This window comes from Balaenoptera musculus, chromosome 4 (assembly GCF_009873245.2).
Source record: "Balaenoptera musculus isolate JJ_BM4_2016_0621 chromosome 4, mBalMus1.pri.v3, whole genome shotgun sequence".
NCBI lineage: Eukaryota > Metazoa > Chordata > Mammalia > Artiodactyla > Balaenopteridae > Balaenoptera > Balaenoptera musculus.
The window spans coordinates 130,884,146-130,956,234 of record NC_045788.1 but is presented as its reverse complement, the minus strand read 5'-3'; the positions used below and the strand labels follow the sequence as shown (position 1 = coordinate 130,956,234).

The 72,089-nt window shown below is 36.6% G+C and overlaps 2 protein-coding genes across 2 annotated transcripts; both read left to right on the top strand.

The window, feature by feature from the left end:
• Positions 1-35,828: 35,828 nt before the first annotated feature.
• On the top strand, positions 35,829-45,024 carry LOC118894075 (keratin-associated protein 21-1-like). The gene is made up of 2 exons (XM_036849723.1): positions 35,829-35,950; positions 44,892-45,024. Exons 1-2 carry the CDS (start codon positions 35,829-35,831, stop codon positions 45,022-45,024), a joined length of 255 nt encoding a protein of 84 aa, XP_036705618.1.
• Positions 45,025-50,937: 5,913 nt separating this feature from the next.
• LOC118894074 (keratin-associated protein 6-2-like) lies at positions 50,938-51,168 on the top strand. Its single transcript, XM_036849721.1, has one exon. The coding sequence runs from the start codon at positions 50,938-50,940 to the stop codon at positions 51,166-51,168; it is 231 nt and encodes a 76-aa protein (XP_036705616.1).
• Positions 51,169-72,089: the final 20,921 nt, after the last annotated feature.

Below are 72,089 nucleotides of genomic sequence, written 5' to 3'. Positions count from 1 at the left end.
TACTTCATGGGAAGGGAGCAGCAATATTTTTCACTGACTATTGACAAGAGGCAGGATTGGGCATGAGAGCAAAGAAGTGTTAGTGATAGTTTGGAAGAAAATCACATTCAGACACTTGCCAAAATGTTGTTTCTTGTAATCCTACAAATCCTGACTTTAAGGCTTCTCTAATCACTGCAATCCTTTATGTAGCTTTAACCTTCCTTTAACAACCCATACTCAAATGTGCCTGTGTTTCTACCATTACTATATCATTTTGTTAGTGAACATTATGTTAAGCAGTACCATTGGCTCTAATTTTGCCTTGAAAAGAAAATGGCTTTCCTTTTTACTGAATTTATTGATATATGTATAGTTATTTCTATTTACTTTCTAAACTTGTACTTGTGATAGTACAACTGTTTACTTTGTGTTTGCACAGCAATTCAGAGTATTTTATTGATCGTACCAGCAATTTGGTGACTCTCTATGAATATATCAGCACATTGTACTTCTCACCATAATATAAGAACAAATAGAAAAGTAGAACTCTGGATCTAGAATGGAATTTCTGTAGGTTTCAAGGTCCAGTCTAGAAACCTATTGAGTAGATAAGGTTTGTTTATGTTGCTTTACTGTTAACGGTGACAAATCAAAGTGTAGAATAGGTTTCATTTTCAAAAACTCTTTTTGAGCAGGTCCTTGGGATTTCTACTTGAGCTTTTCATCAATTCAGGGGCCAGCAACTGTTAAGATTAATATGATTCCTATTGAGCAGAGGTATTCATTGAAACGCCTGTACATCCGGAAAAGTAAGCGAAGCCATTTATTATTGTTACAGAGTCCAAGCTCATACTGCTCACCATATGACAGGCCAGTAAATCCAGAGACTAGTTGTTGGGGCAAGGAATAGACACTTTATTCAGAAAGCCAGCAGACTGAGAAGATGGTGGACTAGTGTCCCAAAGAACCATTTTAACTGAGTTAGAACTCAAACTTCTTTTATACTAAAAGGGGAGGGGATATGGTTGTTGCAGACTTCTTGGTGTCAGAATCCTTTGTTCTTGCATCTGTCCACATAGGTCAGGTCATGATGTTCCTGTAAATCTCCAACAAGACAAATGTTATTCTCTGTTCTGCAACTTTTTAATCTCTATATGAATGGAAAAGTGTTATACCTTTAAAGGTCAGAGCCTTGAGAATGGGCTATCCTGTAAATTTCAGGCTATAGGCAACATTCTTAACTTGTAGCAAAAGCAATAGAATACAAAGGTTAAAGTAAAAGAAACAGATCCAATATGGAGTCAGAATTGTTCTTCCCTATTACATTATCTGGATGCTTTTTGAGAGAAGTAGCCATGGCTTCAGGTCAACAGTGTTGGTTAATGCTGGCAGTTATCTTGGCTGGGGTCTGTCAATATCTCTAACAGTTGTGGGCAATTGTTACATTTGGACACATCCTGTTGGTCATTCAGCTTACTGGTGGGAGTGCAGGGTGTGTCAGCATCAGGAAACCCTGTGTTGGGAAGGCAACATTCTAAACAAGGGAATTTGTTCAGAAACTCCCAGTTTCTGGGAAGGTTCATCTAGTCAAAAGTTATGAGAGGGGATATGAGATCTTATTAGAGGGCAAGGAAATTTCAGTATGCTGTATGTGAACAGAATCAAACAGTCTAGTTTCAGAGCTTTACCTCTGGGGTCAAAAAATTAAAGATGTTCTCTTCCTAGTATAGTTTACAGACTGAGATGTGTACAGCGAAGTTGCAACTTGACCTCAAAGAATACTGTGTCTTTAAAAGGGTACCAAGTTTGTCCTCATGTAAAAAGAAAACTGGTTAATGAGGTTTATTATTATTTTTTAAATACATTTTTAGAATAATGAGTTAGGGGGTTTACTTGCAGTATCCTACCCACCGCTAGATAGATGTATTAATAAACAGACTTACGGACCATGGAAACTGCGATGGTCTAACTTTGATTACGTGCTCCAGGATATCAGAGGGCACACTTAGTTTCAATATGACTTATTACAACAATTGCTCTTCTGACTGGTTATCCCCCTGCGCCCAGGCTTTTCTGGACTTTGTGACTCTAGATATGGTGTCTTTGAGACCTGAGTTATTGCTGGGGCTCTGGCCATGGGTTATGGGGCTCTGATTCTGGCTGCAAATTTTCCAGTGACTTGGGTATAACTGTGGATGTGTCTTTGCTGTTGGTTGGGCCTATACCCAAGCCCCAGTTTGCTGTGGAAGATAATGGTCATCTGGACTCTCCCACATTTTAACTGGGGACTTCTACACCTTGATCACCATGAACTGTCATCTTATCTGCCTGCTCACTTCACACCTAGCTGCCAGTTCCTATATTATTTTTTGGTAACTAATTTTCCTGTTCTTTCTTGTACTTGGGAATCCAGATATAAGTGTTGAACTGACTTTTTAATTCACAGTGGATACTGGAATGAATTTTGTCTGAAGTCCCTCAGATACTCTCTATTTAAAAGTCCATTTTCCTCTTAATGGAATGCTATGCTTGGGTGATGGAGCTTAGAGTTCACTGTCGTTCAAGCTGGGGGCCACTTTGCTATGCGGATTATTCTAAGTATTCTTTTCCTGGAGTAGCAATTGTTGGTCCTTCTTTCTGATTTTTTGTGTCTATTTTGTTGTATTGTTGCTATGCATTTTTTCATTCTGTATTCATTTTGGATTCTGGATTTATGTCTGTACCCTGGATCCCAGAATAATTCATCTTCCAGTTTTCCCTCCTTCTTTCCTGAATTTGCCCTCTGTTTCACTTGTTCATGATTTTGAATTTTCAGAGGTTCACATTTCGGCAGATGTTTTTCCTATTCTGAAAAGCTGACCAGATCTATGTCCAGATTTCGGCCTGTTTTTTTAGGATTTTGATTCTCTGAGTGTCCTTTCCATTTGATCACTGTTGAAACACTAAGGTATTTTGACCTGTATGGTCCCCAAAAGAGGAGCATTCCTGTGTCCTGAAACAATGTAACACACCTCCTTTGGACCCAGGGCTCAAATATTACCTAAGAAATTCTCCAGAGGATGGAACACATTTGTTGTTTATACTAGAATATTCCTAATATTCAGTTAATATCAATGATAAAAGATTGAAGTCCTTAATTATTAGACTTCTTTTTTTTTTTAACTCGTTTTATGTGTTGAGTACCTAGAGAAATGAATGAATGACACATACGTACTCCTTCTAAAATGTAGCACCAAGTGGGCTATGGTTAGCAGGCTGATAATTGATCATTTCAGATTGTGTTTTCTGATTTGGTCCTGAATGTTTATAGATTACATAATTGATTAAGGGAAGAACCTTAATCTTCCCTGTGTGCATTTAGAAGGCATGATCATATTTTTTATATAAAGGTCTTTTAATTATTCTTGTTAATTTTGGGGGGCATGGGGATAATATTATTTCTAAAGGTTATGGTATTCATGTGATATTAATTAATCTTCATGAGAAAAGCACAATACACATAACACTCTTTATACTACCATATTTAATTTGTCAAGATATTGATATGGGTTATTCCATGGAAATAAAAGAGCATATCAGTATATAAGAGGGTAGAATTCATCCTGGCTGAAAGATGCAGTATGTTTTCATTAGAAACATATTGTCCTGCACACATAAGTATATATTCTGTTTTAAGAGGAAAAGTAACAGAAAAAGAAAGAAAATGTATTGTCCAGGTATGTACAGAATAACATTAACATTTGCCTTGGCTTCAGCTTCTGGAAATCTGAACAGCCTAATGTCCACTCTCTGAACTTTTCATTATTTCTGATCCTATGATGGCTCCAGCCCTGTGATGATTATCAGTTATCTAGACAAGGCATGTTGTTGAGATTTGTAGTTATTGTCTGAATATTCCCTTCAAATACAGGCAAACTGTCCAGGTGTAAACTGAACTGCTCATGTTTTTGTAGATTGAAGTGCTAATTGAGGTATTCATGATCATAAGAGATACGTGCTGCAGTAATTAGCAATGATTGTGAAAGCTGTTGATTTTTGGATCAAAATTATTAGGAATTGATAAGCATTTAAATAGAACATTGATAACCAATCCAAATATTATGGGAGTATATGCTATCTAGATCAGTGTTTATCAGTCTTTAATGTGGGCCTGTGATATTGTGATTTATAATAAGAAATATGTATTTGATCTTTGTTCCTGTTTCTGCCAGAGTTCCTAAAACCCTAAATTTTTCTAAGTAATGAGAGCAACAAAAGTGTCTTTTGTTATGTTAATGAGGTAATATTTGAACCTCACCTAAGGATGGGTGCTGGTTGCCAGGGAAGCCAATCCTGTGATTAGAGGGTTGGGACTTTCACTCCCATCCCCCTGATCTCCAGGGTTGGGAGAGGGTATGGAGGTTGAATCAGTAGCCAATTACCAATGATTTAATTAATTTGCTTATGTCCTGAAGCCTCCATGAAAACCTGAAAGGACAGGATTTGGAGAGTTTCCACATTGGTGAACACATGGAAATTTGGGGAAAGTGGTGTATTCCAAGAGAACATGGAAACTCTGTGCTTTTTCCCTATACCTTTCCTTATGCATCTCCTCCATCTGGTTGTTCCTGAGTTATATTCTTTTGTAATAAACTGGTGCTCTAGTAAGTAAAATGTTTCTCTGAGTTCTGTGAGCTTCTCTAGTAAATTAAATGAACCCAAGTAGGTGGTTGTTGGAACCTCTAATTTATAGTCAGTTGCTGAGCTTGTGATTGGCATCTGAAGTGGGGAGGGGGTGTCTTGTAGGACTGACCCCCTTAACCTGTGGGATCTGACACTATCTCTAGGTAGATAGTGTCTGAATTGAGTTAAATTGTAGGACACCTGGTTGATATTCCGAGAATTGCTTGGTGGTGTTGAGGGGTATTCACTGCCACCCACCCCCACCATTGGAATTGGGTGCAGAACCAAGGCCCAAATCACATGAGGTTTTGTTAAAAATCAGATTCCAATTCAGGGGTCTGGAATGGGACCTGAATTTCCTCTTTTCTAGTGTTGACTAAAAGAAAAGCTGCACAAAGTAAGAGCAGTGAGTTAAGTTTTCTTCAGTCTTACTGAAATTTTAAACAAGATGGTCAATGAAGTTTTCCCTGATAAGATGGCATTCAAGAAAATCTTAAAGGAAGAGAACATGTGACTCCTGTTTATGTGGGGAAAACATCTGAGGCCAAGTGAACAGGGAGTGCAGAGGCTGGACTCTGCTTAGTGTATCGAAGAGGAAGAGTTGGAATTTGGCTACAGAGGAGTGAAGTTGGTGGGTGGGTAGTAGGAAATGAGGTCAGAGAACCTACAATAAGGGTTTTAGCTTTTATTCTAAGATGGGAGTCCACAGCAGGGTTTGGAGCAGATGAGATGCAAAACCTGACATATTTTAAGTGGATCTCTCTGGCTGCTGTGTTGATAATATTCTGCTAAGGGGTAGGGACAGGCAAGACTGAGAGCAGGAAGACCAGTCAGAAGGCTACTGGCTATTGTAATTGGCTTTTGGTGATAGCAATGGAAATGATGATATAGTTCAAAGGTAGAATTTACCAATTTTGCTGAATGATTGGATGCTGAAGTGTAAATGAGGTGTTAAGGATGATTCCAAAGTCTACGCTGAGTGACAGGAAAGATAGGGCAGTCTTAAATTGAGGTAAAGTAAGCTGCAAGAGGAGTGGTTCTGTGGGGCAAGATCAAGAGGTAAATTTTGGACTTTTTATGTTTGAGATGCTCATCAGATACCCAAGTGGAGATGTTGATTAAACAGTTGGGAAAGATGTCCAGGAAGAGGTCTGGGTCAGAGTTTTAAGTTTGGTAGTTGTCAGAAACTGCCAAAAATAGACAAGTATTTAAAACCATGAGACTGGATGAGACCATGAAGGAAATGAATGCAGGCAGAAGAGGGAAGAGGTTCAAAGAGAGAATTCCAGGTGCTCTATGTCAAAATCCTGCTTCACCCTAACTATATCACAATTCTCCCTATTCTTTACCCTCATATAATTTTTCTTTCCCCCTGGAATATTTTCCTTGATTCTTTGTCTTATGGTATCTTACTTATCCTTTTGAAGCTTCTCAGAACCCTCTAGCTTAACCTAGTACCCATCTCTATGTTCTCCTTGTCATATTACCTTGGATTTTCCTACTTACATGTTTATTACATGTATGATCCTTGAGGATAGGGATTATTTTTCATTTTCATGATTTAACACATGTAAATTTTTCAATTAATATTTATTGCACAATCGAATGGATGCTTTAGTTCATGTAATGCATCTGCTTATCAGGCAGTAGTAATGGGAGACCAGAACAAAGGTTTTGATTATATGATCCAGCATGTTATTGCAGTGATATTAACTATCTGAAAGAACATGGTCTTGTGTTACTGTAGAAAGAGCCCTATATTTCGAACAAGGAAATTTTAGTAGTAATTTGCCCCTCTATTCACTATTTGCTTGGCCATCTGAAAATAGTTTAATGTCTCCAAACCTTGGTTTTCTTTTCTGTAAATGGAATTCATAGTTTTTAATCACTATATAAGATTATATCATGAAAGTGTTACTGACCAGGGTTCTTGGCCTTCCGTAATCAATAGAAATTGATAAGAGGTGAGACAAGAAATTCGGGGAAGAATTTACTGGGGCCCCTGCTGCAGCAGCCGAGAGTGAAAACAAGTAACAGGTTCCCTTCCACATCCCCTGCTGGGGGGCGAGCTGGTTCCTTATATGGGGTGAGGGTAGGAGCGGGTCCAGGGGTCAGGCCAGAGGAGTGACTTATGTGGTTTGTCCACCCCTTTGGTGATGTTGTGTTCCGGGGGCATGCACAGTACCCTGCTTTTGTTCCCAGCTCTTTAAAAGTAGCTGTTGAGTTTTTTGGTCTTTTTGTATCTTTTTGTACATAATTTGTCCCAACTGTGCATGCAGGCAGTTATTTTTAGTCCCGTATAGTTACTTTGTATTCTATTGCTGGTGGAGATGTTTGTCCAGGTGCAAGCACCGCAGCAAAGGGTCCCAGGTCCCAGGTCCCAGCCTGTCTCAAAAGCACTTTGTAAAATGGAAAACACGATCAAATGTAAGATGTTATTATTTGTCTGTCTGGAAAGACATCCATTATCAACCTGTGTCTTCCCTTGGTGTTGCGTGTTAAGATAAGGTGTGTTTAAGATTAGTGTCCTGTGTTCCAACATGCCACTTATGGCTGATGCAGCATATGGCACTTGAGTTTCTATTATGGCTAATCTCCTTTCATTTCAGGGACCGTAATGCTTTACCTGGCTCCTATTACATTTTATATGTTGTCAGTTACAGCCTCCAGAGCAAGCTCTCACAGTGATGTCAGATGCAGGTTAAAAGACGGTTGTACTGGCTTTGAATAAAGGAGATCCTGATGTTCATGAGTTGGATGCTTGAGCTGGAACATGTTTTCCTCATTTGTGGCTTACTGGTCCATGTTCTGAGGTGTTAAGCTGGCTTTAACCTTCATCCTCGTGCTGGAAGTCAGAACACCTGCTGCTTCATAGAGCTGAGGTGAAATCAGGTAACTAGCTTCTTTTTGTATTTGAAATACACAAAGATTATCTTTAAATTTTCTCTCTAGGTCTGGTCTGCCTGCATATACAGCAGGCATTTGCCTTCAGGAGTGAAAACTCCCATGGCTTCCTGCTCTTCTATGAGGCTCATTTCTCTCTTGAATTCAGTTCACAAGGTCTTCATGCATCTACTGCTCTTTGTTAACCCCATGGAGGAGTATGATTTTGTTTTGTTAAAGCTTTTCTGGTTGTTATGGGAGGGAAGATCTTTCTTAATCTTTTTTTTTTTTTAGTTTATTAAAAAAAATTTTTTATTGGATTATAGTTGCTTTACAATATTGTGTTAGTTTCTACTGTACAGCAAAGTGAATCAGCTATACATATACATATATCCCCTCTTTTTTGGATTTCCTTCTCATTTAATTCACCACAGAGCATTGAGTAGAGTTCCCTGAGCTATACAGTATGTTCTCATCAGTTATCTATTTTATGCATAGTATCAATAGTGTATATATGTCAATCCCAATCTCTCAGTTCATCCCAGGCCCCCTTTCCCCCTTGGTATCCATACATATGTTTTCTATGTCTGTGTGTATGTTTCTGCTTTGTAAATAAGATTGTCTATACCAATTTTTTCAGATTCTACATGTATGTGTTAATATACGATATTTGTTTTTCTCTTTCTGACTTACTTCACTCTGTATGACTGAATCTTTTATATGACAACTGGAAATAAAAGTCTCCTCATATAGTTCTTGATTCACACTCTACCTGCAAATCAACTTAGGAGTTTTGGGAAGTTTCTGAACTTTCTGATTGTGACTCTTTTGACTTTTCTATATTTCCTGGTGCAATTGAATTATCTGCTGGGGAAAACTCAGAACTTTGGAGCAATACTGAGTGTAAAAGAGCATCTGGTCCAATTAGTGGTTCTTGTCTATGACTGTCTCAATAATGTGGAGGTCTTAGGCACGATTCTTACTTGGGGAGTTGAATGTAATGTATTCCATCACCGTGGCTTGGCGTCCAATCCAGGTTATTCACCTTTGATCTGCATGTTGCCATTTCTAAAGGGAAAAAATATGGATTAATTATTTCTAATCTTCTGTTTCTCTTACAAATAGTTATGCAAGTATATCTTCCATTGATGGCTTATTTCTGTCATATTTATGAAAAGGAAAAACTATGTAAACGCTAATAGAACAAGATAAAGCTATTCAAAACATGCCACATGCCTTCCTAAAAAATGTTTTCAATTTTCAGAAACATTAGTAGGTAGCATATTAAGCCATTTTGTAAGTGAAAAACTCGAGGAAAATAAATTTATTTTATTTCTTATTTTTCACAATGCCTTTAAAATCCTGGGGAAAATATTTTTAAAATATTTTATCTTTCAAAATTAAATAATATTAAATTAAAAACTACTTTATTCATTAAATTAAAGCATTAAATTAAAAACTACTTTATTCATATTCAGTCACTTATTTATATATGTTTCATTTCCAGAATTTTCTAAATGCATCCTATTTGTATTTCATGATTGTTAAACTGAAACTAATATTCAAGCCCAACTATTAACATTTCTATGGAATATTAACATACATTTTGCCTCAGGTAAAATATAGCAAAGCTAATAACTATTTCCTTCTGAAAGTTTCACAGTCCCAAATGTCCCTATTAACATTCTCTGTCCTTAATGCTATATATTATCAAATAGTACTGTTTTAGTTGGTTTTTCAATATTATATTTGTTTTACTTCTGAAGTACCATAGGCCAGAAAGATGTGTTACTCTTCTCTTTCTCTCTCTCTCTCTCTCTCTCTCTGTGAATGTGTATTTGGTTTTAATATATGGAATAATAACCATAGCTAACACTCAATAATATAATAATAATTACTATTTCTAGACATTGTTCTCAATGCTGTACATGTAGTAACTCACGTAACCCTTAACACTTACTTACAGATGAAGCAATTTGAGAGACAGAGAGATTACGTTTGTCCAAATTTACACAAATGGTAAATAACAAAGCTTGGATTTGAACCTAAACAGGCAGACCCTCAAGTCAGTGATAATAGGACACTGGTAGAATTTATTATCCAAGCTGGAATACCCTTGAGAATAGAGGGTGGCAATATTAATAATTATACCAACGAATTAAGTACATGGTCCCACTAGCTTTTCCTTGTGACTGCGCTGTGATTATATGGTTGCTTAGTTAAAAAAACACATTTAAAATGCATTATACTTATGATTATGTTATTTCTTCATTTGGGTATGGCAGTGTTTGTGCCAATCGCCAAAAGATGAGTGATGTTTCACAGTGGAAAAAGAGAAACAGAATGAAGGGCAGGAGTTTGGAGAATACATTGGAAAATGTTAAACATTTTTTACCAGCTTTACCATAGGAATGAATTTTGAATAATAGAAATACATAAAACAATCACATGAAGGATGGATAAATTATCAAAATATGATTAACAACTAACAAGTTAGACAGATGAGATATTACAAACAGAAAAAAATAAATTATTTGTTTTTAAAGCATAATTTTTGATAAAAGTGTTGATAATTTTCCTCGTTAATTAACTCTATAGATTTGATGGCACATGTGACCTAATCACAATTGTACTGTTTTATTTTTACATATACATATATCTATTCTTTTTCAGATTATTTTTTCATATAGGTTATACAGATATTGAGTAGAGTTCCCTGTGCTAGACAGTAGGTCCTAGTTGATTATCTATTTTATATATAGTAGTGTGTATATGTTCATCCCAACCTCCTCCTTTATCCCTCCCCCACCTTTCCACTTTGGTAATCTTAAGTTTGTTTTTGAAGCCTGTGAGTCTGTTTCTGTTTTGTAAATAAGTTCATTTGTATCATTTTTTTAAGATTCCACATATAAGTGATATCATATGATATTTGTCTTTCTCTTTCTGACTTACTTTACTTAGTATGATAATCTCTAGGTCCATCCATGTTGCTGCAAGTGGCATTATTTCATTCTTTTTAATGAATGAGTGAAATTCCATTCCATTTAGGTTGCTTCCATGTCTTGGCTATTGTAAATAGTGCTGCAATGAACATTGGGGTGCATGTATCTTTTCGAATTATTGTTTTCTCTGGATATATGCCCAGGAGTGGGATTGCTGGACCATACGGTAGCTTCATTTTTAGTTTTTTTTTTAAGGAACCTCCATACTGTTCTCCATAGTGAATGTAGCAATTTATATTCCCACTGACAGTGTAGGAGGGTTCCCTTTTCTCCACACCCTCTCCAGCATTTATTGTTTGTAGACTTTTTGATGATGGCCATTCTGACTAGTGTGAGGTGATAACCCATTTGATTTGCATTTCTCTAATGATTAGCGATGCTGAGCATCTTTTCATGTGCTTTTTGGCCAACTGCATGTTGTTTAGACAGCAGGTGGACGCAGACATAATTCTGTCTCTGAGGCTTTATGCATTAATAGGAATGTAACTTCCTGCCTAATCTGACGTGTTAAATTGCAATGAGGAAGAAGTTGAGTTTATGGTCTTAGGTAAAATACCAGGATAATGAAAGAGCAAAAGAATTTGTTGTAGTAGCTTTCACATGGTTGTGCGTTCACAGGGGAACGTCACATTAATAGAAGGTGTCACACTGCTGATTATGTATAATAAAATCTGAATAGTACATCTCATAATAATAGAACTTATTATTTTAGACTGACTGAAGATTTATTTTGGGGAAACCCATGTTAGCAGGAGGTGACCTGAAAACTTCCTTAACTGCTGTGAAAAAGTCTATTTTTAAGAGGACACCATAAAATAATGAGAGGCTGCTACACAATTGGATGCATTGAGTGGGAAGGCAGAGTCCGTGTGAGACATGGTCCACCCATTCCTGGCAGTGGATATATGTATAGGTCTTGGAGCTCTGAATGACATCAAACTTCTTTTACAACCAACTGAAAATTCACCTTCTGACATCATGCATTCCAGTCATGGCAAGAACTCTTGGCGGAGCCTGTGGATGTGGCCTTGGCAGTGGCTATAATATGGATGCAGGAGCTACCCAGGGCCAGGTTGTAGTTTATGCTCAAGATATGGTGGTGACTGTGGGCTTAGCTATGGCTTGAGCTAGATACAGCTCTGGCTATGAATACTCTTTTTACTGACCATTATATTCCCAAAGATGTTGGTCATCTTGTGGCTATTTTTTTTTTTTAATTTATTTATTTATTTATTTTTGGCTGTGTTGGTTCTTCGTTGCTGCTCGCGGGCTTTCTCTAGTTGTGGCGAGCGGGGGCTACTCTTTGTTGCAGTGCATGAGCTTCTCATTGCGGTGGCTTCTCTTGTTGCCGAGCACCGGCTCGGCACGCGGGCTTCAGTAGTTGTGGCACTCAGGCTCAGTAGCTGTGGCGCATGGGCTTAGTTGCTCCGCGGCATGTGGGATCTTCCCAGACCAGGGCTTGAACCCGTGTCCCTTGCATTGGTAGGTGGATTCTTAACCACTGCACCACCAGGGAAGTCCCTTGTGGCTATTTTTTGACTTTCAGAGTTTTTATGCTTCTCACTAGTATCCTGTGACAAATTTCAGGAAGCCCATGTTGATTTTCCTTACATTTATCTTCATCTCTTGTGGACAGTGGGCAACAGCACGACATGGCAGTTTACACTTCAGCCTCTGGGACAGAGTTACCAATATTTTGTTACAATCAACATTTAAGCAATTGCTCTTAAACTGTTAAACTCTGGTGTCCCAACCTCTCTATTTAGTTTATGTGTTATAGCACAGTTCCTTAATAAATGCATTTAAATTCATCTCATTATTTTTTCTGCTTGTTTTTGTTAAAGACTTTATGATTCTTTTTAACCATTCATGAACTGGGTCATGTTTAACAGTTGTAATCATTCAGAAGAAATGGTCCACCTACAGAGCTGGACACAGGAGCAATCAAGGATTAGATCAGATGAAAGAGACTGTGTTGCTTTTGGTCTCTACTTCCAATCTTATACATCTTATATGCCCAATTTTTAAGTTTCAAGTGCTACAGAACAATATTATTTGGGAAATCTTCTTTGTCTTGGTTTGTTATAAAGTAGAAAAATGATTATTTTCTTTCTACCATGATGTTTATAAAAGTCACAGTCTTTCTTACCCCTTTAACACATGAAAACATTACTATGTTTATTAATTTCCATCACCTGACTTACCTTGAACACTGTTTATTGCTCAATCTGCACTGTGGGTATGTATTTTAGTGAGTGCATTACAAAATAAACTGTAGAGGCCTTCCTTATAATTTAGAAAGTCAATTTTTACCTCTTTTGTTGCTCACGCACAATGTTCATGCTTGAAATATAGCTTATACTTCAGTGAGTCTAGATAGGAAACTTTTGGGGCAAGTAAGCCCAGATTTTGGAAGAAAATAAAATGAGAGATTCTGCACATGAAAGAAGATATTGGCATATTAAAAGTAAAATGTAAAAAGGAGCTTTTAAAGGCTTTAATATTCCAACAAGTAAGGAATTTTACAGCAGAAGTTCACTCAATAACCAGAAGTTTGTGTGTGTAGTGCCAAGCACTAGTGCTGTTTTGTTTTCACTTTTACCATTTGGTAATTATTTTTCTTATTATCTCTTTAGATTTTGGAGTGATTATTATATATGTAAATTTGAAAAATAAAAGAACACAAGCCCTAAATTTGTAGTCTGAAAACTCTTCTTCTAGCTTGAAGCTCTGTAAAGTCTGAGACTGTGTCTTATTTCTTGTTCACCTCTCTATCCTTAGCCCCGAAACAGTGGCTGTCATAATGTGGACTCAGTAAATATTTGTGAAATAAATTCATGTGTGAGTTTTTTACTATAATGATGCAAATTGTATTGTCTTCAACTTTTAATACCAGAAAAAAAACACTTTTGCAAAAAATATTTCATTCTATCCTCATAATAGCTCAATGAATTGGGCAAGATTGGCATTAACATCTCATTATTTTAATCCCCTCACTCTGCTGTCCCCTTCCCCTCATTCATTTTATCTATTTTTACCTTTTTATTTAAAAATTTTTTTATTTTATATTGGAGTAGAGTTGATTAACAATGTTGTGTTAGTTTCAGGTGTACAGTACAGTGGTTCAGTTATACATATACATGTATCTATTTTTTTTCAATTTTTTTCCCCATTTAGGTTATTACAGAATATTGAGCAGAGTTTCCTGTACTATACCGTAGGTCTTTGCTCTTTATCTATTTTAAATATTAGTAGTGTGTGTATGTCAATCCCAAACTCCCAATCTATCCCTCCCCACCACCTTTCCCCTTTGGTAACCATAAGTTTGTTTTCTAAGTCTGTGAGTCTGTTTTTATTTTGTAAGTAAGTTCATTTGTATCATTTTTTTTTTAGATTCAGCATATAAGCAATATGATATATTTGTCTTTCTCTGTCTGACTTACTTCACTTAGTATGATAATCTCCAGGTCCATCCATGTTGCTGCAAATGGCGTTAGTTCGTTCTTTTTAATGGCTAATATTCCATTGTGTATATGTACCACATCTCTTTCATCCATTCCTCTCTCACTCTTTTTAAAAACAAAGAGACTACATCTCAGTGAGCTTAAATGACTTATTTAATATCATATAAGGATGGCTGGAGCTTCAGTGTGACGTTCTGATTTCCAAATCCATGCTCATTTTCTATGTGATTAATTACTATAAAATTCAAGGACATTGTTTAATGTGTTTTCAAAATATTAAAAATAATTTTTGTGTTGATTTACCCACCGCATTTTAATTTTTTAAAAATATGTATTTTATCTTTAGTCCTCTGCACAAAATCCAATGTTCATTGACTAAATATAAAAGAATAAATAAATGAATTATAATTAAAAAATACAATAAAACCGATTAGAGAGTCCTTATAAAACATTGACACATTTATGAGCTGAATACTTTGTGAATGTCAGTGTAGCCATTCTGTAGTTACAGAAGAACATTACATTCAATAATTTGTGCTGGAAATTCTTAGAAAAGCACAACCTTCTGAGACTGAACCAGGAAGAAATAGAAAATATGAACAGACCAATCACAAGCACTGAAATTGAAACTGTGATTAAAAATCTTCCAACAAACAAAAGCCCAGGACCAGATGGCTTCACAGGTGAATTCTATCAAACATTTAGAGAAGAGCTAACATCTACCCTTCTCAAACTCTTCCAAAATATAGCAGAGGGAGGAATACTCCCAAACTCATTCTACAAGGTCACCATCACCCTGATATCCAAACCAGACAAAGATGCCACAAAAAAAGAAAACTACAGACCAGCATCACTGATGAACATATGTTTCTCAATAATTTTAAACATAAAGAAACCATATAACCCAGCAATTCAGTTCCTAGGTATATATATCCAAGAGAAATGAAAACATATGTCCCTACAAAAACTTTTGCTTGAATCTACATAGCAGTATTCATATTAGTCAAAAAGTGGAAACAAACCAAATATATGCCAACTGATGAATGGGTATAGAAATGTTATATATCCATTTCAATGGAATATTATTATTTGGCAATAAAAAAGAATGAAGTACTGATACAAGAAGATACAGTTGTGCCCATACTGGCCATATGAAGTGTTGTATGTGTACCTGACCATTGAAACCCATGAAAAGACTCATCATAACCTATACTTTAAGACAGGTAGCAAGAAGATTCATGATGGTTCTCTCTGCATTACCTATAACACGGTGAACTAGCCCATTTTCTTTTCACTTCATATAAGGTTATTATAGGATAACTGCTAGTATGACAATCTCTATTTTACAGGAGTCAGTTCTTCCAACATCAGGTTGAGAGATGCCTCCCAACAGTCCTTGGTGTACCCCCTTTTTCTTTTGTCTGTATTCATGTGTTTTTTGAGTCTCTGGAAATTTCTTACAGAAGCTTGTATTTCTTATTCATAAGAAATATTGAGGAAATAAGGGAAGAGTATTACATAATACGCTGGTTCCTAGGATTGCAAGGAGCAGAGACTTCATTTCATTAGTTATTATTGGCATTATTATAACATGAGTTCCAAAGGAGTTCACTGGAAAGAACAGCCCACTCAACAGTGAGGTTGTCGGTCGGTTAAAACCCTGTGTTTTTGTGGATATTTTTCCTTCTGTTTATTCATTTTATTCATGTCCATGTTTCAGTATATTTGTTTCCATAGATCACCCCTTATCTAGTGTGGACTGAATACCAAATGAAGTTTTCCCTCTTGAAAAAAAAAAGATATATGAGTTTTAATACTTTTTGATTTCCTCCTCAGCATTAAACTGGAGTTCTTAAATTGCCAATAAAATCAGGGAGTGTTTAATCAGATATAATGATATGATACTCAGTTGATTGCATTAATCAATGGCCTGAGGGGTTCCTCAGAAATGGAGTGTATGGCTACTCCATCACATAGTCTGAGTGATTCTTTCTTTTTTCTTTTTTTTTTTGGGCCATGACAAATATTTGAAAATTAGAATTTTTTAGCAAATATAGATACAGTGTGTAAGAGCTAAACATTCAAATATTTAAAATAGCCAGAATATTATCTAATTTTTTTTCAGGTTTCAGATGTGACATTTGATCACGTGAAGAAAAGGTCTAGGTATTTTCCTAGTTAAACTGATGAAAAACCCAGAGCTTTCTATGAGCTGGATTTTATGAGGTGCCAATGAGAGGCATAATTTTGTATTTATTTCAATTTATCTTATATTTAATGAAGCACCTATGTTGAGGTATTTATTACCTGAAGTAACAGTTCAAAACTTAAAATCTAGGTAGGGAGATAAAATCTTGCTAGTGTTACAGGGAAGGAAATAAAATTACTTACTGGTTTTAAAAAGGATTCATCTGCCAAACTATATCAATTCTTTTACAATAGAGATATTTTAGGCATAGGAAGATGAAAAGAGGAGGTAAGAGATCTAAAATACTGTTACCTGCTTATTTTTCATTGACTGAGGATAAGAGTACAAAACTCAACAGAAGTGAAAATGACTGCATTATGGTGTTATATCTATAGGCTAATTTCCTGATGCAATTATTTATATTTTCTTTAACATGGAAAGTCATTTAATTTCCTAGTTATGTATTTTCTAATGCCTTGAACAACTTTGAGTCTAATGTTTAGTTACTCTAATTTTTCATTGTTAAAGAGAACTGACCATCCAGAAACTATTTTGTTTTCATTTTTTGGACAATGTTTATACTATTTTCAATCCAAAATAAATTTATAAAATTAAGCAGTGATCTCAACCTACCTGTCTCCCCTCCTTTCTTTCACTCAGCCATTCTCTCATTTTTTACTTTTTAGTTTCTTTCTACAACTATACTTAATGGGTTCATATTTACCCAATAATAATACAGGAAGGGCATCTTGTAAATTGATTTGCTCTGCTTTCTGCACACAATTTTTAAATAAAAAAATGATCAACTTGGTTCTTGTTAAGATGAAATATTCTTATGATTTAGATGAAATTGAATAAGAAATTTAGGAAGATAATCTTTTAATTAAATTTAACATGAGAATTTGGATTTTAGATTTTTAACTTATAAGAATAAAATAATTGATTTAAAAAAAGATGAAAGTTTAGGAAGAGTCAAATTACATGCTATGAAACATATCAGGTTGTAGCTTTTCAATTTCTTTGTGTGCTTTCTGAATTCTGGGGACTTGCAAAGAAAAAAAGTTGGATTTGGTTGTATTAATTTTATTAACTCAATTACTGTTTAAAATGTAAAATTGTTATCTGTTCTAGACTTTTTTTTTTTAACCATACTTATCATTTGAACAATTTCTATTTTGATATGAAAACCTCTGGCCACTTTAATTAATCTAAATGGGAACTGTTAGTCTCCTGACTTGAATGTTACTGTTGAAACTAAAGATGGCCATCACCAGCTCTGAGCTGATAGTAACTGTATTAGTCAGCTTGGACTGTCTAACAAAATACCATAGACTGGGTGGCTTATACAGTAGCAACTTGTTTCTCACAGTTCTGGAGACTGGGAAGTCCAAGATCAAGTTTCCTTGGTGAGAGCTGTCTTCTTGGTTGCAGATGGGCTCTTTCTGGCTGTGTCTTTAACATGGCAGAAAGAGTGAGAGGAAGCAAGCTCTTTAGTATCTCTTCTTACAAGGACACTAATCCCTTCTTGAGGGCCCCATCCTCATGACCTCATCTAAACCTAATTACTTCCCCAAAGCCCCATCTTCAAATATCAACACCATCACAGAGGGGATTGGGGCTTCAACATATGAGTTTAGGGGGGACATGATTCAATTCATAGAAAGAACCTATGCTAATTGGAAATTGGGCTAGTTACCAAGTGTCATATGTACTACAGAGACAACCATTATGAGTCCTCTTGCTGCCTATTTTAAAGTCAACTTTATTATGTGTCTTTTCATGGATTTCAGTTCTCAGCTGCATACACAACATTTCATAGGATTGTAGGGGCACAGTTGTATCTTACTTGAGATAATTTTCTTTTTCTTTCAACATCATATGCAATGTGTTGCTATAGATTTCTCTTGTGAAACACAGCAAAATTATACATTTGGCACAAAAAATGTCTTGGCTGTAAAATATAACAACATGGTTTGCCATTCAGTTCTAGTTGGAGGCTTGGTGGTTGCAAACACAGTCTCAGTACTTGTGAAAGAAGCATTTCTTGCTTTTCTAATATCAGCATCAGCACAACTCAGGCCAAAAGGCATGCCCTCCCTTGGGTTTCTGTTCTGCACAATTAGGAGCACAACCCAATAATGGCTTCCCTGGATTCTCCTGTAACTTTAAAGAAGTATTGACCAATTATCATTGAAACTTATGTTCCCTCAGACGTTTAGCCAATTACAGTTTGCTGGTGAACATGAGATTCTCAGAAAGAAATTATCTGGTATAAAATTGGTAGCGTCATTCCTAATAGGAACACTTAGGCAGGCCCACATCTATACTTTGTCATGGTTACCTCACTTGCTGTTATACTAGCATGGCAAAATAAATGATGTAACAACTGCAAACTGTGTTTATGATAAGGGATTGTGGTGGTTACAACAGTAGCCAAAGGTGTAAAGTTAATAACTAGATCATTTCTTTTATGAGCATCTCCAGGGTGTGAAATACCCAGTGGAGATGAGTATCAGAGCTTTCATTGTGGGAATCTTTCCTTGATCCCAAAGATCTTACACATAGAGAATTGAAATCATCTTAACTTTAAAAGTAAAGAAAAGTAAAATAATACATATTAAAATGTTGTCATCTTTGCCAAGTTGCAAAGGTCTGAAAGTTTAACATCATCATCCAGTTCTTTTCCCTCACCACCAGAACCAATCTCTTGTCAAATTCTGCTTGTATTTCTTTTAATTTACTCTTCCTTTGAGTGTCATTTCAACTGTCTAGGTTGGAGATTCTTTACCTTTTATCTAGTAAAATAATTTTATAAATGTCCTCTATGACTTCAGCTTTTCTCTTGTGTAATCCATCCTAGACCTTACTATAAAAATTAATTTTTTGTATCCAACCCAGTTCCACTCCATCCCATTCTATTCCATTTGATGTAGCAAAAAATCAAGCCTATAAATGTACCACTTGCTGTGTATGATAGACAATGGGGGAATATAAGATAAATGAACAAACAAAAAACCATTTCACCCAAGGTATCCCTAGACTTTATAAAACAAGGAACAAAACCAACAAGATGACAATTGTAACAAAGTTATGCCCAGGACACTAAGTAGTTGTTTTTAATTAAGACATCTTTACTTTGTGTTTAAAGTTCAAAATGAATAATAAAACAACCGATAAAAGTAATTCCTCTTAGTAATTCATGTGTCTACTCATCTGTAAAGCCATTAATGGAGTGCTATGCTGGAGACTGGCTGGTATGAAAGGAGGTCCTAAAAACTTCACAAAAGAGGTGAAGGCTGAGTTTGCCAGATAGCACCCTGATGGAGATATTCCAGGCAGGCAAGGTAGCAAGTGAAAAAGCAGGAAAGTAGGAAAACACTGGTGTTCTTCTTGCCAACTAAATACAACAGATGTTTATTAAGAACCTCCTGCAGGCTAGGAGTCATATCTTTGTAGTTTGGCAAAGTTGAGGAATCCATAGTATGTCATGTTGTAATTCAAAATGTGTGTTTCACTCTCATGGTGATGGGGAGTGTTGAATTAAGTGAATGAAGACACACAATTAGCCTTGTAGCTTAGAAAACTTATGGTAGTGGTTTGTTAAATGGGTTGGCGTTAGACCAAATTTATACTAATAATGCAGGAAAGATGATGGTGATGATGATGATATATGAATAGAGCATGGCCTGAAGGGAAGTGCAGATTCCACAGATATACGTACGGCGTAGAATCAAGGCTTGACGACTGCCTGGTGGTTGGTGGAGATGTCATTGTGAAACATGACTTTCAGGTTTGTGGCTTGGGTGATTGGGTTGTATCAGTCATTGAGAGTAGAAACATGGAGAAAGAGGAGATTTAAGGATGAATAAGATGTATTTACTCTTTCATCCATATAAGAAACATTTATTGGATCTAACAAAGTTCTGGACACTACTTAAGATCCTAGGAAATACAATGATGAAAAAGATCTATGGAATTTGTGGTATTTCAGCAACATTCACGAGAAATTTTCTTTTTTAGCAAGCTGGATTTGTGTACTTGGAATTACAGGTAGTTAAACCAATGGGAAGAGGAGAGGTAACTCAGTAAGCATGTAAGGAATGAGAAATAAGTGGTGAAGACAGAATTAAGGCAACCCTAATAATTAAAAAGACAAACAGAGGGTACGTTAAGAGGAGCCAATGAGAAATAAGAATTTTTCAGAGAAGTAAGATCGGAACTAAAAAAGCCTATTATCACGAAACTGAAGATTGCAAGTTTTCAAGAAAAAGGCATGGTTACTATGCTAGAAAATAGACATATAAAAGAGGCAATGAAAATGTAATGTGGGTCATTATTAATGTTCTTACCAAGAGCAGTTGCAGTAGATGATGGTGTGAAGTGCAGTCATGAAGAAGTGGAGGTTGGTAACATGAAAAAGAACTGTAATTGGGTCATAGGCAGGAGACATGCATGGTCAAAGGGGAGTTCCTGAAATAGAAGTTTAAACCTTGAAGACAGGGAAACATTTTTAAAATTCAATATGTTAAGGCCTTTCAGATTATATGTGCTTAATAAATGTTCACCAGTTGTCTGATGACCACAGAAAAACAAGAAAATTAATGCAAATAAAGATTAATGTAATAAAATCTACTTTGTGGTAATGGTAGTGGAAAAACACATTTATAATAAATCCTGGAGTCTGGAAGGATTGATATTTCAGAAGATAATTATGAAAGAGTAGTCATAGCACCCACAATAATTAAACAGGCTGAGGAAGGTTTGAATAAAAGGCACGTTTTGCCCATGGAGGTTGTGGATTTATGACACTTTATTACATAAGATTCAAAATTAAAACTGTTAGAAAAATCATTGTTCTGTCTCCTTAACTCCTAGGGTTACATAACTCCTTTTCATAAAAATAATGCGGCCCCTCTCTAAAACCAGACAATAGCATGTCATTACCACAAGAACATAACACTTTGAGTTTGAAGGGAGACTTGCAGTGAATGTAAGAGCTCAGTAAGTGGGTCTACTTAAGAAGCATTCATGGTTTCACTGCAGTGGTGGAGGTCAAAAAGGAGATTAAAAAAATTGGTATATAAAATGAAAGAATCATAAATTTTTGTTACTTAGAAGATGTGGTGAATATAAACTTTATGTAAAAACCTTGGTAATGAATCACCTTATTTATCTTTCTCTTGTTTTGAGGCATTAAGGAAAAAGTATAGATATTATATTCAAAAGACCTGATTTAAGTTCTGCTGCTGAAGATCTGAGTGGTCTTGTAAATATCTTAACCTCTAACATCGGTCTGTTTATTTATAAAATGATAAGAACAAATTTTAAAATATTTCTCACAGGACTCTTGAGAATAACATGGGCTAACATGGGTAGGAGTACTTTATAATCAAATCAAATAATCAAATATAACTGTTAATATTTGTTTTATTAACTACTATTGTTGAAATTTGTGTTTTTATCTCTAACAAAAATAATAAAAATTAATATTAGAATTGGGAGCATATTAAATATTATCAGATCTAATGATTATTTGTCTTTCACAAATTCATTAATTTTCTCATTCATTCTTTGCTTTATTAAACCACCATTTGCTCAGTGCCTCTTTTGAACCAGACGTTGGGCTAAGTTCAATAAACAAAAGGTATTTCAGGTACGCAAATGAAATTCAGTAAGGTAGGTAGATAAAGAGAAGACTATAGTATAATGTGCAGGGGTCATGATATAGTATAGAGCTACATCCTCCAAGAAGGGGTATGTGAATCAGATTGTGGGAGCCAGGGAAGGCCCTCTGGAGAAGGTGATGTCTGTGTTGATTCTCAAATGATGAGTTAGGTTTTCCGAGACATTACTTTGGTGGGAGTATGTCTTACACATTTGAAGCATCATATAGGGAAATGTTGAATTTAATCTTCAGTATTTCTGAAAGTACTATGGAAGAGAGATTAACAAGGAGAGGGACTGTTGTAGGTTAAAACCAAGGTTGCTGAATATGTTTTAATAGCATGGACTTGGGTGATGTTGATTTCCTTCAAGGTTGCTGACTGGCTTTATATGCTTTTTCAGTAACAGCAGATTAAATAGAAAGTTTACAACAAATTTGAAGTCACCAAAATAATGAGTTCAGTTTATGCAAATTTCTGTGATGAGAAAAAGATTCTTACTGAGGTAAGCCCCACACATTCCTCACAGTATATGAGTCCCAGGTGTGTGAGGGACATTAGAAAATTCTTACTATAACCCACTAGTCCTGAAACCATGGGCTGCTGTGGTTAGGACCACAGTTATGGCTGTGGATGTGGCCGTGGCTATTGCTACGGATGTGGATGCAAGAGCTACAGAGGACTAAACTGTGGATACGGTTCCAGATATGGCTGTGCCTATCGTTGTGGATTTGGATCCAAATATGACTGTGGATGTGGTTCTGGCTATGTCTGTTGTCCATTTTGCTACAGAAGATGTTATTTCTCTTGTATCCAAAATATATAAAGAATTATAAAATTATCAGGAAAAAGGACAGCCTGGTAGAAAAACAGACATAAGACTTGGAGGTTTTACCAAAGAGCCAAGAAATATTTCAAATAGCCAAGAAATATTTAAAGTTTTTTAATCTTCACTATTAGGGAGATGGAAATTGAAACAATAATATGTTATTATTACATACCCACCAGAATGGTGAAAGTGTAAAAACAGATAATATGGAAGGTAATTAAAGATATGGGTAAATAGGACTTCCATTTACTGCCCCAGGGAATATATATTGGTACAATTTTGGACTGTTCCTTGGCAGTATCTTTTAAAATGAGCTTACGCATACCCTACGATCAAGTACTTCTACTAAGACTATTCCCAAAAGAAATGCATACATATGTTTATAAAAGGACGTAACACAAGAATACTCTTGGTAGCATTATGTTTAATAGCCAAAACATAAAACAACTCAAATTTTTATCAACAGTAAAATTTATAATGAAATGTGGTATTTTCATAAAGTTATATATTATGAAGAAATGAAAAAGAACACATTACTTTGACATATGGAAAATGGGGAAGAACTGTACAGTTATAATGAGGAACAAAAGAAGTCAGACATAAAATAATGGATGGGCAAGATTTTGTTTATGTAAAATAAAAAACAGGTAATACTAATTTATAATATTGAACCACATGGTATTGGTTATAATTTTGGTTCTCCTTTTTGGGAAGAGAATTGAAACGGTAGCTAGGAGGAGGAGAGGGGGTGGCTTCACAGAAACTGATGTGTTTTTTCTTGATATCGACGGTGGTTTCCCAGTTGTGCTCACTTTATGAAAATTTATTGAGCAGCACACTTCAGATTTGTACTTTTCTGCACACATGTTATATTACAATGAAAGGTTTATAAATATTCTGCCATCTGTCTCATAGAGGATTTCTCTCTGGTCAGTTCTCTCCTCATTAATCACCATTCACTATGTCATCTCTGTTCCCCACTTCCAAATTCTCTCTCTCTCTCTCTTTTAATATGCAGAGTAATTTAGTTTTCTTTGTAGCCATCATCTAGGTTATGCTTCTGGGCCTTACTTTTTTCTACTAAAGACAAAAATAACCTACAAAGTTGCATTCCTAAATTAAGATACCATTTATTTCCTGGAGATGAATCCTCTCCACTCTTTCTCCTCATAGAGGTCTGGAATTTAATACACCAAATTTTTTCATTGTAGTTGTTAATTGTGGCATTCACGAAGGGCATAGGAGAGATTTTCAAGTTTATTTAGAAAGATTCATGATAGGATTATTTAAATTAAATAGGTATTCATGTGCATTAAAACAAGATACTATGGAGAGCAATGAGAGAGTATTAGGAAAAATCATATATTTATACTTGTGTGATATTTGGGACACTCTGATTCATGGGAACCCTTGTATTCTAGATGAATATTGAAGGAAACATTGATTACCATTAAAATCTCCTGTTACAAGAAATAATGATTTCAGTTCATTAAAACAACGTTTCTAAGCCTAAACTTAATGGCATACAATGATTGAAATTCCAGGATCTAGCATGAAAATAGGATCTTCCTTCTGTTATTTACTTGATTTGTGATCTTGGATAATTTACTTTCCTTCTAAACTGTATTTTTAAAAATAAATTATAAGGAATAATAGTGCCCATTTCATAAGAGTGTTGTGAGGATTAAATGTAGCTTTTAGAGTAGGGTTTATTAAATTCTAAGAGTTAATCATCTAAAAGTCATCAAACTCATTTAATGGTAATAAAATTTCAAGGAAAAATAGCAACTATTCATAATTAAACATATAGAAATATCTCTAAATGGAATATTATGTAAGGACAAAAATTCTTCATCCCTTAGTTACTGAACTCCAAAGTATCATATTATACCAGATTGCTTTCATTACATTTTCAATAATATATTGTTATATAAAACACTTCAGGCAAAGTGTAATAAGGCCACTAACAGTAAGAGCTTATATTTCCATGATATGACCATTTTATTTCCTGCTTCTTTGTAAAATAATAAAGGAATTATTACAAAGCATCAGTTACATTGACAAATAGTTCAATTATGGTGATTTTGTGAGAATATTGAATACTTTCATAGAGAGGTGAGAGTGAATGCAGTTTGCTTAACTTGGGACTGAATGAATAATAAAGGAGTGAATAAAATGAGTATAAGTTACTATTTTAAGAAGCATCATGGTCAAGGGGAGGAAGGAGATTGATGGTCATTCATCAAAGAGGAACGTCCAAAACACTCTATGTGAAAACATAAGGTGAAGAATATGTGTATTCTTCAATTTTGCAGTTCTTCAGAGATTCATTATCTATGGCTGTGTAACAAGTTACCACACACTTAGTAGCTTGAAACAACATACATTTATTATCTGCCAGTAGGTCAGGAGTCTGGGAACAACTTCACTGGGTCTCTGCTTGGGGTCTCACAAGGCTAAAATCAAGTTGTTGGCCGGCTGAATTCTCACCTGCAGGCTGAAATAGAAGGCATTACTTCAAGTTTCCTCAGGTTTTGGGCAGAATCCATTTCCTTGATCCTATAGAATTCATGTTTCATTTGATTCTTTAAAACTAGCAAGGGAGGGAGAGGGGAGAGAGAAAGAGAGAGAGGAGAAGGAGAAGGAGAAGGAGAAGGAGAAGGAGAGGAGAAGAAGAGAGAGAAAGCGAGAGAATGTGCCACTTCAAGTTCTTGCCTGATGGGATCATGAACACCAAGGATAATCTCCCTTTTGATTAATTTAAAGTCAACTGATTATGGACCTTAATTATATCAGAAAATCCCTTCACTTTTGCCATATGAGGTAACACAATCCTGGGAATGATTCCTATCACTTTTGTGATAGAATACTTGTTAGAAGGATGTTACAGGTCCTGCCTATAATCAAGATGAGAAGATTGCAAAAAGCATGGATGCCAGTGGGTGGGACTCATGGGGGCTGTCTTAGAATTCTGCTGACCATGACATGACATATATTGTCTGGGTTTAATGAGAGCTGTTCCTTATTAAGACAATCAGCAAAATTAATTAAAAATATTGACATTACAAAACTATTGAGAGAGAAGAAATGCGAGAAACAAATGCAGAAATATGCTTAGCTTCAGGAAGAATGGAGGGAAGATGGCTACTTTTTAATGGGTAAAAATTGTCAAAGATTACCATCATGACTGAATAATAAAGAATTTCTACAAATAGTTGAGAACTTGAGGCTCTCTTTTTAGGATGGGTATTCTTTGATCTTTGGTATTCCACTTTCCTTTACTATATATAAAAAGGGAAACTCCTGGAGTGATCCCACTTTTTCTTCCTATATTCTGCCAAAATTTAACTCTTATAAAAGAATAGCAGTGATAATAATATTCTGTAGCTCAGAGAAGATATGCAATAGGTTTGTGAATTAGTCACAGTGATCTTCTTGCAAAACAAACCATGATTAGATCCATAAAGATAAAAATAATAGAAAAACAAGATATGGGAAATACATGGAAAGAATTCAGTGTTATATTATCAATATGTTGAATATTAACATTTGAAAATGGAAAAATGGGAGATTTCCCTTACTAGAAAAAAAGAAGCCTGTTTTCATAGTATTTAAAATGATAGAAATAGGGGCAGGAAATATTGTCTGGGGTGCTGGCTATTTGAAAAGTATTAGATAACTGTATTTTATTTGCTTTTCCAACTCAAGAGACCATAATCATTAAGAATAAATGGAAGATTCAAGGGGTTAGACTTCTTGACATTAAAAATTCCTCTAAAAATTAGTTCTGTCTGAAAAGTGGATTGGCAATATGCTTGGCTCCCCTGTCTCCAAAGGTTTTAAACTAGTTCAGGTCACCAATTTGTGGACATGTTGTGGATGGAAATGCTGCATCAGGAGAGAGGTAGAACTAATTGTCCTCTCAACTCTTCTTACTGTAATACTCTGGGATTCTGCAGGCAAACAGTGGCATTGAAATATAAAGGCTTGAGAAGAATAATGATGCTGGATGTAGAAACAGAAAAAAATAACATGATTTTGTACAAGTTTCTGTAATGGAGGTTGAAGTCAAATAGTATTAGTTTTAAGAAACCTCATCACATTGTGGAGAGATATCTTCTAGCATTGAACACCTTTGAGATCCAAAGTAGGGAGCAGATAAAATGTGATTGCGTGAGAGTGTGTGTGTGTGTGTATGTGTGTGTGTACGTGTTTGTGTGTATGTGTTCATGTATGTGTGTGTATGTGTGTGTATGTGTGTGAGTGTGTGTGTGTGTGTGTATGTATGCGTGTGTGTATGTGTGTATGGAGGCTTTGAGGAAAGACAAAAATTCACCTTTAATGAACCAATCTCTATTTTAGATTCTGAATTATAAACTTTCATTCATCAAACATTCATGAAATATGATGTATTGGACTTCACTAGGGGCTGTGGATATAATGGCATAAGTTAAATGTCTAGACCTCAAGGAATTCACACTCTGCTGTATGGGAGAGGTAACAAGATCACACATGCCATTTTATAACACAAAGAGAACTTCTTAAATAGCACTTACTAGAGGCCAGGTGTTATTCTAAGTGATTTACAGATATTAACTCAGATTTTCTCAACAACTTTAAGAGTTAGATACTATCATTTCATGTCCTCATTTTATAGGTGAGGGAACTGAGGCACAGAGAAGTTCAGTGAATTGCCAGAATTTGAAGCCAGGATTCATGTTTTTAAAGTGCCACACCAAGAGGCCTCTCTTGCAGAAGTGTGCAGAAGCCAGCCTGTACCAGCTTGGGAAGGCTAACAATGTGCATCTCTTCCCAACTCCACATCAGTGACATCCTGTTGGTAGTTTAAAATTAACCAAGATGGAAATATTTAATTTTTTTAGTGAGTCAATTTACTAGTGCCCTACTGGCCCCTTATGGACCACTTACAGGGTCAAGGACTAATTCCTAAAATATCATTGGAATTTTGCAGGTCTGAGAACACATGCTCTTCCTACTTAATCCTCCCAAACCTTGGCACTGTGTCCAGGGCCAGCTACATAATCTGCAGGGTCCACAGCAAACTGAAAATGTGTCAAAAAGGCAGGAAAAAAGATATTTTGCCTGTATTCCGTGGTCTCTTTTGACATATTATGATGCTTTTTGTTTTCTATTTAATGTCATGTGCTTTGGGGCATGAGGATAGCTGTTGAGTGAATCTAGAGCCTCACAAGTGCTGGATCCCAACTTTCCCATGCCTGTACCCAGGTTCCTGTCAGGCGGAGGGGGTAGAAGGTAGCAGCAGTTATAGGACTACTGGATGGGGATGAGGCAGTGGGAAACTGAGGACTTATTCCAGGGAGGTGGGGAAGTGGTGAGAGGTGGGACTGCATGTGACATAACACCCCAAATCCTCTGCACATGTTCCATTGTCCCAGCAGACTTCACTTACAAACCACAAATTTAAGGATGAAAGGTGTTAAGAACTTAGAGATGGTGATGATGGAGCATTTAACACCAAGCACAGGGAGCCTTCTGAGCACTGGGCCTTGTGCACATGCACTGCTTGCACAGCCGTGCAGTTGGCCCTGATTGTGTCTCATAAATGGTGTGTACTCAGTACATGTTGGATAAATTGAATTGATTTGCTTCATGACTGTCTAGCGAAGAATCCAATTAAACTTGTGTAAGCAAACATCATTATTCTAAACTTGTTCGGAGAGAAGGCAGGGATGCATTTGCTATGTGGGTGGAATCATAGCACCAATCCAATTTTAAAGGATTGCATGTGTATTGGGGACTTCTTTGGGGGCAGGGATGGGCATAGGCAATAATGATGGAAGTCTAAGTTTCAAGATGACATTTACTTTATGGTTTAATTTTATAGGATCATGATTAAAGTTTTACTTTTACACAGGTTCAGATCCAGAATTAAAGCACTTATAAACAGCCATATTAATTCTCTCTTAAACCTATCTTTACCTATCTCTTCTTTCAGTAGGAAGAGGAGTAGGCAATTCTGACCTCAAGGGACAAAGCTTAGAGCACTATGATTGGAAGAGTGAGTAATAATGGTATTTTGCTCATGAAGGGATACTTGGAACTCACAGAAACATAGTTAAAATTATCCACTCACATTTTGTTTATACCGACCTATGGAGGGCAAAGTGAAATGTAAGAAATGCTCTATTAATATAAAAAAGCAAAGCATGGGGGTTGACAATTCACAAAATGCAAATATTGGCATTTTGATATTTTTAGTGATAACTAATTTATTAAATTCTGCCTCTTCTTGAAGTCAAACTTGAAGCATATGGAATTTGGAATCAAATGACTAAGTTATATTTCTATCATTAAACAGCTGTGCTATTCTGGCCAAGTCACTTAATTTTTTAAATCTCAAACTATTGGGTGTAAGATAGGCTCAAGGATGTATTGTACAACAAGGGGAATACAGCCAATATTTTGTAATAACTGTAAATGGAAACTAACCTTTAAAAATTGTATGAAAATAAAAATATAGGGACCAATAAATAAAATACCCTCCAATTTCTCTGGATCTCCAAAAAACCCCTCAGTATTGTAGTATTATATTATTTTATATAAATTGTAGATAGTGATAATAATATTACTAGTCTTGCCTAATAAGGATAAACATATACGCACACTATGCAACATATATGCACATACACACACATGATTTCAAAGCCACTGAATTTAATTAGAGGACGAAACATTTACTTTGGTCTTTGTAAGGTCATGAGTCACATGAGAGATACGTTTTCAATAGAGTTGGGGTCATGAAAAAGAAGTCAATGTTATTCCAGACTTATTATTAACTAGAGAAAACTCTGGGGAAGAGTAAATTAAAGAGATTTCTTAACAAATTCGAAGTGCCTAGTAAAATGAGCTCTTTTGAAGCAAATTGTTATATCACTGAGCAGGCTGACTCAGTGTTTCCCAGCCACACCTGACTGCATGTAAAGGTCTGAGATTGTGGGTAACACTGATTTGCAGACTCCCTTGCTTCCCACATATACCTTACATTGACACTTGTAGCTCCTAAACATCATGAGTTGTTACTGCTATGGAAATTCCTATGGAGGTATAGCTACAGCTATGGCTCTGGCTGTGTCTATGAATGAAGGCCCTGTGGTAGTGGCCATATGCGTCAAGCTCTGGATCTGGCTGTAGTTGCCATGGCTACTATTCATTTTGCTACAGGAGATGTTATTTCTTTTGCTGTTAGCAAATTACTACCAGAATATCCTTTGCTACTGAAGTGACAAGTGGAAATCTGTTCCAAGGGGTAGTCATTGAATATTTTTATTCCTTTCAAATGCTTTTGCCATAGATGGGCTTTGATAACGATGGAAGAAAGAAGATAAAATTCCATTTGTTTTCTGAAATTTAACCCTTACATCTATCTCATGCTTTCTTTCTACGTTGTGTCCTTGGCCATGAGCATTAGTGCTCCACAGTGGGGCAAATTGGTTTCCCAATGAAATGCTTCTTTGAATCTATCTAGTCTGTGTCATTAATCTTACTATAATGCATCACTGACTACAGGTTTTGTAACTTCCCTGTTTTTTAATTTTTAATTTCTTGTGCATCTCTGTGACTTCATTGGTTTCTCCAAACATTTCTCTTCAATAATTTACTGTTTAGCGATTACTCACATCTAAAATAACAAACACATACTTGTATATGCATACACACAGAAAGAAGAATTATTTATGTGTTTATGGGGAATGAAACTGGTATTGTCTTACAGAATGGTTTGGAAGAGGAAGAGATATGAGTCTAGGAGAATTCAGGGAAGCTGTGATGTGGACCTGAATTGGATATTGACACAAATAAAGGGAAAGAAGTGATAGACTTCTGAACCCCTTGAGAGGGTGAATCTCTGAATTCTGGACATGATGAGGGGGAAGATAAGAGATGTCCAAGGAAGAGAAACTTAGTGGAAATATATCCTTATAATATCTAGACTTGTGAGGAAAGAAGTGACATGAGTTATCAAAACATATTTAAAGGCTTATAATATGGCAGGAGAATTGGATTTGCTTCTCGTGTCCCAGAAATCACAATTGGAACTAATAGGTGATAATTACTGGGAAAATGACTTCTAAATATAAAATATGTTTCCAATAACTATGGCTCTGAGAGCTGAACTGGCTATTCCACTGGAATGCATGTGATGGAAGCTGCCTGATCATAGGCAAGGAAGGCAAGATCACCACAGTGAGAACTCCAGGGTAAGTGGTGACCTAGGGTACACCTAGGTCAGGTGATCCAGGCCTGACATTCTGTGAACTGTTCGTCAAGAATGACTCAGAAGTATTGAGTCTGACTAGCAGAGAAAATGATGTTAATACTCTAGAAACAAGAAAGTAAAGGGGGATATTCTTTCTCTGATTTGTGTCTTCCATATTTGTTGCAGGAGTAAGGAGAGTGGATGGAGGGGAGAGTCAGCTCTTCACACTGCAAAGTATTGTAGAAAAATAGGAAGAATATTATGGCTGGTGTGAGCTTCAATCATTCTGTCTTTAAGTAAAATCATGTCAGGTCTTCTGGATCCTCAGCAGTGTAGGAAGAAGTTGTTATCCAGTGTAGAGGCTAAGGAAAGAGAGGTAAGGTTTGTGGTATGGCAGATGTTGTGGACAACTTATCTGTGTATCTATCTATTATCTATATTCTATCTATCATCTATCTCTCTATCATCTATCATATCTATCTATCTATATCTATCATATCATATCTATCATCTATCTTTCATTTATATCTATCTATCTATCTATCTATCTATCATCTATCTATCTATCTATCATCTATCTATCTATCTATCATCTATCTGTCATCTATCTATCATCTATCTAATCTGTCTATCCAAATGGGCTCAGTTCTCAGTGAATTCATAATCTTGTGTAGGAGTAACATAAGATTAAAAATAGAATGAAGTAATTGTTTTTATAGCCGTATGTTGTGAAAGTTATAAAATATGGAGGGTTATTTAGTGTAGTGAGCATCAGGAAAGAGATCTGAGAAGAGGAGGCACTTGAGTTGAGGCCTGAGTAGGAATTGGCCAGTCAGATAAGGGAGTGGGACAAGAAGTCTTTGTGTCCATTTATTATCACTCCTGGTGGACGTGTAATCACTAAGCACATCTAGAGAGGAACTCTCAGGCTTTCCCTGTTCTCATAAGAGTACCTAGAGTGCAGTGCATACCTCTTCCGTGAGCAGGAGAGGGCCTGGCCAGAGGAGCATATGCCAGGGAACCCACCAGCAGAAGACTATGAAGACTTGGCTCTGATACTCCTCTGCTGTGTGACTTCAGGCTAGTGACTTGATCACTGCGAGGCTCAGCTTCTTTCTCTGAACACTTGTTTGTCAAGTACCCACTCTATTCATTTTACGAGATTGTGAAAATGAACTGAGATAATGTGTATAAAGGCATTTTCCAACGTACAATAGAGATGGACTGGTTAGAGGGAATGTTTTCATTGTTTAATGAGAGTTTAGATTAGAAGATTTTGGGAGATTGGAAGCTAGAAAAAATATACTCTAAGGGGGAAATTTATGTACATTCCTAATTATGGGAATCTCTAGAACATATTTCACATGGATAATGAAATGAAGATTTACTGTTTAATAAATCTTTGATCTTGACTAAAATGTCTTACTGCAAGATGATACTTAATCCAAGCTATCAAAATAGACATAGTCCTAAAAATAAAATATTTTTCTATGGACTGATCTTTTTACTCTTGTGGATTTCAAAAAAGTCCACATCAAGTTTTTACATGATATGTACCGAAACATGTTCCCAAGATATATGCTTTAAAAATACAACATAAAGTCATTTTAAAATTTCTGAACTTGAAAATATGCATGATTCCATGCCCCATGACATAATGTTGGCATTGTATTTTTGGTAATAAATTACTATACAATATGGCTCAGTCAGGGTGAAAAAAGGCTGCTAGGAAGGTAATTTATATTCTGGGGGGTTTTGCTTCCTTATCATAAAAACATTTTTAATTAAGGCATATATATATGTATCATAGAATGACCTCTTTTGAGTTACAAAGCTATTATCTTAAATTCAGACTAAATCAACATTTCAGTACAAATAAATATGGGTATCTGAAATCTATTATTAGACAAGAATTTAAAACTATGGGGTAAGAAAAATGAGATTTTTTAAAATTAATTTTTATTGGAGTATAGTTGGTTTACAATGTTGTGTTAGTTTCTGCTGTACAGCAAATTGAATCAGTTATACGTATACATATATCCAGTCTTTTTTAGATTCTATTCCCATATAGGTCATTACATAGTACTGAGTAGAGTTCCCTGTGCTATACAGTAGGTTTTTGTTAGTTATCTATTTTATACATAATAGTGTGTATATGCCAATCCCGATCTCCCTGTTTACCCCTCCTGCCCTCCCTTTCCCCCTTGGTAACCATAAGTTTGTTTTCAACATCTGTGACTCTATTTCTGTTTTATAAATTGGTTTATTTGTACCATTTTTTAAGGTTTCACATATAAGGGATATCATATGGTATTTTTCTTTCTCTGTCTGACTTCACTCAGTATGACAATCTCTAGGTCCATCCATGTCACTGCAAAAAAAAAAAAAAAAAAAAGTAAAATTATTTAAAATTAAAACTTGTGTTTGGATTCTAAAAAGCACATTCTTAAATAACATGTATTAAAATGATAATCACAAAAATAAATATTTATAGCCAAGGGGAAAAAAGACAACTGAGATAAAGGGAATAGCATTTACTGAGTAAAATTCCTGATCCAGAGCACTAAATAGGCATGAAATATATGAAAAACAGTTATGTAAAAATAGTTAGGCTCCATTTTAGAAAAAAGAAATTGGTGTTCAGACAATTTAAGCATATAATCAAATATCTTATAGTTTATAAGTGGCACACCAATATTTGAACATATGTTTGACTTGATCCATTCATTTTTTATGGAGAAATAGTAAGCTCAAATTATGTGCCAGTCACTTACTCATAGCTGGTTATTCAGGGATGCACAGAATAGAGATTGTTTCTACTGTTATAAACCAGTATTCGAGATCTGAATGGAAAGGTATTAGAAATAATGCAATAAAGATAAAAGACTTTTTCAATAATCCAGGGGTACTGTGACCAGAAAGTGTGTGTTGGCAGTGGCATTGAAAAGTAAAGTGTCTATTCCAGAGAATTTGTGAAGTAGAATTTATAGTTTTGAATTTTAAGGAGAACAGAAAAGGTAAGAAACTGAAGGATAAGAAAAATTGGAATGGGAATATATTTTCTTTATGTTTATGGTTAGGGATGAAACATAGCAGAGTGATCAGATTAGACTGGAGACCAATACCAGAAAAAATAGGTAGAATGATTTCTCTGAAGGAAAAATATCTAATAATGAAAGTTCTCAAAAATTGAAATTGGCAGCTTTGTGAAAATCCCTGTTGAAGGCATTCAATAAAGTACTCAATCACCACTCATTCCTTTGTTGTTGAAATTCAAGTATCCAGTAAAAAGAATGATCTTCTTGACCTTATATTCCCTTCCAACTTGGATTTCATGGTTGTTACAGTAAAAAATAATGTAAATTTTGGAGTCTGCCTGATTCTGAAGATGTTGATTTAAATAAAACCTAGAAAGTAAGATAAGCAAGCAAATCAAAACCAAACAACCCCCTCCCCCCAAACAAACAAAAAAAGCAACACTTTTTTTTTAGACTGAATGTTTGGTCAGGGAGAGATTGGATGTTTGGTATAGAGTGACATATTTTAATTAGTGAGGCAAGACATTGTTTCAATAAACCTTGACAAGTGCTATGACATGTATCTTCACATAGGAGCCAAGAGGAGGATGATCCAATCCAGACGTTAGCAGTGAGGAAAGGCATCTCGCAGGAACTTATCACAGATCTGAATTTTGATGTGCAAACAGATTTTTTTTTTTAGCTGAGAATTAAGGTGGCAAGAAAAACATTAATATCAGAAGAAATGATGCTTATTTTCCTCTTTTATACGTTGAAAAGGTAAATGTGATCGGATTATTTGGAAGAAAGGGGACACATTATATTTCAAAATCACAATGAAAATTTTTGTAGACGGTTGAGAACTTCTGATTCATGTACGTATAAATACAGGGCAAAATTGAGTTTTGTACTACTTTATGTCATGAATGAATAAGGAGGGTGGGCTTTTGCTGTAGGTATCAATGTTATCTACTAAACTTTAGCTTCTGAACTAAACATACAAGGAACAGTAGTGATAGGAGAAGGAAAGAATGATTTATCGAATTAGAGGAATGCACTAATCTCTCATAATGCAAAACTCTGATAAGATCTGCATATGAAAAAAATTAGACTCTGTTCTGAGGTTTCTGATTCTTCAGCCAAATAAAGTTGGTTAGGTTGTGAAAGTCTCCTCAACGGTATTGATAATACTTATGTAGCTACAAAAAATGGGAGAGAAAGGAGGGCTGCCCCACCTGTGAAGGACCTTACTTTGCCTGGTACATGGAAGAAGGAAATATAACAAGAAACATTTACATACAGCACACTGTCTCCACACTTATAAGTACTTACTGTTCCAGTGGATGGGCTTGGCTTTGAATGATCAGATGTTGATCTGTTTCTAGGGATTTGAGGAGAGTTGGACATGGAGGAGGTACAGAACACTGAGAGGGTTGGAGAAGCCTGGCAAGAAGTCAAGAAAGGAGATAGGAGTATTACCTTTCCTATGGCCGGAAGCAGGGCTTTTGGAAAGATGAGAGAGAAAAACGGGCAAAAATTTCCTACATTCCCCAACAAGCTTGTTTTATAAGATAGATATTAAATGAAACGAGACTTTGAAAATGATTATCAGTTTTGGGACACATGATTCTACTGAGACAATTCTTCAGCAGAACATATTAACATGATGCTCTTTAAATAAAACTGGAGTCTCCAAAACAACAAGCTATTTTAAGCAAATCAGTATTGATTGTCAACAGTGACTGGCACATAATGGTTGCTTACATATTTGTTGTCCATGTCAGGGAATGAATGGTATGCTCTGTCAATTACTGACAGTATATAAAGGTCCATGGGAAGTAGACGACACACACTTCAGAAACATCCTCTTGTAACCCACCTGAATCCACTTCCCTTGACAACATGTGTTGCAACTGCCACAGCAACTCCTGTGGCTATGGCTGTGGAAACAGCTATGGCTGTGGATTTAGCCCCTATTATGGCTGTGGATATGACTGTGGCTATGGAACCAGATATGGCTGTGGATATGGCTCTGGCACTGGTTACTGCAGCTACTGGTCAGTTTGCTATAGGAGATGTTATTCTTCTTGCTGCTAGAATATCACCATCCAAGCCTTGTTTGCTTCTGACTAAATACATCAAAAGATAATGCTGGTTCAAGGATGCTACCCACAATTTCTATATCCAAGAAATCACATGCCTGACAGAGGCTTTGACATCCAACTACACATTTCTAGATTGGCATCTTTGAGGCCTGAAGCTCCATGGTGGTATAATCTGACTCTTTTCCAAATGTTAGCCTTTACTCCCTTAATCTCTGATTCTCCATTATGACTGTGTTAATGATCCTAATATCCTATAGCTGGGAAAATCACTTATTCTCAATAAAAATCGTTCATTGTTTCTAACAAATCCTGGTGTACTTGCTTGTGAATCAGTCTTTTTTCAGGTGTTATGGCCTCTTTTGAAGATTGGGCTAACTCTTTTTTTTGGGCCTTGAGTTCTTCTTTGATATAATACAAGCATTTCTTCTTATATTTGCATCAGAAATAATACCTTCTCCACCTATTTCTCATATCCCACATGCTCAGCACAAATCTCACAGTATTTCAGAGCCATGCTTTGCAAATCTCACTGTGTCTAGGATGGAGCTGGAAGGGAAAGTGGAGGAGGCATGACACATATTCAGGTAGTCATGAGAAAGTCCCAGGTAGAGGAGAGGTGGCCTGAGTGCTTAAAGGAGTAATGGAATGAAAGAGATACTTTCCAGATTTAATGAGAGGGGCTTCCCTGGTGGTGCAGTGGTTGAGAATCTGCCTGCCAATGCAGGGGACACGGGTTTGAGCCCTGGTCTGGGAAGATCCCACATGCCGCGGAGCAACTAGGCCCGTGAGCCACAACTACTGAGCCTGCGCGTCTGGAGCCTGTGCTCCGCAACAAGAGAGGTCGAGACAGTGAGAGGCCCTCGCACCGCGATGAAGAGTGGCCCCCGCTTGCCGCAACTAGAGAAAGCCTTCGCACAGAAACGAAGACCCAACACTGCCAAAAAAAAAAAAAAAAAAATTCCAGATTTAATGAGAAATTAGAAGCAGAGATAGGTGTTAAATACATGAGAATAAAGAACAAAGGAACGAATAAGTTAGTTAGAATAAAAATATGTATAATATCATCTGATTTTGATGGAATTGCAAGTGAATTTATTTGTATATATTGAGGATGAGGAGATTGATTTCCGTCATTTAACTGACAAATAGTTTTGAGTAATTTTGAAAGGGTCTCATCTTAGACAGTGGAGATAAAGTAGGAAAATTTAAAGGCAATTTCCTGCTCTCACAGTGTTTATACTCTAGTATGTGAAGATAAAAAAAAGTAAAAAATAACTAAAAGAAAATTTCCAACTGACAGTTGGGATGGGGGGAATAAAACAGCTTAATGGGAAAGAGAGTAAGGATTGAAGTGTTAGAGGGATAATTCAGGGAGGAATTTTGAACTTGTGACAAATGAACTGATGTCAATTGCAAAGAAAGACAGAAAGTACAGTAGTAAGTGTAAGGGGGGGAGAGAAGTTCACTAAGTTTTGGAAGAATATAATTTATTAAGCATGTATGAGATAATTTATATATCCAGGAAAGAGTCTTCACATCTTAACTCTTAATATACCCTCAAAATCTGAAATGTGACTCCTTTAGTTAAAGAACATTTGAGACATTTAGCTTTAAAGAAATTAAAAAATGATGATAATCTATCCAAATACCTTACACTGACACAGCAGTGTTTGACTTAATCCATCCCTTTTTATTGGAGAAATATTGATTGAGTGCATATTATGTGCCAGGCACTATTCTCAGAGCAGGTTATTCAGTGATGCACAGAATAGATATTTTTGCTGTTGTTATGGATAAATCCAGAGGTTTGAATGGAAAGGTATTAGAGGTAATGCAATAAAGATAGAAGACTTTTCAGTAATAAAGGGATATTGTGGTCATAAAGGGTGTGTTGGCAGTGGTATTGAAAATTAAAGTGTCTATACCAGAGTATTTATGAAGTAGAATTGATAGTTTCTAATGTCAAGGGAAACAGAAAAGAAAAGAAACTGAAGATTAATAAAAATTGAGATGAAAATATATTTTCTTTATGCCTATTCTCAGGGATTAAACATAGCAGAGTGATCAGATTAGAGCAGTGAACAATATCAGAAAATATAGGTGGAAAGATTTCTCAACTGAAAGAGAATTTTCTAATAATAAATGCTCTCAGAAAATGAAATCAGCAGCTCCGTGAAGATTCCTGTTGAAAGCATTCCATAAATTATTGGATCATAATGCATTTTGTGTTGTTGAAATGTGAGTGTCGAGTAGAATGAATCACCTTCTGGACTTTATACACCCTTCCAACTTGGATTTCATAGTTTTCACCATAAAAGGTCACTTCGAGGACCTTCAAGATGGCAGAGGAGTGAAATGTGGAGATCACGTTCCTCCCCACACATACATCAAAAATACATCTACATGTGGAACAGCTCCTACAGAACACCTACTGAATGCTGGCAGAAGACCTCAGACTTCACAAAAGGCAAGAAACTCCCCACGTACCTGGGTAGGGAAAAAGAAAAAAGAAAAAACAGAGACCAAAGAATAAGGATGGGACCTGCACCAGTGGGAGGGAGCTGTGAAGGAGGATAAGTTTCCACACACTAGGAAACCCCTTCACTGGCGGGGACAGGGGGTGGGCAGGGGGGACGTTTTGGAGCCATGGAGGAGAGCGCAGCAACAGGGATGCAGAGGGCAAAGCGGAGAGATTCCTGCACAGAGGATGGTGCCAACCAGCACTCACCAGCCTGAGAGGCTTGTCTGCTCACCTGCCGGGGCCGGTGGGGGCTGGGACCTGAGGTTTGGGCTTCGGAGTTCATACCCCAGGGAGATGACTGGGTTTGGCTGCGTGAACACAGCCTGAAGGGGGCTAGTGCACCACAGCTAGGTAGGAGGGAGTCCAGGGAAAAAGTCTGGAAATGCCTAAGAGGCAAGAGACCATTGTTTTGGGGCACGTGAGGAGAGGGGATTCAGAGCACCACCAAAATGAGCTCCAGAGATGGGTGTGAGCCGTGGCTATCAGCGTGGACACCAGAGACCGACATGAAATACTAAGGCTGCTGCTACAGCCACCAAGAAGCCTGTGTGCAAGCACAGGTCACTCTCCACACCTCCTCTCCTGGGAGCCTGTGCAGCCCCCACTGCCAGAGTCCCGTGATCCAGGGACAACTACCCTGGGAGAACACACGGCGCGCCTCAGGCTGTTGCAACGTCATACAGGTCTCTGCCGCTGCAGGCTTGCTCCGCATTCCGCATTCTGTACCCCTCCCTCTCCCCGGCCTGAGTGAGTGAGAGCCCCCTAACCAGCTGCGCCTTTAACCCCTTCCTGTCTGGGCAAAGAATAGACGCTAGAGGGTGACCTACATGCAGAGGCAGGGCCAAATCCAAGTCCCCTTCACCAGGAAGCCTACACAACCCACTGAACTAACCTGAGCTACTTGGGGGAGACATCAAAAACAATGGGAACTATGAACCTTCAGCCTGCGAAAAGGAGACCCTAAACAAAGTAAATTAAGCAAAATGAGAAGACAGAGAGATAAGCAGCAGATGAAGGAGCAAGGTAAAAACCCACCTAACCAAACAAATGAAGAGGAAATAGGCAGTCTACCTGAAAAAGAATTCAGAGTAATGATAGTAAAGATGATCCAAAATCTTGGAAATAGAATGGAGAAAATACAAGAAACCTTTAAAGAGACCTAGAAGAAATAAAGAGCAAACAAACAATGATGAACAATGCAATAAATGAATTAAAAATTCTGTAGAAGGAATCAGTGACTGAATAACCCAGGCAGAAGAAAGGATAACTGACCTGGAAGATGAAATAACTACCGGAGAAAAGAATAAAGAAAAAGAATGAAAAGAATTGAGGACAGTCTCAGAGACCTCTGGGACAACATTAAACATACCAACATTTGAATTATAGGGGTCCCAGAAGAAGAAGAGAAAAAAAAGGGACTGAGAAAATATTTGAAAAGATTATAGTTGAAAACTTCCCTAACGTGGGAAAGGAAATAGTCAATCAAATCCAGGAAGCACAGAGAGTCCATTACAGGATAAATGCAAGGAGAAACACTCCAAGACACATATTAATCAAACTACCAGAAATTTAATACAAAGAAAAAATAATGAAAGCAGCAAGGGAAAAGCAACAAATAACATACACGGGAATCCCCATAAAGTTAACAGCTGATCTTTCAGCAGAAACTCTGCAAGCCAGAAGGGAGTGGCAGGACATATTTAAAGTGATGAAAGGGAAAAACCTACAATCAAGATGACTCCACACAGCAAAGATCTCATTCATATTCAAAGGAGAAATTAAAACCTTTACAGACAAGCAAAGCTAAGAGAATACAGCACAACAAAACCAGCTTTACAACAAATGCTAAGGGAACCTCTTCAGGCAGGAAACACAAGAGAAGGAAATACAGCACAACAAAACCAGCTTTACAACAAATGCTAAGGGAACCTCTTCAGGCAGGAAACACCCAAAACAATTAAGAAAATGGTATAGGAACATACATATCAATAATTACCTCAAATGTAAATGGATTAAATGCTCCAACCAAAAGACATAGACTGGCTGAATGGAAACAACAACAAGACCAATATATATGCTGTCTACAAGACACCCACTTCAGACCTAGGGACACATACAGACTGAAAGTGAGGGGATGGAAAAAGATATTCCATGCAAATGGAAAGCAAAAGAAAGCTGGAGTAGCAATTCTCACATCAGACAAAATAGACTCTAAAATAAAGACTATTACAAGAGACAAAGAAGGACACTACATAATGATCAAGGGATCAATCCAAGAAGAAGATATAACAATTGTAAATATTTGTGCACCTAACATAGGAGCACCTCAATACATAAGGCAAATGCTAACAGCCATAAAAGGGGAAAATGGCAGTAACACAATCATAGTAGGGGACTTTAACACCCCACTTTAACCAATGAACAGATCAGCCAAAATGAAAATAAATAAGGAAACGCAAGCTTTAAATGACACATTAAACAAGATGGACTTAATTTATATTTAGAAGACATTCTCTCCAAAAACAACAGAATACACTTTCTTCTCAAATGCTCATGGAACATTCTCCAGGGTAGAATCATATCTTGGGTCGCAAATCAAGGCTTGGTAAGTTTAAGAAAATTGAAATCGTTTCAAGTATCTTTTCCAACCACAACACTATGAGACTAGATATCAATTACATGAAAAAAACTGTAAAAAATACAATCACATGGAGACTAAACAATACACTACTAAATAACCAAGAAATCACTGAAGAAATCAAAGAGGAAATCAAAAAATACCTAGAAACAAATGACAATGAAAACACGATGACCCAAAACCTATGGGATGCAGCAAAAGCACTTCTAAGAGGGAAGTTTATACCAATACAATCCTACCTCAAGAAACAAGAAACATCTCAAATAAACAACATAACCTTACACCTAGAGCAATTAGAGAAAGAAGAATAAAAAACCTGCAAAGTTAGCAGAAAGAAGGAAATCATAAAGATCAGATCAGAAATAAATGAAAAAGAAATGAAGGAAACAGTAGGAAAGATCAATAAAACTAAAAGCTGGTTCTTTGAGAAGATAAGCAAAATTGATAAACCATTGGCAAGATTCATAAAGAAAAAAAGGGGGAAGACTGAAATCAACAGAATTAGAAATGAAAAAGGAGAAGTAAAAACTGACACTGCAGAAATACAAAGGATCATGAGAGACTACTACAAGCAAACATATGCCAATAAAATGGACACCCTGGAAGAAATGGACAAATTCTTAAAAAGCACAACCTTCTGAGACTGAACCAGGAAGAAAGAGAAAATATAAACAGACCAATCACAAGCACTGAAATTGAAACTGTGATTAAAACTCTTACAACAAACAAAAGCCCAGGACCAAATGGCTTCGCAGGCGAATTCTATAAAATATTTAGAGAAGAGTTAACACCTATCCTTTTCAAACTCTTTCAAAATATAGCAGAGGGAGGAACACTCTCAAAGTTATTCTATGAGGGCACCATCACCCTGATACAAAAACCAGAGAAAGATGTCACGAAAAAAGAAAATTACAGGCCAATATCTCTGATGAACATAGATGCAAAAATCCTCTACAAAATACTAGCAAACAGCATACAACAGCACATTAAAAGGATCATACACCATGGTCAAGTGGGGTTTATCCCAGGAATGCAAGGATTCTTCAATATATGCAAATCAATCAATGTGATACACCATATTAACAAATTGTAGGAGAAAAACCATGTAATGATCTCAATAGATGCAGAGAAAGCTTTTGACAAAATTCAACTCTTATTTATGATAAAAATTCTCAAGAAAGTAGGCATAGGGGGCACTTACCTCAACATAATAAAGGCCATATATGACAAACCCACAGCCAACATTGTTCTCAATGGTGAACAACTGAAACCATTTCCACTAAGATCAGGAACAAGACAAGGTTGTCCATGCTCACCATTATTATTCAACATAGTTTTGGAAGTTTTAGCTATAGCAATCAGAGAGAAAAAAGAAATAAAAGGAATCCAAAATGGAAAAGAAGAAGTAAAACTGTCACTGTTTGCAGATGACTTGATACTATTCATAGAGAATCCTAAAGATGCTACCAGAAAACTAGTAGAGCTAATCAATGAATTTGGTAATGTAGCAGTAAACAAAATTAATGTACAGAAATCTCTTGCATTACTATACACTAATGACAAAACATCTGAAAGAGAATTTAAGGAAACACTTCCATTTACCATTGCAACAAAAAGAATGAAATACCTAGGAATAAACCTACCTAAGGAGACAAAAGATCTGTATGCAGAAAACTATAAGACACTGATGAAAGAAATTAAAGAGGATACAAACAGATTGAGAGATATACCATACTCTTGGATTGGAAGAATCAACATTGTGAAAATGACTATACTACCCAAAGCCATCTACAGATTCAGTGCAATCCCTATTTAACTACCAATGGTATTTTTCACAGAACTAGAACCAAAAATTGCACAAAATTATGGAAACACAAAAGACCCCAAATAGCAAAGCAATCTCATGAAAGAAAAACAGAGCTGGAGGAATCAGGCTCCGTGACTTCAGACTATACTACAAAGCTACAGTAATCAAGACAGTATTGTACTGGCACAAAAACAGAACTATAGATCAATGGAACAGGATAGAAAGCCCAGAGATAAACCCATACACATATGGTCACCTTATCTTTGATAAAAGAGGCAAGATTATACCATGGAGAAAAGACAGCCTCTTCAATAAGTGGTGCTGGCAAAACTGGACAGCTACATGTAAAAGAATGAAATTAGAACACTCCCTAACAACATACACAAAAATAAACTCAAAATGGATTAAAGACCCAAATGTAAGCCAGACACTATAAAATTCTTAGAGGGAAACATAAGCAGAACACTCTATGACATAAATCACAGCAAGATTCTTTTTGATCCACCTCCTAGAGAAATGGAAATAAAAGCAAAAATAAACAAATGGGGCCTAATGAAACTTAAAAGCTTTTGCACAGCAAATGAAACTATAAACAAGACAAGAAGACAACCTTCAGAATGGGAGAAAATATTTGCAACCGAATCAACGGACAAAGGATTAATCTCCAAAATATATAAATAGCTCATGCAGCTCAATATTAAAAAAACAAACAACGCAATCAAAAAATGGGCAGAAGACCTAAACAGACATTTCTCCAAAGAAGACATACAGATGACCAAGAGGCACATGAAAAGCTGCTTAACATCACTAATTATTAGAGAAATGCAAATCAAAACTACAATGAGGTATCACCTCACACCAGTTAGTATGGACACCATCAGAAAATCTACAAACAACAAATGATGGAGAAGGTGTGGAGAAAAGGGAACCCTCTTGCACTGTTGGTGGGAATGTAAATTGATACAGCCACTATGGAGAACAGTATGGATGTTCCTTAAAAAAACTAAAGGTAGAATTACCATATAACTCAGCAGTCCCACTACTGGGCATATACCCAGAGAAAACCATAATTCAAAAAGACACATGCAACCCAATGTTCATTGCAACAGTATTAACAATAGCCAGGACATGGAAACAACCTAAATGCCCATCGACAGATGAATGGATAAAGAAGATGTGGTACATATATACAATGGAATATTACTCAGCCATAAAAAGGAACGAAATTGGGTCATTTGTAAGGACTTGGATGGACCTAGAGACTGTCATACAGAGTGAAGTAAGTCAGAAAGAGAAAAACAATTATTGTATATTAATGTGTATATGTGGAATCTAGAAAAATGATATAGATGAACCAGTTTGCAAGGCAGAAATAGAGACACAGATGTAGAGAACAAACATATGGACACCAAAGGGGGAAAGCAGGGTGGGAGTGTGTGTGTGTGTGATAGTGGTGGGACGAATTGGGAGATTGGGATAGATATATATACACTAATATGTATAAAATAGATAACTAATAAGAACCTGCTGTATAAAAAATATAGATAAAAAAAAAAAAAAGAACTGGAGTCTCCAAAACAATGAGCTATTTTAAGCAAATCATTATTAATTGTCAACAGTGACTGGCACATAATGGTTGCTTACATATTTGTTGCCTGTGTCAAGGAATGAATGTTATGCTCTGCCAATTACTGACAGTATATAAAGGTCCATGGGAAGTAGACGACACACACACTTCAGAAACATTCTCTTGCAACCCACCTGAATCCACTTCCCTTGACAACATGTTTTGCAACTACTACGGCAATTCCTGTGACTACGGGTGTGGAAACAGCTATGACTGTGGGTTTAGTCCCTATTATGGCTATGGATGTGGCTGTAGATATGGTTCCCATTATGGCTGTGGCTATGGAACAAGATATGACTGTGGATATGGCTCTTACTATGGCTGTGGATATGGCTCTGGTACTGGCTACTGCAGCTACTGGCCAGTTTGCTATAGGAGATGTTATTCTTCTTGCTACTAGAACATCACCATCCAAGGTCCATTCGCTTCTGTAAAGACATCTAAAGATAATGCTGATTCAAAGATCTTTAGGACACAATTTCTATATCCAAGAAATTACATGTCTGACAGAGGTATTGACCTCCAGCTACCAATTTTTAGATTGTCATCTTTGTGGCCTGAAGTCCATGGTGGTATTATTTGCCTATTTTCCAATTGTTAGCCTTTACTACCTTAATCTCTGATTCTCTGTTTTGATGATCCTAACATCCTATTGTTGGGGAAATCCCTTGCTATCAATAAAAATTGTTCATTGTTTCTAACAAATCTCTGTGTATTCGTTTGTGAATTAGTCTTTTTTGAAGTGTTATGGCCTCTGTTGAAAATTGGGCTAATATCTTGCCTGAATCTTGAGTTTTTCCTTGATATAATATAAGCATTTCTTCTTATATTTGCATCAGAAATAATACCTCTCCACTTATTTCTCGTATCCCACATGCTCAGGCACTCACATACTCAAGCACAAATCTCACAGTATTTCAGTGTGCTTTGCAAACTGCTCTGTGTATGGGACGGAGCTGGAGGGGAAAAGAGGAGGAGGAATGACACTTTAAGCAGGATGTTAATGCAAAGTCTAAGGTAGAGAAAAGGTGGCCTGAGTGCTTAAAGGAATAATGGAATTGAAGAGATACTTGCCAGAATTAATGAGAAATTATAAGCAGAGCTAAGTATTAAAGTACATGAAGAAAAGAGAGCTAGGAAAGGATAAGTTAGAATAAAATTATTCTACTGTATCATCTGCTTATGATGGAATTGCAAATATATTTATTTGCACATATTTATTGAGATTGAGGAAATTTATTCAAGTCACTTAATTGACAAATGGTTTTGAGTAGTTTTGAAAGAGTCTCATTCTATACAGTGAAGACACAGTAGGAAAATTATAGACAAGTTTCCTGCTCTCACAATGTTTACATTCTAGTATGTGAAGATAAAAAAGTAAAAAATAATTAAGAAAATTTCAAACTGACAGTTGGGATGGGGGGAATAAACAGCTTAATGGGAAAGAGAGTAAGGACTGAAGTGTTAGAGGGATAGTTCAGGGAGGAATTTTGAACTTGTGACAAATGAGCTGATGTCAATTGCAAAGAAAGACTGGAAAGTACAGTAGTAAGTGTAAGGGGTGTGAGAAGTTAACTAAGTTTTGGAAAAATATGATTTATTAAGTATGTATGAGATAATTTGTATATCCAGAAAAGAATCTTCACACACTAGCTCTTAACATACCTTCAAAATCTGAAATGTTGTGACTCCTTAGTTAAAGAACATTTGAGACACTCAGCTTTATGGAAATGAGAAAATGGTGATAATATTTACAAATATACTACAAGTTACATGTGCCACACAAATGTTTGACTTCATACATTTTCTTATTGGAGAAATATTGATTGAGTGCAAACCATGTGCCAGGCACTGTTGTGAGAGATGATTATTCAGTGATGTATAGAATAGATATATATATTTTTTGTTTTGGATCAATATCGAGATGTTTGAATTGAAAGGTATTAGAAGTAATTCAATAAAGATAGAAGACTTTTCAATAATCCAGGAGTATAGTCATCAGAAAGTGTGTGTTGGCAGTGGTATTGAAAAATAAAGTGTCTAATCCAGAGAATTTGTGAAATAACATTGATAGTTTTGAATTTAAATGATGACAGAAAAAGAAAGAAATTGAAGAATAATAAAAATTGGAATGGAGATATATTGGTATTTTCTTTACGCCTATTGTTATGGATTAAAAATAGCAGAGCGATCAGATTATACCAGTGACCAATATCATAAAAAAGATATATTCATTAACTGGAAGAAATTTGGCTAATAATTGATGTTCTCAGAAAGTGAAATTGACAGCTTTGTGAAAATTCCTGTTGAAGGCATTCCATAAACTACTGCATCACAACTCATTTTTTGTTTCAAAATGTGAGTGCCCAGTAGAAGGAATCATCTTCTGGAGTTTTTACTCCCTTCCAACTTGGATTTCCTTGTTGTTACTATAGAAAAGTTACTTTAATTTTGATAAGAAATGAAAGAGGAGAAATAACAAGTGATACCACAGACATACAGAAAATGACAAGAGAATACTATAAAAAGTTACATGTCAACAAATTGGACATCCTAGAAGGAACAGACAAATTTCTAGAAACATACAGAATGCTGAGACTGAGTCAAGAAGAAACAGACAATTTGAACAGACTGATCACTCGAAGTAAAATTGAACCTGTAATTCAAAAAACTCCCAGCTAATAAATGTCCAGCACTGGAGGATTTCACAGGGGAATTCTACCAAACATATAAGGAAGAATGATACCTATCCTTCTCAATCTCTTCCAAAAAATTGAAGATGAAGGAACACTCCCAAATTCATTCAACAAGGCCACCATTGCCCCAATACCAAAACTAGACAAAGACACTACAGAAAAAAGAAAATTATAGCCCAATATTTTTGAAGAATATGGATACAAAATCCTCAACAATATTTTAGCAAACCAAATTCAATAGTACAGAAAAAGTTCATATACCATGATCAAGTTGTATTTATTCCAGGGTCACAAGGATGGCTTAACATATGCAAGTAAATCAATGTGACACACCACATTAAAAAAAAAAAAAGACAAAAATCACATGATCACATCAATAGATGCAGAAAAAGCATTTGAAAAAATTCAACACCAATTTATGATAATAACGCTCATCAAAGTGGGTGTAGAGAGAAAATATCTCAATGTAGTAAAGGCTATTTATGACAAACACACAACCAATATAATACTCAATGGTGAAAAGATGAAAGCCTTCCTGCTACATTCAGGAATAAGACAAGGATGATCACATCACTCTTGCCACTTCTATTTGACATAGAATTGGAAGTCCTAGCCACAGCAAACAACAAGAAGAAATAAAATATCCAGTTTGGAAAGGAAGAGGTAACACCATAACTATTTGCAGATGATGTGGTACTTTATATAGAGAACTCTAAAGTCTCCACCCACAAACCATTAGAACCAATAAATGAATTCAGAAGGTTGCATGATACAAGATTAATATACAGAAATCTGTTGTGTTTCTATATACTAATAATAAAATATTAGGAAGATAAAGTAAATCTCATTGAAAATTGCATCAAAAATACCTAGGAATAAACTTAAACAAGGAGGTGAAAGACCTATACTCTGAAAAGTATAGCACTGAAGGAAATTGAAAATTATACAAAGAAATGGAAATATATCCTGTGTCCTTGGATTGGAACAATTAAAATTATTAAAATGACCATACCTCCAAAAGAAATCTACAGATTTAATGCAATCCCTATCAAAATACTTTTGACATTTTCCATAGAACTAGACCAGATAATCCTAAAATTCACAGAACTAGAACAAATAATCATTAAATAATTCTAACATTCATAGAAAAATATTCCTAAAACTAGAAGAACAAAAGACCTCCAACTGCCAAAGCACTCTTTAGAGAAAAAGAACAAAGCTGGACATTCAACCCTCCCAGACCTCAGACTATAGTACAAAGGTACAGTAATCAAAACAGCATGGTATTGGCACAAAAACAGACACATAGATCAGTGGAACAGAATACAGAGCCCAGAAATAATCTCACACACCTATGATCAATTAATCTATGACAGAGGAGGCAAGAATATACAGTGGAGAAAAGACAGTCTCTTGAACAAATGGTACTGGGAAAACTGGACAGCAACATGTAGAACAATGAGATTAGAACATTCCCTCACACCATATCAAAAATAAACTCAAAATGGGTTAAAGACCTAAATGTAAGACCTGAAAATATAAAACTCTTAGGAGAAAACATAGGAAGCACACTCTTTGACATAAATTGTAGCATTATTTATTTATTTTGGATCTGTGTCCTACGGCAAAAAAATAAGTAAATAAAAAAAAGCAAAAGTAAACAAATGAGACATAATTACACTTAAAAGGTTTTGCACAACAAAGGAAGCAGTTGAAAAGATGAAAAGACAACCTATGAAATGCAAGAAAATATTTGCAAATGATGTGACTGATAAGGTGTTAATATCCAAATTATATAAATAACTCAATATAAAAAAACCAAACAACCCAATCAAAAAATGGGTAGAAGACCTGAACAGACATTTTGCCCAAAGAAGACATACAGACAGCTAACAGGCATAATAAAAGATGCTCAACATCACAAATTATTAGAGAAATGCAAATCAAGACAACAATGAGATATCACCTCACACCTGTCAGAATGGCTATCATCAAAAATCTACAACTAACATATGTTGGAGAGGATGAGGAGAAAAGGGAACGCTTATACACTGTTGGTGGGAATGTAAATTGGTACTACCACTAGGGAAAATATTACGGAAATTCCTTAAAATCTAAAAATAAAACTACCATGTGATTCAGCAATTCCACTCCTGGGTATATATCAGGAAAAAATTAATACACTAATTTGAAAAAATACATGCACTCCCATGTTCATAGCAGCACTATTGAAAATATCCAACAGATAGAAACAGCTCAAGTGCCCATCAACAGATGATTGAATATATCCAATGCATACAATGGAGTATTACACAGCCATAAAAAAGAATGAAATACTGTCCTTTGCAGAAAAATGGATAGACCTAAAAATATTATGCTTAGTGAAATAAGTCAAACAGGGAAAAAAGTCAGGCAGAGAAAGAAAAATACTGTATGATAGCACTTATATGAGGAATCTAAAAATTATAGAAGTGAATGTGTATGCAAAACAGAAGAATAAGAATCACGGGTATAGAAAAGAAACTTGTGGTTACCAAAGGGAATCGAGAAGGAGGAGGGCCAAATTAGGGCCGTGGGATTAACTGATGCAAACTACTATATATAAAGTAGATAAGCAACAATGATATACTGTATACATAGGGAATTATACCCATTATCTTTTAATAACCTTTAACAAAGTATAATCTTCAAAAATACTGAATCACTATGCTCTACACCTGAAACTAACACAATATTGTAGATCAACTATACTTCAATAGTAATAAAAAAACTTAAATTTTGGAGACTGTCTAATTCTGAAAAAGGTGATATAAAGGTAAGATAAGCAAAAAATCTCCCCAAACAAACAAACAAACAAACAAAAACTATACTTTTTGGACTACATGTTTGGTAATGGAAAGGTCAAGTATTTGTTTAGAGTGGGTAGATAGGGTATGTTTGGATTTAAACATCTATAGGTATATAAGAAGCATATTTATAAATGCATAGGGCTAAACCAAGATTTCTATTCATAGCACTAATGACATTTTGGAACAGATATTTTTTTCTTCTTGGGGGCTGTTTTGTGCCCTGTAGAATTAGCAGCATCTTTGGTTTCTACACAAGATGAGATTCAATACCTGGCATGTAGGTATCTGGGGGGGAAAAGCCTGGTAAGAAGTTGCAATGATTCAAGAAAATGGACAGAAAAATTTTGTGTTCATGTGGACAGACGCAGATGTGAAAGTAAAGAGGAAAGACAAAAAGGAGCAATATTTGTTTAACATTTCCAACCAAAACTTTTAATATAAGATATATATTAAATGATAGGAAGTTTGGAAAATGGGTACAAGTTACTGGGCACATGATTCTACAAAGACAATTCTTTGGCAGAGCATATTAAAATGATGCTCTTTAAATAAAATGAAGTCTCCAAAATAACAAGATAGTCTAAGCAAATCATTATTGATTGTCAACAGTGACTGGCACATAATGGTTGCTTAAATATTTGTTGTCAAGGAATGAATGGTATGCTCTGCCAATTACTGGCAGTATATAAAGGTCCATGGGAAGTAGACGACACACACACTTCAGAAACATCCTCTTGCAACCCACCTGAATCCACTTTCCTTGACAACATGTGTTGCAACTACTACGGCAACTATTGTGGCTATGGCCGTGGATTTAGTCCCTATTACAGCTGTGGATATGGGACACGCTATGGCTCTGGATATGGCTCAGGATATGGCTGTGGATATGGCTCCCCTTATGGCTGTGTTTATGGAACAAGCTATGGCTGTGGATATGAATCAGGCTACCGCAGCTACTGGCCAGTTTGCTATAGGCGATGTTATTCTTCTTGCTGCTAAAACATCACCATCCAAACCTCGTGTGTACCTGAAATGACACATCTAAAGATAATGAGATTCAAGGATCTATAACCCATGATTTCTATATCCAGGAAACTACATGCCTAACAGAGGCTTTGACCTCCAACTACCCATTTTTAGATTGACATCCTTGTGGCTTGAGGTTCCATGAGAGCGTCTGCTTATTGTCTGAAAGTTAGCCTTTAACTTCCTTAATCTCTGATTCCCTGTTATGACTGTGTTGATGATCCTAACATCCTACATTTGGGGAAATCACTTATTCTCAATAAAAAAGGTGCATTGTTTCTAACAAACCTTTGTGTACTTGCTTGTGAATTAGTCATTTTTTGAGATGTTATGGCTTCTGTTGAAAGTTGGGCTAATATCTTGCCTGAACCTTGAGTTCTTCCTTGATATAATACAAGCATTTCTTCTTACATTTGCACCAGCAAAAATGTCTTCTCCTCCTATTTCTTGTTTCTCACATACTCAGGCGCTCATACACCCAGGCACAAATCTCACAGTATTTCACTACTGTGCTTTGCAGATCCCACTTTGTCTAGGTTGGAGCTGGAGGGGAAAGAGGAGGGGGAATGACACTTTATTCAGGATGTTAATGCAGAGTCCAAGGTAGAGAAGAGGTGCTCTGAGTGCTTAAAGGAATTGAAGAGATATATTCCAGAATTAATGAGGAATTAGAATTAGACATAGGTATGGAAAACACGAGAATAATGAACTAAGCAACAGATAAGTGAGAATAAACATATTCTCTTATATCACCTGCTTTTGATGGAACTGAAAATGTATTTGTTTTCATATATCGTGGTTGAGGAAATTGATTTCGGTCACTTAATTGACAAATAGTTTTGAGTAGTTTAGAAAGGGCCTCATCTTAGTGAAGACAAAGTAGGAAAATTATAGACAAGTTACTTGCTCTCACAGTGTTTATATTCTAGTACGTTAAGATAGAAAAACAAACAGTAAAAAATAATTAAGATAATTTCAAACTGACAGTTGGGAGGGGGGAATAACACCGGTTTATGGGAAAGAGAGTAAGGATCGAAGTATCAGAGGGATAGTTCAGGGAGGTATTTTGAAGTTGTGATGAGCTGATGCCAATGGCAAAGGAAGATTAGAAAGGGCAGTAGCAAGCGTAAAGTGGGAAAAGAAGTCCGTGAAGTTTTGGCAGAATATGATTTATTAGGCATGTATGAGTTAACTTATATATCCAGAAAAGAGTCTTCACGAACTCTTAACATACTTTCAAAGTCATAAGTGTTGTGACTCCTTAGTTAAAGAACATCTGAGACACTCAGCTTTACAGAAGTGAGAAAATGGGGATAATATTTACAAATATCCTATAATTTATATGTGCCACACAAATGTTTGACTTCATATTTTTATTTGAGAAATATAGATTGAGTGTAAGTTATGTGCCAGGCACTGTTCTCAGAGCTGATTATGCAGTGATGTACAGAATAGATATGGTTTCTGTTGTTTTGCATCAATATCCAGATGTTTGAATGGAAAGGTATTCGAAGCAATGCAATAAAGATAGAAGAATTTTCACTAACCCATGGGTATTGTGGATAGAAAGTGTGTGTTGGCAGGGTATTGAAAAGTAACGTGCGTATCCCAGGTAATTTGTGAAGTAAAATTGATAGTTTTGAATTTAAAAGATGACAGAAAAGGAAAGAAACTGAAGAATAACAAAAATTGGAGTGGAGATACATTTTCTTTATGCTTATTGTGGTGGATTAAGCATAGCAGAGTGATCACATTAGAGCAGAGAGCAATATCAGAAAAAAATCGGTAGAAAGATTTCTCAACTGAAAGAAAATTTTCTAATCCTGTATATTCTCAGAAAATGAAATCAGCAGCTTCGTGAAAATTCCTGTTGAAGGCACTCTATAGACTACTGGATCATAGCTCATTTTGTGTGGTTGAAATGTGGGATTCCAGTAGAAGGAATCACCTTCCAGAGTTTATACTCCCTTCCAACTTGGATTTCATAATTGTTACTATAAAAAGTTACTTTAATTTTGATCAGAAAGGAAAGAGGAGAAATAACAGCTGATACCACAGACATACAAAACATCATAAGCAATACTATGAACAGTTATATGCCAACAAATTGGACAGCCTAGAAGAAACAGACGAATTTCTAGAAACATACAGAATGACTAGACTGAATCAAGAAGAAACAGAAAATTTGAACAGATTGATCACTAGAAGTGAAGTCGAATCTGTAATTTGAAAAACTCCCAGCAAACAAAAGTCCAGGACCAGAGAGCTTCACAGGGGAATTCTATCAAATATAAAAAGAAGAACTTATACCAATCCTTCTCAAAATGTTCCAAAAAACTGAAGATGAGCAAACACTCCCAAATTCGTTCGACAAGGCCACCATTACCCTGATACCAAAACCAGACAAAGAGATTACAGAAAAAAGAAAATTATAGTCCAATATCTTTGATGAACAATAGATGCAAAAGTCCTCAATAAAATATTAGCAAACCAAATCCAATAATACAAAAAAGGATCATATGCCATGATCAAGTTGGATTTATTCCAGGGGCACAAGGATGTATTAGCATGTGCAAATCAATCAATGTGATACACCAGAGCGACAAAAAGAAAGACAAAAATCACATGATCACATCAATAGATGCAGAAAAAGCATTTGAAAAATTTCAACTTCGATTAATGATAAAAATCCTTGGAGGGAGGGGCAAGATGGCGGAAGAGTAAGACGCGGAGATCACCTTCCTTCCCAGAGATACAGTAGAAATACATCTACACGTGGAACTGCTCCTACAGAACACCCACTGAACGCTGGCAAAAGACGTCAGACCTCCCAAAAGGCAAGAAAATCCCCACGTACTTGGGTAGGGTAAAAGAAAAAAGAAATAACAGAGACAAAAGAATAGGGACGGGACCTGCGCCAGTGGGAGGGAGCCGTGAAGGAGGAAAGGTTTCCAGGCACTAGGAAGCCCCTTTGCGGGCAGAGACTGCGGGTGGCAGAGGGGGGAAGCTTCGGAGCCGCGGAGGAGAGCGCAGCCACAGGGGTGCGGAGGGCAAAGCGGAGAGACTCCCGCACAGAGGCTCGGCGCCAACCAGCACTCACCAGCCCGAGAGGCTTGTCTGCTCACCCGCCGGGGCGGGCGGGGGCTGGGAGCTGAGGCTTGGGCTTTGGTGCTAGCCGGGAGGGAGTCCGGGAAAAAGTCTGCAGCTGCCGAAGAGGCAAGAGACTTTTTCTTGCCTCTTTGTTTCGCGGCTCGCAAGGAGAGGGGATTCAGAGCGCTGCCTAAACGAAATCCAGAGACGGGTGCGAGCCGCGGCAATCAGCGCGGATCCCACAGCAACACGGGCGCAGAGGGAAAAACGGAGAGATTCCCGCACAGAGGCTCAGCGCCGAGCAGCGCTCACCAGCCCGAGAGGCTTGTCTGCTCACCTGCTGGGGCGGGCGGGGCTGGGAGCTGAGGCGCGGGCTTTGGTCGGATCGCAGGGAGAGGACTGGGGTTGGCGGCGTGAACACAGCCTGAAGGGGTTGGCGTGCCGTGGCGAGCCGGGAGGGAGCCAGAGAGGAGGTCTGCAGCCACCAAAGAGGCAAGAGACTTTTTCTTGCCTCTTTGTTTCACGGCGCGCAAGGAGAGGGGATTCAGAGCGCCGGCTAGACGAACTCCAGAGGCGGGCGCGAGCCGTGGCTAACAGCGCGGACCCCAGAGACTGGTAGGAAACGCTAAGGCTGCTGCTGCTGCCACCAAGAAGCCTGTGTGCGAGCACAGGTCACTCTCCACACCGCCCCTCCCGGGAGCCGGTGCAGCTCGCCACTGCCAGGCTCCCGTGATCCGGGGGCAACTTCCCCGGGAGAACACACGGCGCGCCTCAGGCTGCTGCAATGTCATGACGCCTCTGACGCCGCAGGCTCGCCCTGCCTCCTCCGTACCGCTCCCTCCCCCGGCCTGAGTGAGCCAGAGCCCCCGAAGCAGCTGCTCCTTTAACCCCGTTCTGTCTGGGTGGGGAACGGACGCCCTCAGGCGACGTACATGCAGAGGCGGGTCCAAATCCAAAGCTGAATGCTGGGAGCTGTACGAACAAAGAAGAGAAAGGGAAATCTCCCCCAGCAGCCTCAGAAGCAGCGGATTAAAGCAAACAACTTGATGTGCCTGCATCTGTTGAATACCTGAATAGACAACGAATCATCCCAAATTCAAAAGGTGGACTTTAGGAGCAGGATATATTAATTTCCCCTTTTCCTTTTTTTGTGAGTGTATATGTGTATGCTTCTGGGTGAGATTTTGTCTGTATAGCTTTGCTTTCACCATCAGTCCTAGGGTTAGGTCCGTCCATTTTTTTTTTTTTTTTTTTTTTTTTTTTACTTAAAAAAAAATTTTTTTTTCCTAATATATGTTTTCTTAATAATTTTTTCCGTATTTTCTATTTTTAGAAATTAAAAAATTTTTTAATAAGTTTTTTCATATTTTTATTTTAAAAAATTAAAATTTTTTTTCTTAATAAATTTTTTTCTTAAAAATTTTTTTCTTATTTTTTACTATAAAAAATTAATAAAACTATTTTTAAAAATTAAAAAAAAATTTTTTTCTGAATACATTTACTCTTAATAATTTTTTTCTTATTTTTTATTATAATAGCTTTATTTTATTTTATTTTATCCTCTTTTTATCTTTCTATTTTTTTCTCCCTTATATTCTGAGCTGTGTGGATGAAAGGCTCTTGGTGCTCCAGCCAGGCATCAGGGCTGTGCCTCTGAGGTGGGAGAGCCAACTTCAGGACACTGGTCCACAAGAGACCTACCAGCTCCACGTAATACCAAACGGCAAAAATCTCTCAGAGATCTCCATCTCAACATCAAGACCCAGCTTCACTCAACGACCAGCAAGCTACAGGGCTGGACACCCTATGCCAAACAACTAGCAAGACAGGAACACAGCCCCATCCATTAGCAGGGAGGCTGCCTAAAATCATAAGGCCACAGACACCCCAAAACACACCACCAGACGTGGACGTGCCCACTAGAAAGACAAGATTCAACCTCATCCACCAGAACACAGGCAATAGTCCCCTCCACCAGGAAGCCTACACAACCCACTGAACCAACCTTACCCACTGGGGACAGATACCAAAAACAACGGGAACTACGAACCTGCAGCCTGTGAAAAGGAGACCCCAAACACAGTAAGATAAGCAAAATGAGACGACAGAAAAACACACAGCAGATGAGGGAGCAGGGTCAAAACACACCAGACCTAACAAATGAAGAGGAAATAGGTAGTCTACCTGAAAAAGAATTCAGAATAATGATAGTAAGGATGATCCAAAATCTTGGAAATAGAATAGACAAAATGCAAGAAACATTTAACAAGGACGTAGAAGAACTAAAGAGGAACCAAGCAACGATGAAAAACACAATAAATGAAATTAAAAACACTCTAGATGGGATCAATAGCAGAATAACTGAGGCAGAAGAAAGGATAAGTGACCTGGAAGATAAAATGGTGGAAATAACTACTGCAGAGCAGGATAAAGAAAAAAGAATGAAAAGAACTGAGGACAGTCTCAGAGACCTCTGGGACAACATGAAACGCACCAACATTCGAATTATAGGGGTCCCAGAAGAAGAAGAGAAAAAGAAAGGGACTGAGAAAATATTTGAAGAGATTATAGTTGAAAACTTCCCTAATATGGGAAAGGAAATAGTTAATCAAGTCCAGGAAGCACAGAGAGTCCCATACAGGATAAACCCAAGGAGAAACACGCCAAGACACATATTAATCAAACTGTCAAAAATTAAATATAAAGAAAACATATTAAAAGCAGCAAGGGAAAAACAACAAATAACACACAAGGGAATCCCCATAAGGTTAACATCTGATCTTTCAGCAGAAACTCTGCAAGCCAGAAGGGAGTGGCAGGATATACTTAAAGTGATGAAGGAGAAAAACCTACAACCAAGATTACTCTACCCAGCAAGGATCTCATTCAGATGTGATGGAGAAATTAAAACCTTTACAGACAAGCAAAAGCTGAGAGAGTTCAGCACCACCAAACCAGCTTTACAACAAATGCTAAAGGAACTTCTCTAGGCAAGAAACACAAGAGAAGGAAAACACCTACAATAACAAACCCAAAACATTTAAGAAAATGGGAATAGGAACATACATATCGATAATTACCTTGAATGTAAATGGATTAAATGCTCCCACCAAAAGACACAGGCTGGCTGAATGGATACAAAAACAAGACCCATATATATGCTATCTACAAGAGACCCACTTCAGACCTAGAGACACATACAGACTGAAAGTGAGGGGATGGAAAAAGATATTCCATGCAAATGGAAATCAAAAGAAAGCTGGAGTAGCAATTCTCATATCAGACAAAATAGACTTTAAAATAAAGAATATTATAAGAGACAAAGAAGGACACTATATAATGATCAAGGGATCGATCCAAGAGGAAGGTATAACAATTGTAAATATTTATGCACCCAACATAGGAGCACCTCAATACATAAGGCAAATACTAACAGCCATAAAAGGGGAAATTGACAGCAACACAATCATAGTAGGGGACTTTAACACCCCACTTTCACCAATGGACAGATCATCCAAAATGAAAATAAATGAGGAAACACAAGCTTTAAATGATACATTAAACAAGATGGACTTAATTGATATTTATAGGACATTCCACCCAAAAACAACAGAATACACATTTTTCTCAAGTGCGCATGGAACATTCTCCAGGATAGATCATATCTTGGGTCACAAATCAAGCCTTGGTAAATTTAAGAAAATTGAAATCGTATCAAGTATCTTTTCCAACCACAACACTATGAGACTAGATATCAATTACAGGAAATGATGTGTAAAAAATACAAACACATGGAGGCTACACAATACACTACTTAATAACGAAGTGATCACCGAAGAAATCAAAGGGGAAATCAAAAATTACCCAGAAACAAATGACAATGGAGATACGACGACCCAAAACCTATGGGACGCAGCAAAAGCAGTGCTAAGGGGAAGTTTATAGCAATACAAGCCTACCTCAAGAAACAGGAAACATCTCGAATAAACAACCTAACGTTGAATCTAAAGCAATTAGAGAAAGAAGAACAAAAAAACCCCAAAGCTAGCAGAAGGAAAGAAATCATAAAGATCAGGTCAGAAATAAATGAAAAAGAAATGAAGGAAACAATAGCAAAAATCAATAAAACTAAAAGCTGGTTCTTTGAGAAGATAAACAAAATTGATAAACCATTAGCCAGACTCATCAAGAGAAAAAGGGAGAAAACTCAAATCAATAGAATTAGAAATGAAAAAGGAGAAGTAACCACTGACACTGCAGAAATACAAAAGATCATGAGAGATTACTACAAGCAACTCTACGCCAATAAAATGGACAACCTGGAAGAAATGGACAGATTCTTAGAAATGCGCAAACTGCCGAGACTGAACCAGGAAGAAATAGAAAATATGAACAGACCAATCACAAGCACTGAAATTGAAACTGTGATTAAAAACCTTCCAACAAACAAAAGCCCAGGACCAGATGGCTTCACAGGTGAATTCTATCAAACATTTAGAGAAGAGCTAACACCTATCCTTCTCAAACTCTTCCAAAATATAGCAGAGGGAGGAACACTCCCAAACTCATTCTACGAGGCCACCATCACCCTGATACCAAAACCAGACAACGATGTCACAAAGAAAGAAAACTACAGGCCAATATCACTGATGAACATAGATGCAAAAATCCTCAACAAAATACTCGCAAACAGAATCCAACAGCACATTAAAAGGATCATACACCATGATCAAGTGAGGTTTATCCCAGGAATGCAAGGATTCTTCAATATACGTAAATCAATCAATGTGATACACCATATTAACAAATTGAAGGAGAAAAACCATATGATCATCTCAATAGATGCAGAGAAAGCTTTCGACAAAATTCAACACCCATTTATGATAAAAGCCCTGCAGAAAGTAGGCATAGAGGGAACTTTCCTCAACATAATAAAGGCCATATATGACAAACCCACAGCTAACATTGTCCTCAATGGTGAAAAACTGAAACCATTTCCACTAAGATCAGGAACAAGACAAGGTTGCCCACTCTCACCACTATTATTCAACATAGTTTTGGAAGTGTTAGCCACAGCAATCAGAGAAGACAAAGAGATAAAAGGAATCCAAATCGGAAAAGAAGAAGTAAAGCTGTCACTGTTTGCAGATGACATGATACTATATATAGAGAATCCTAAAGATGCTACCAGAAAACTCCTAGAGCTAATCAATGAATTTGGTAAAGTAGCAGGATACAAAATTAATGCACAGAAATCTCTTGCATTTCTATACACTAATGACGAAAAATCTGAAAGTGAAATTAGGAAAACACTCCCATTTACCATTGCAACAAAAAGAATAAAATATCTAGGAATAAACCTACCTAAGGAGACAAAAGACCTGTATGCAGAAAATTATAAGACACTGATGAAAGAAATTAAACATGATACAAATAGATGGAGAGATATACCATGTTCCTGGATTGGAAGAATCAACATTGTGAAAATGACTCTACTACCCAAAGCAATCTACAGATTCAATGCAATCCCTATCAAACTACCACTGGCATTTTTCACAGAACTAGAACAAAAAATTTCACAATTTGTATGGAAACACAAAAGACCCCGAATAGCCAAAGCAATCTTGAGAACGAAAAATGGAGCTGGGGGAATCAGGCTCCCTGACTTCAGACTATATTACAAAGCTACAGTAATCAAGACAGTTTGGTACTGGCACAAAAACAGAAATATTGATCAATGGAACAGGATAGAAAGCCCAGAGATAAACCCACGCACATATGGTCACCTTATCTTTGATAAAGGAGGCAAGCATATACAGTGGAGAAAAGACAGCCTCTTCAATAAGTGGTGCTGGGAAAATTGGACAGATACATGTAAAAGTATGAAATTAGAACACTCCCTGACACCATGCACAAAAATAAACTCAAAATGGATTAAAGACCTAAGTGTAAGACCAGACACTATCAAACTCTTAGAGGAAAACATAGGCAGAACACTCTATGACATACATCACAGCAAGATTCTTTTTGACCCAGCTCCCAGAGAAATGGAAATAAGAACACAAATAAACAAATGGGACCTAATGAAACTTAAAAGCTTTTGCACAGCAAAGGAAACCATAAACAAGACCAAAAGACAACCATCAGAATGGGAGAAAATATTTGCAAATGAAGCAACTGACAAAGGATTAATCTCCAAGATTTACAAGCAGCTCATGCAGCTCAATAACAAAAAAACGAACAACCCAATCCAAAAATGGGCAGAAGACCTAAATAGACATTTCTCCAAAGAAGATATACAGATGGCCTACAGACACATGAAAGAATGCTCAACATCATTAATCATTAGAGAAATGCAAATCAATGTGATACACCAGAGCGACAAAAAGAAAGACAAAAATCACATGATCACATCAATAGATGCAGAAAAAGCATTTGAAAAAATTCAACTTCGATTCATGATAAAAATCCTTGCCAAAGTGGCTGTAGAGGGAAAATAGATTATCATAATAAAGGCCATTTACAACAAACCAACAGCCAACATAATACTCAATGGTGAAAAGGTGAAAGCCTTCCTCCTCAATTCAGGAACGAGACAAGGATGATGACTCTCGCCACTTCTACTTAAATTGGAAGTTCTAGCCGCAGCAGTCATAAGAAAAAGAAATTAAATGTATGCAGATTGGAAAGGAAGAGTTAACACCGTAACTATCTGCAGATGAAATGGTACTTCATATAGAGAACTCTACAGTCTCCACCCAAAAACCTTTAGAACCAATTAACAAATTCAGTAGGTTGCATGATACAAGATTAATCTACAGAAATCTGTTGTGTTTCTGTACACTAATGAGGAAATGTTAGGAAGAGAAAGTAAAACCAATCCCATTTAAAACTGCATCAAAAATTACCTAGGAAGAAACTTAAACAAGGAGGTGAAATACCTATACTCTGAAAACTATAAAATTTGATGAAGGAAATTGAAATTGATATAAAGAAAAGGAAATAGATCCTGTGTCCTCAGATTTGAAGAACTCATGTTATAAAAATGACCATCCCTCCCAATGAAATCTACAGATTTAATGCAATCCCTATCAAAATACCTGTGACATTTTTCACAGCACTAGAACAAATATTTTTAAAATTAACAGTACTAGGATGAATAATCCTTAAACAACCCTAAAATTCATAGAAAAACTATTTCTAAAACTAGGACACCAAAAGACCCCCAGTTTTCAAAGCACTCTTCATAATAAAGGACAAAGCTAGAGGTTCAACCCTACCAGACTTCAGACTATACTACAGGGTGCTGTTTGCTCCACAAACGACACATAGGTCAGTGGAACAGAAGACAGAGCCCAGAAATAATCCCACACACTTATGATCAATTAATCTATGACAAAAGAGGCAGGAATATACAAAGAAAAAAGACCGTCTCTTCAACAAGTGGTGCCGGGAAAACTGGACAGCCATGTATATAACAGTGAGAGTAGAACATTCCCTCACACCATATACAAAAACAAACTCAAAATGGGCTAACGACCTAAATGTAAGACCTGAAAATATAAAACTCTTAGAAGAAAACATAGGCAGAACACTCTTTGACAGAAATTGTAGCATTACATTTTTGGATCTGTATCCTAAGGCCAAAGAAATAAAAGCAAAAAAAAAACAAATGGGACATAATTACACTTAAAAGGTTTTGCACAGCAAAGGAAGCAGTTAAGAAGATAAAAAGACAACCTATGAAATGTGAGAAAATATTTGCAAATGATGTGACTGACTAGGTGTTATTGTCCAAATTATACAAACATCTCATACAACTCAAAGGCAAAAAAAATCAAACAACCCAACCAAAAACTCAGTTATTGGGTACATGATTCTACTGAGACAATTCTTCAGCAGAACAAATTAAAATGATGCTCTTTAAAGAAAACTGGAGTATTCAAACTAACGAGCTCATTTTAAAGGAACTATTGCTGATTGTCAACAGAGACTGGCATATAATGGTTGCTTGCATATTTGTTGTCTATGTCAGGGAATGAATGGTATGCTCTGCCAATTACTGGCAGTATATAAAGGCCCATGGGAAGTAGACGACACACACACACTTCAGAAACATCCTCTTGCAACCCACCTGAATCCACTTCCCTTGATAACATGTGTTGCAACTACTACGGCAACTCTTGTGGCTATGGCCATGGATTTAGTCCCTATTACAGCTGTGGATATGGGACTTGCTATGGCTGTGGCTATGGCTCAGGATGCGGCTGTGGATATGGCTCCCCTTATGGCTGTGTTTATGGACCAGGATATGGCTGTGGATATGACACTGGCTGCTGCTGCTGCTACTGGTCAGTTTGCTACTGGAGATGTTATTCTTCTTGCTGCTAAAACATCACCATCCAAACCTCGTGTGTTCCTGAAATGACACATCTAAAGATAATGAGATTCAAGGATCTATAACCCATGATTTCTATATCCAGGAAACTACATGCCTAACAGAGGCTTTGACCTCCAACTACCCATTTTTAGATTGACATCCTTGTGGCTTGAGGTTCCATGATAGCGTCTGCTTATTGTCTGAAAGTTAGCCTTTAACTTCCTTAAACTCTGATTCCCTGTTATGACTGTGTTGATGATCCTAACATCCTCCAGTTGGGGAAATCACTTATTCTCAATAAAAAAGGTGCATTGTTTCTAACAAACCTTTGTGTACTTGCTTGTGAATTAGTCATTTTTTGAGATGTTATGGCTTCTGTTGAAAGTTGGGCTAATATCTTGCCTGAACCTTGAGTTCTTCCTTGATATAATACAAGCATTTCTTCTTACATTTGCACCAGAAAAAATGTCTTCTCCTCCTATTTCTTGTTTCTCACATACTCAGGCGCTCATACACCCAGGCACAAATCTCACAGTATTTCACTACTGTGCTTTGCAGATCCCACTTTGTCTAGGTTGGAGCTGGAGGGGAAAGAGGAGGGGGAATGACACTTTATTCAGGATGTGAATGCAGAGTCCCAGGTAGAGAAGAGGTGCCCTGAGTGCTAAAAGGAATTGAAGAGATATTTTCCAGAATTAATGAGGAATTAGAATTAGACATAGGTATGGAAAACACGAGAATTAAGAACTAAGCAACAGATAAGTGAGAATAAACATATTCTCTTATATCACCTGCTTTTGATGGAACTGAAAATGTATTTGTTTTCATATATCGTGGTTGAGGAAATTGATTTCGGTCACTTAATTGACAAATAGTTTTGAGTAGTTTAGAAAGGGCCTCATCTTAGTGAAGACAAAGTAGGAAAATTATAGACAAGTTACTTGCTCTCATAGTGTTTATATTCTAGTACGTTAAGATAGAAAAACAAACAGTAAAACATAATTAAGATAATTTCAAACTGACAGTTGGGAGCGGGGAATAACACCGGTTTATGGGAAAGAGAGTAAGGATCGAAGTATCAGAGGGATAGTTCAGGGAGGTATTTTGAAATGGTGATGAGCTGATGCCAATGGCAAAGGAAGATTAGAAAGGGCAGTAGCAAGCGTAAAGTGGGAAAAGAAGTCCGTGAAGTTTTGGCAGAATATGATTTATTAGGCATGTATGAGTTAACTTATGTATCCAGAAAAGAGTCTTCACGAACTCTTAACATACTTTCAAAGTCATAAGTGTTGTGACTCCTTAGTTAAAGAACATCTGAGACACTCAGCTTTACAGAAGTGAGAAAATGGGGATAATATTTACAAATATCCTATAATTTATATGTGCCACACAAATGGTTGACTTCCTATTCTTTTTGGAGAAATATTGTTTGAGCGTAAATTATGTGCCAGGCACTGTTCTCAGAGCTGATTATGCAGTGATGTACCGAATAGATATGGTTTCTGTTGTTTTGCATCAATATCCAGATGTTTGAATGGAAAGGTATTCGAAGCAATGCAATAAAGATAGAAGAATTTTCACTAACCCATGGGTATTGTGGATAGAAAGTGTGTGTTGGCAGGGTATTGAAAAGTGACGTGCGAACCACAGGTAATTTGTGAAGTAAAATTGATAGTTTTGAATTTAAAAGATGACAGAAAAGGAAAGAAACTGAAGAATAACAAAAATTGGAGTGGAGATACATTTTCTTTATGCTTATTGTGGTGGATTAAGCATAGCAGAGTGATCACATTAGAGCAGAGACCAATATCAGAAAAAAATCGGTAAAAAGATTTCTCAACTGAAAGAAAATTTTCTAATCCTGTATATTCTCAGAAAATGAAATCAGCAGCTTCGTGAAAATTCCTGTTGAAGGCACTCTATAGACTACTGGATCATAGCTCATTTTGTGTGGTTGAAATGTGGGATTCCAGTAGAAGGAATCACCTTCCAGAGTTTATACTCCCTTCCAACTTGGATTTCATAATTGTTACTATAAAAAGTTACTTTAATTTTGATCAGAAAGGAAAGAGGAGAAATAACAGCTGATACCACAGACATACAAAACATCATAAGCAATACTATGAACAGTTATATGCCAACAAATTGGACAGCCTAGAAGAAACAGACGAATTTCTAGAAACATACAGAATGACTAGACTGAATCAAGAAGAAACAGAAAATTTGAACAGATTGATCACTAGAAGTGAAGTCGAATCTGTAATTTGAAAAACTCCCAGCAAACAAAAGTCCAGGAGCAGAGAGCTTCACAGGGGAATTCTATCAAACATAAAAAGAAGAACTTATACCAATCCTTCTCAAAATGTTCCAAAAAACTGAAGATGAGCAAACACTCCCAAATTCATTCGACAAGGCCACCATTACCCTGATACCAAAACCAGACAAAGAGATTATAGAAAAAAGAAAATTATAGTCCAAAATCTTCGATGAACAATAGATGCAAAAGTCCTCAACAAAATATTAGCAAACCAAATCCAATAATACAAAAAAGGATCATACGCCATGATCAAGTTGGATTTATTCCAGGGGCACAAGGATGGATTAGCACGTGCAAATCAATCAATGTGATACACCACAGCAACAAAAAGAAAGACAAAAATCACATGATCACATCAATAGATGCAGAAAAAGCATTTGAAAAAATTCAACTTCGATTCATGATAAAAATCCTTGCCAAAGTGGCTGTAGAGGGAAAATAGATTATCATAATAAAGGCCATTTACAACAAACCAACAGCCAACATAATACTCAATGGTGAAAAGGTGAAAGCCTTCCTCCTCAATTCAGGAACGAGACAAGGATGATGACTCTCGCCACTTCTACTTAAATTGGAAGTTCAGGCCGCAGCAGTCATAAGAAAAAGAAATTAAATGTATGCAGATTGGAAAGGAAGAGTTAACACCGTAACTATCTGCAGATGAAATGGTACTTCATATAGAGAACTCTACAGTCTCCACCCAAAAACCTTTAGAACCAATTAACAAATTCAGTAGGTTGCATGATACAAGATTAATATACAGAAATCTGTTGTGTTTCTGTACACTAATGAGGAAATGTTAGGAAGAGAAAGTAAAACAAATCCCATTTAAAACTGCATCAAAAATTACCTAGGAAGAAACTTAAACAAGGAGGTGAAATACCTATACTCTGAAAACTATAAAATTTGATGAAGGAAATTGAAATTGATATAAAGAAAAGGAAATAGATCCTGTGTCCTCAGATTTGAAGAACTCATGTTATAAAAATGACCATCCCTCCCAATGAAATCTACAGATTTAATGCAATCCCTATCAAAATACCTGTGACATTTTTCACAGCACTAGAACAAATATTTTTAAAATTAACAGTACTAGGATGAATAATCCTTAAACAACCCTAAAATTCATAGAAAAACTATTTCTAAAACTAGGACACCAAAAGACCCCCAGTTTTCAAAGCACTCTTCATAATAAAGGACAAAGCTAGAGGTTCAACCCTACCAGACTTCAGACTATACTACAGGGTGGTGTTTGCTCCACAAACGACACATAGGTCAGTGGAACAGAAGACAGAGCCCAGAAATAATCCCACACACTTATGATCAATTAATCTATGACAAAAGAGGCAGGAATATACAAAGAAAAAAGACCGTCTCTTCAACAAGTGGTGCCGGGAAAACTGGACAGCCATGTATATAACAGTGAGAGTAGAACATTCCCTCACACCATATACAAAAACAAACTCAAAATGGGCTAACGACCTAAATGTAAGACCTGAAAATATAAAACTCTTAGAAGAAAACATAGGCAGAACACTCTTTGACAGAAATTGTAGCATTACATTTTTGGATCTGTATCCTAAGGCCAAAGAAATAAAAGCAAAAAAAAACAAATGGGACATAATTACACTTAAAAGGTTTTGCACAGCAAAGGAAGCAGTTAAGAAGATAAAAAGACAACCTATGAAATGTGAGAAAATATTTGCAAATGATGTGACTGACTAGGTGTTATTGTCCAAATTATACAAACATCTCATACAACTCAAAGGCAAAAAAAATCAAACAACCCAACCAAAAACTCAGTTATTGGGTACATGATTCTACTGAGACAATTCTTCAGCAGAACAAATTAAAATGATGCTCTTTAAAGAAAACTGGAGTATTCAAACTAACGAGCTCATTTTAAAGGAACTATTGCTGATTGTCAACAGAGACTGGCATATAATGGTTGCTTGCATATTTGTTGTCTATGTCAGGGAATGAATGGTATGCTCTGCCAATTACTGGCAGTATATAAAGGCCCATGGGAAGTAGACGACACACACACTTCAGAAACATCCTCTTGCAACCCACCTGAATCCACTTCCCTTGATAACATGTGTTGCAACTACTACGGCAACTCTTGTGGCTATGGCCATGGATTTAGTCCCTATTACAGCTGTGGATATGGGACTTGCTATGGCTGTGGCTATGGCTCAGGATGCGGCTGTGGATATGGCTCCCCTTATGGCTGTGTTTATGGACCAGGATATGGCTGTGGATATGACACTGGCTGCTGCTGCTACTGGTCAGTTTGCTACTGGAGATGTTATTCTTCTTGCTGCTAAAACATCACCATCCAAACCTCGTGTGTTCCTGAAATGACACATCTAAAGATAATGAGATTCAAGGATCTATAACCCATGATTTCTATATCCAGGAAACTACATGCCTAACAGAGGCTTTGACCTCCAACTACCCATTTTTAGATTGACATCCTTGTGGCTTGAGGTTCCATGATAGCGTCTGCTTATTGTCTGAAAGTTAGCCTTTAACTTCCTTAAACTCTGATTCCCTGTTATGACTGTGTTGATGATCCTAACATCCTCCAGTTGGGGAAATCACTTATTCTCAATAAAAAAGGTGCATTGTTTCTAACAAACCTTTGTGTACTTGCTTGTGAATTAGTCATTTTTTGAGATGTTATGGCTTCTGTTGAAAGTTGGGCTAATATCTTGCCTGAACCTTGAGTTCTTCCTTGATATAATACAAGCATTTCTTCTTACATTTGCACCAGAAAAAATGTCTTCTCCTCCTATTTCTTGTTTCTCACATACTCAGGCGCTCATACACCCAGGCACAAATCTCACAGTATTTCACTACTGTGCTTTGCAGATCCCACTTTGTCTAGGTTGGAGCTGGAGGGGAAAGAGGAGGGGGAATGACACTTTATTCAGGATGTGAATGCAGAGTCCCAGGTAGAGAAGAGGTGCCCTGAGTGCTAAAAGGAATTGAAGAGATATTTTCCAGAATTAATGAGGAATTAGAATTAGACATAGGTATGGAAAACACGAGAATTAAGAACTAAGCAACAGATAAGTGAGAATAAACATATTCTCTTATATCACCTGCTTTTGATGGAACTGAAAATGTATTTGTTTTCATATATCGTGGTTGAGGAAATTGATTTCGGTCACTTAATTGACAAATAGTTTTGAGTAGTTTAGAAAGGGCCTCATCTTAGTGAAGACAAAGTAGGAAAATTATAGACAAGTTACTTGCTCTCATAGTGTTTATATTCTAGTACGTTAAGATAGAAAAACAAACAGTAAAACATAATTAAGATAATTTCAAACTGACAGTTGGGAGCGGGGAATAACACCGGTTTATGGGAAAGAGAGTAAGGATCGAAGTATCAGAGGGATAGTTCAGGGAGGTATTTTGAAATGGTGATGAGCTGATGCCAATGGCAAAGGAAGATTAGAAAGGGCAGTAGCAAGCATAAAGTGGGAAAAGAAGTCCGTGAAGTTTTGGCAGAATATGATTTATTAGGCATGTATGAGTTAACTTATATATCCAGAAAAGAGTCTTCACGAACTCTTAACATACTTTCAAAGTCATAAGTGTTGTGACTCCTTAGTTAAAGAACATCTGAGACACTCAGCTTTACAGAAGTGAGAAAATGGGGATAATATTTACAAATATCCTATAATTTATATGTGCCACACAAATGGTTGACTTCCTATTCTTTTTGGAGAAATATTGTTTGAGCGTAAATTATGTGCCAGGCACTGTTCTCAGAGCTGATTATGCAGTGATGTACCGAATAGATATGGTTTCTGTTGTTTTGCATCAATATCCAGATGTTTGAATGGAAAGGTATTCGAAGCAATGCAATAAAGATAGAAGAATTTTCACTAACCCATGGGTATTGTGGATAGAAAGTGTGTGTTGGCAGGGTATTGAAAAGTGACGTGCGAACCACAGGTAATTTGTGAAGTAAAATTGATAGTTTTGAATTTAAAAGATGACAGAAAAGGAAAGAAACTGAAGAATAACAAAAATTGGAGTGGAGATACATTTTCTTTATGCTTATTGTGGTGGATTAAGCATAGCAGAGTGATCACATTAGAGCAGAGACCAATATCAGAAAAAAATCGGTAAAAAGATTTCTCAACTGAAAGAAAATTTTCTAATCCTGTATATTCTCAGAAAATGAAATCAGCAGCTTCGTGAAAATTCCTGTTGAAGGCACTCTATAGACTACTGGATCATAGCTCATTTTGTGTGGTTGAAATGTGGGATTCCAGTAGAAGGAATCACCTTCCAGAGTTTATACTCCCTTCCAACTTGGATTTCATAATTGTTACTATAAAAAGTTACTTTAATTTTGATCAGAAAGGAAAGAGGAGAAATAACAGCTGATACCACAGACATACAAAACATCATAAGCAATACTATGAACAGTTATATGCCAACAAATTGGACAGCCTAGAAGAAACAGACGAATTTCTAGAAACATACAGAATGACTAGACTGAATCAAGAAGAAACAGAAAATTTGAACAGATTGATCACTAGAAGTGAAGTCGAATCTGTAATTTGAAAAACTCCCAGCAAACAAAAGTCCAGGAGCAGAGAGCTTCACAGGGGAATTCTATCAAACATAAAAAGAAGAACTTATACCAATCCTTCTCAAAATGTTCCAGAAAACTGAAGATGAGCAAACACTCCCAAATTCATTCGACAAGGCCACCATTACCCTGATACCAAAACCAGACAAAGAGATTATAGAAAAAAGAAAATTATAGTCCAAAATCTTCGATGAACAATAGATGCAAAAGTCCTCAACAAAATATTAGCAAACCAAATCCAATAATACAAAAAAGGATCATACGCCATGATCAAGTTGGATTTATTCCAGGGGCACAAGGATGGATTAGCACGTGCAAATCAATCAATGTGATACACCACAGCAACAAAAAGAAAGACAAAAATCACATGATCACATCAATAGATGCAGAAAAAGCATTTGAAAAAATTCAACTTCGATTCATGATAAAAATCCTTGCCAAAGTGGCTGTAGAGGGAAAATAGATTATCATAATAAAGGCCATTTACAACAAACCAACAGCCAACATAATACTCAATGGTGAAAAGGTGAAAGCCTTCCTCCTCAATTCAGGAACGAGACAAGGATGATGACTCTCGCCACTTCTACTTAAATTGGAAGTTCAGGCCCCAGCAGTCATAAGAAAAAGAAATTAAATGTATGCAGATTGGAAAGGAAGAGTTAACACCGTAACTATCTGCAGATGAAATGGTACTTCATATAGAGAACTCTACAGTCTCCACCCAAAAACCTTTAGAACCAATTAACAAATTCAGTAGGTTGCATGATACAAGATTAATCTACAGAAATCTGTTGTGTTTCTGTACACTAATGAGGAAATGTTAGGAAGAGAAAGTAAAACAAATCCCATTTAAAACTGCATCAAAAATTACCTAGGAAGAAACTTAAACAAGGAGGTGAAATACCTATACTCTGAAAACTATAAAATTTGATGAAGGAAATTGAAATTGATATAAAGAAAAGGAAATAGATCCTGTGTCCTCAGATTTGAAGAACTCATGTTATAAAAATGACCATCCCTCCCAATGAAATCTACAGATTTAATGCAATCCCTATCAAAATACCTGTGACATTTTTCACAGCACTAGAACAAATATTTTTAAAATTAACAGTACTAGGATGAATAATCCTTAAACAACCCTAAAATTCATAGAAAAACTATTTCTAAAACTAGGACACCAAAAGACCCCCAGTTTTCAAAGCACTCTTCATAATAAAGGACAAAGCTAGAGGTTCAACCCTACCAGACTTCAGACTATACTACAGGGTGGTATTTGCTCCACAACAGACACATAGGTCAGTGGAACAGAAGACAGAGCCCAGAAATAATCCCACACACTTACGATCAATTAATCTATGACAAAAGAGGCAGGAATATACAAAGAAAAAAGACCGTCTCTTCAACAAGTGGTGCCGGGAAAACTGGACAGCCATGTATATAACAGTGAGAGTAGAACATTCCCTCACACCATATACAAAAACAAACTCAAAATGGGCTAACGACCTAAATGTAAGACCTGAAAATATAAAACTCTTAGAAGAAAACATAGGCAGAACACTCTTTGACAGAAATTGTAGCATTACTTTTTTTGGATCTGTATCCTAAGGCCAAAGAAATAAAAGCAAAAAAAAAAAAAACAAATGGGACATAATTACACTTAAAAGGTTTTGCACAGCAAAGGAAGCAGTTAAGAAGATAAAAAGACAACCTATGAAATGTGAGAAAATATTTGCAAATGATGTGACTGACTAGGTGTTATTGTCCAAATTATACAAACATCTCATACAACTCAAAGGCAAAAAAAATCAAACAACCCAACCAAAAACTCAGTTATTGGGTACATGATTCTACTGAGACAATTCTTCAGCAGAACAAATTAAAATGATGCTCTTTAAATAAAACTGGAGTATTCAAACTAACGAGCTCATTTTAAAGGAACTATTGCTGATTGTCAACAGAGACTGGCATATAATGGTTGCTTGCATATTTGTTGTCTATGTCAGGGAATGAATGGTATGCTCTGCCAATTACTGGCAGTATATAAAGGCCCATGGGAAGTAGACGACACACACACTTCAGAAACATCCTCTTGCAACCCACCTGAATCCACTTCCCTTGATAACATGTGTTGCAACTACTACGGCAACTCTTGTGGCTATGGCCATGGATTTAGTCCCTATTACAGCTGTGGATATGGGACTTGCTATGGCTGTGGCTATGGCTCAGGATGCGGCTGTGGATATGGCTCCCCTTATGGCTGTGTTTATGGACCAGGATATGGCTGTGGATATGACACTGGCTGCTGCTGCTGCTACTGGTCAGTTTGCTACTGGAGATGTTATTCTTCTTGCTGCTAAAACATCACCATCCAAAGCTCGTGTGTTCCTGAAATGACACATCTAAAGATAATGAGATTCAAGGATCTATAACCCATGATTTCTATATCCAGGAAACTACATGCCTAACAGAGGCTTTGACCTCCAACTACCCATTTT

What these genes read in the sequence shown, in the direction of transcription:
- LOC118894075 (XM_036849723.1), top strand. Translation starts at nt 35,829, where the DNA reads ATGTGTTGCAACTGCCACAGCAACTCCTGTGGCTATGGCTGTGGAAAC. An exon ending in GGAACCAGATATGGCTGTGG is followed by an intron (nt 35,951 to 44,891) that starts ATATGGCTCTGG and finishes ATATGGTTCCCA; the next exon opens with TTATGGCTGTGGCTATGGAA.
- LOC118894074 (XM_036849721.1), top strand. Translation starts at nt 50,938, where the DNA reads ATGTGTTGCAACTACTACGGCAACTATTGTGGCTATGGCCGTGGATTT.